The sequence below is a fragment of the Medicago sativa genome, chromosome 4 (assembly GCF_051527215.1).
Source record: "Medicago sativa cultivar Bolivia chromosome 4, Bolivia_mono, whole genome shotgun sequence".
In the NCBI taxonomy this organism is placed as follows: domain Eukaryota; kingdom Viridiplantae; phylum Streptophyta; class Magnoliopsida; order Fabales; family Fabaceae; genus Medicago; species Medicago sativa.
In genome coordinates this window covers 57,942,332-58,008,418 of record NC_140752.1, presented here as the reverse complement: position 1 = coordinate 58,008,418, position 66,087 = coordinate 57,942,332, and the positions used below count along the sequence as shown (strand labels likewise).

Here is a 66,087-nt window from a genome sequence, read left to right as displayed (position 1 = left end):
TGTTTAAATAAGCTCTCTCCGTTATGAGAAAGTCTAATATAGTCACAACCCCAAATCAAAAATATTTGCACACTCACATAAAATGAAAAAATTAAAACAAAAATAAATCAGTCACATCAATTAATATCATTTAATTTTATTCTCATTTAAATATTTCTATGTTTTGTGAGTGTTCCCAAATCATTTTGATTTAGGGTTGTGCCCATCTAAGACTTTCTCCTCTTTCTGTGTGTGATATTTTTTTTTTTTTTTTTTGACTTTTTCCCTATTATAAATATATAGGGTCACTTTGATATTTTATCTTTACGTGGTGGTGCTGCTGGTGGTTCACAAAGGAAAATTGGCATGTTGAGTGTTTCATTGGCTCAACCTGATGGCAAGGTTTTTGGAGGTCGTGTTGACAACTTATTGATAGCTGCTACTCCTATTAAGGTAAGCTTTTTATTTTTTATTTTTTTTTAAAATCCATATGTAGTGACTACGATAAACTAGATTAATTTATTTATATAGAGGTTCATCTTTTGATTTCAATATAGCAATATATAGAGGTTCAATTTTTGATTTCATTAACCCTCATAAATTGGACCTAATGGTTAATCTCTTAGTAATTTTTTTTTTAACGAATCTCAGTAATGTTTCCAAGGAAAATCCTCTTGATGATTTCAAGGGGGAGAATTGATTGGAATTATCTATCAAAATACAACAAGTTTTCAATTCCAAACTATTGCGTGTGCAAAAGTTCTTGTTAGGAGGAGAGGAACTACGTACCTTGTGTTTTAAATAGGTTTCCCAACGAATATTAATCACGACTAAACTAAATAGTAGTGAATACTTCCTACCTATAAGAAAGAGAAAATACAAATCTATAACGTCTTTGTGTTGAATTGTTTTAATATCCATTGTTACATACTAAAATTTTCTCTTTTTCCATTAGATAATTTTGGGAACTTGCAAGAAAAACATAAGCAAGAGAAAGTACGCATCTTCAACTTCAACTGCTCCAAACATGGTGACTAATCAAGAAGCAATAAGGGATAATAACTCGAAAGGTCCTAAGTTAACTATTGAAGGAGAACCTAGCTGCCCACAACTATAAAGCACCTCTATTCAACGTTTTAGATTATGGAGGACATAATCTCTCTCTCTCTCTCTCTCTCTCTCTCTCTCTCTCTCTCTCTCTCTCTCTCTCTCACACATATTTGTTGCTATTGCTTATTTTAGCAACATGTTTTTCTAGTGTTCGACTTTGTTGGAAGTGAAAGTTGTGAATCTAGTTTTTCTAGTGTTTGAATATTTTGCAGACTTATTAATTGGATTGATTTTGTTTTTATTGTTGGGAATGTTATGATGGTTTTGTGGATTAATTTATTGTTTTAGTTAATGTTTTCAATTTTTGATACTTCATATCATTTTCACCTTCTTATCTTGTTTGCAAAAATTTACATAAAAATTGACCAAAATTATTATTTTTTTTGTTATATTTTCATTTTTTGACTATACAAAAATATCATGATTGCAATTATAAGAATGCATTTTATTCAATATTTTGATAGGTTGTCTAAAATGGACTAGTAAAACATCTAAAACTATAAAGATGAGTATTGTACTTGTCGAAAGTTGGAGCTCTTAGTGTCTTCTTCGCTCTAATGAACTAGTACATGAAAATCATCTAAAATGTAGTGATGGATTTGGCAAATATATAGAAGCTCTCACTCTTTTCATCCTAATTATTGAAATGACAAACTAATTAATACTAGTTTGAAAAAGTAAAATAGACTGAATATGTACGTGTCAATATGTAACACGCTTATATCACATGTCTAGAATATAATATAGAAGTGTTAATGTAAATAGTATATTAAAGTTTCTCTCTGGAATTGCCCTAGATAAAGCCACCTCAAAGTAAATAAAATAAAAGTACATACATGGAGTTACATGCGATCAATCTCATATTATATTCAAAACATACAAAATAAAAGTCAACTTCCAATTAACACTCTAAAGCTCCTCCAAAGCATTGTATATGTGGTATCTTGTTTGAAAACAAAATAAATAGTGTGGGATGAGAAATACTATCTCAATGATTTTCCTGCGAAAGGATATCTAACCTGATTTTTACCTTGGCACTAGATGAAATAAACTAGTCCTACTTCTAATTTTTGTCCAGATTTTCTAAACCCTTAAATGTGATAAAAAAAAAAAAAAATCCAAGGACCTAGACTATTCCACAAGTGTTTCCCTAAATACTATGACATCTACATTTGTCAACATAACATATAAGTTAAACCTCATTATATTTTATAATATTGAAGATTTATTAACTCCAAAAATAGTGCCCCGTTTACCATCTCATAATATATAGATGAAGAGCTTAATCGCTAAGGAAGAACCCTAATATTACCACAACGCAGGTGTTTACATTATTATATACTAGCGAAAAGACGGGCACTCACGTGTCCGTCTTTCCGCTTTTTTTATTGCGCTAACGTTTGAAAATTATAAACTGTATTTGTTTATGAAATTTTAATTTTGATTGAAAGTAAAAATATAAATGTTTTTTGCTTTCAAATTATAACAAATCAAATTAACAATTCAATGCTACATTACCAGCAATATTTGTGGAAAAGAGGAATGCTAGGGACACTCTTTTCAACACTCCATTCAACACTAATTCTCTTATTGGGTGAAACCATTGTATGACCCACCATTTCGAATGGAAACCATTTTTAAAGTGAGACCCACCATGATTTAAGCCAATAGAAAAGTGGGTGTTGGAGAGTGTTGAAAAGAATGTTGCTAGCACTACTCTTGTGGAAAAATATCATACTCTAGAACAACCTCTTATTAAATATCAACTGATAGTAAAAACATAGTTGATTGAAGAGAATTAATAAAAGAATAAGAAAACTGGGAAAAATAGTGTATCGAATTTCGTAAAGCAAGAACCCACGAGAGATCCAGCTCAATCTATTCAATAATACGGCTTCTTATAGCTGGATACATGAAAATATTAAAAAAAAATCTAAATTCTTATTTTTTGAATGATACCAACAACAATCTTTATTATAGAAAAAATTGAGTATATATTTACTCATCTACTTTGTTACACTTTTTAAAGGATAAAGTATAACAAACTCGACATATATATATATATATATATATATATATATATATATATATATATATATATATATATATATATATATATATATATACTCATATCGTGTTTGTTACACATTTTTTTAATATTTAAATTTATTCTTGCTATTTGTTACATGTGTTATTTGTATTAAAAATTGAGGGTATTTTTAGAAAGAAAAATCCAACCCAAAAGATCTGAAAGGGGTAGTTTTCTTTATATATAGTATAGATGCATGTTACAAAAGTTTTTTACAATCTTAGATAGATGTAAGTATATATGCAACGAGACACATCAATTCAATAACCATTCATCAACACTAGTTAAACAATCTAATTCATACCACGACAAAATACTAGCAAGTGTATTAGTGTCTCGGCAAGTAGTAATATTTATAAAAAAAATTATCTCTACAAGGATAGTCTAGTTTCAACCCAACTAATGCAATTATGATTGAAATATTTGTAACAAAGGGGGGATTTTGCAGGTGGCGAAATAGTTAGTTTGAATTCCTTAAGAGAGAGAATGCGAATAGGTCATGTCAGATTTTCTTCTCTGAACGGTTTGTGTAACTACAAGATATGAATCCAGAGCTACTGATTACTTAATTTTTAAGACATTAAAAGAAAATAGCTAGGCCAATAATGTCTTGGTCACTAAATATTTTCAACAATTATTGCTACCCAAAGTCTTGGGGTGAACCCATAACCCTTGAAGGTTTAAGAACACCAAATTAAGTACACAATTATAATTAGTTTATGTCTAAATCTAATCAATAATTGAATGGTTAAAATAGGTCAAGCCAACAAAGTTAGGGTTAGTAATCATTATGACCCAGATCAATTCATGGACATCGGTAGACGCACAACAATATTAAGATTAATATTAACCGAATAAAATAGCAAAGTACAAGCTGATGAGTACCAATTACATAATCTCGTCTGAAGTAAACATGCACTGACTAACAAGTACACGATATATAAACCATGTCTGAGTACGTACTACATGACACTAGCAACATAATACTAATATCAGACAATACACCCTGAGCATCATGCAGCTTCCTTCTGCTTACCCTTCTCGCGAGCAACCTGCGAATTTGAAAAAAAAAAAAAAAAAGGATAAGAATGAGACATAAGATCTCAGTGACTTCCACCTATCCTAGGGTGAAAGTGATATGGGGAAACTAGAATCACTAACTATATATAATCTATCCAAGTTTAATTGTTTTGTCATAATTATCATATTAAATTATTTATTAAAGTCAGTGTGTAACAAACAAATTATCTGAGTTGATTTTACGGAATGCTCCGGGTGAGTTGTCGTGAAACATTCCTCCGACTATCCGGCTAAAATTTCTATCAATCAGGCTAGAGCCGGAACTTATCTTGTCGTCATGAACGTTATCACTTCGGAAAGGTTCTGTCTAGAATAATTTGTAGATGTCTATGTAACACCCTGATTTTTAATATTAACCTATTAATATTATTATAAGATAAGATTAATATTATTATTGGATAATATTAGTATCATTGTTATTATTAGTATTGATTGCTTGATATTATTAAAATAAATTATCTGTGGTTGTAGATGTTATGAATGATGAGGAAGTAGGGGAGTTACCTAGTCGGTTAAATGATGGGAGAAAACAATTTTAGGAAGAATATAATGTTTTAGTAAGGATAAGAAGGTAGGATGCAAACAGAGGTGCATTAGCATAACTGGGCAAAAAGGGGGCGTAATTAGTAAACTATGTAGTGTTTAGTGGTTTAGACAGAAGGTGGAATAAACAACAAAGTTGTACAATTGCACAAAGAATAGTAACCAGACTAGGGGTGTAGATAGCAAGTATGTCTAAGAATTTTATGTGAGAAAGACTAAGCACAAGTAATGGTTATATATAGAGAATAACATGAGCGAATTAGGGTTACAGAAAACAGAAGAAAGAAATTGAGAGGAGCAGAGGAAAAACTAGGGTTTGACATAGAGGAGGCGATGGAGGGCTGATCGTGAAAACGGGAGAAAGGATGATAAGAAAGGAGAGGAACCCTAACTAAGGAAACATAAAGCCAAAAGCTGCATTTTCGGTGGATTCGAGGTAAGCGGGGAGAATTCTTTCATATTTGGTTGTTAATTGTAAAAAAGGGAGAATAGGTTTCCAAAAACCTTATGATGTTGTGTTCTTAAAAAACAAAAAAAAATTGCAGGGACCAAAAACAATTTTTTTTACAGGGACTAAAACCAAAACGAGGCATATTTGCATGGACTAAAACCATATTTTAGCCTTTTCTAAATATACTCACTTTTTCACAACACCCAAAATATTGAATCATTTGCATCTATTCTCTCTAGAGTTTTCAAACCTCGTTGTTCATACATTCTTCAAGATTAAACACTTTTTCTTAGAATCACTTTGATCTTTGAGTCATAGATTGCTAGAGTGCTATAGGGATTGTAAGGTTGTTCTCTCAAGGAAATTGATTGGGTAATCAAGGTTCTAAATTGAAGTGAATAATCTTATTCCACCTCCAAGGGTATTGGGGTTCTTTCTAAAGTTCTTATGTTCAAGGGGATCCAATTGCCGAAAGGAGCATCGAAGAGTTTGAGTGAAGAGCTCCAAGGGTTGCACAGATGATTGAGGATTCGAAGACATCAAGAAACACCAATTTCAAAGGTTATTTGAAGATTGGGGGAGTGATTGCATAGGAATTGAAGAACTAAGGTAGTTTCAAGGAATGCTTGTAATCACATTGTAATCAAATATTAATATTCTAGTGGAAGTCCTTGGTGGAAACGTGTTCCATCAAGAAGAGTAGATGTAGCCTGAAGCAATGACGAAAGGGTGAACTACTATAAATCTCGGTGTCTTCTCTTTTCTTTATCCTCTTTAATTTTGATTAATTATGTATTTGATTGCTTGATAAATTGCTAGTGTTAATTGCTCTTAGGTTTGGTTTGAGATCGTACTTGTTTTGTAACTTGTGTGAATTTTATTAATAATATATGGTGTTAAGATTATACTTAGAATCTATCAATTCCAAGTGAATCTTATTATTTGTGCATAGTCTTAATAAGTTTGTCATAGCCAATGAACCTTGCGTAAATCCAATACATCGTAAATCGTTTTCTTCAAATTGCTTTCGCTACAAACTCGATAAAATTTTAAATCACTATTCACCCCTCCCTCCTTTCCTCTAGGGAATATTATATAACACCTTAAGCCCCGAATGCAATAAATCATGCAAATAATTCAATTATTAAAAAGAGTTTAGATGCTACATCTTTAATTATCTCAAAACATGCATAACTATGCTTTCAAAAGCTCGCAGCAGAAAATTGTAATACAAGGTATCTCAACATCCATGTCTCAGGTCTCATAATACATCACCAAATAAAATTTCAAATCTCGTACATAAATGAGCAACAAGTCTCAGCAAGACATAAATAAATAGCATAAGTCTAACACCATAATCAGAGCCCTAAACTAGACCTCGAGCATAAGAAAAAGAGATAATTCCAAAGCTAGTCATCAAGTAAGTCACAGGCAATAAGAGAATCAGTCCTGCATGCCGTCTACCCATTCGTACAAATAGGCAAGCGGTTAACTAAACAACCAATTGGGGTTAGATTATATTCCACATAATAAACATATAATCAAATAACATCATATTCATTTTTCAATGTTCAATAAATAACTCTTAATCAAATCCCACAACCTTGAATCATTACATCAACAATATTCTTCAAGTATACTAACAATAATCAAGCAACATATACAAGTTCACGTTTCCACATATTCACAACATTCACCAAATTTCACCAATGTTGATAATCACAGAATCACATAGTCATGTATTACACGTTTCACAAATCTCAAGTGCATGCAATATTGTAGACACCTTTAGATGCATGTGGTACCAAGTTTTAGATTCGGAGATAATTTTACCGAGATTCCACAAATGTAACCCTTACGGTTTTCGTTCTTCACCATAACCAATGTCATTCCTTACGGAAATCGTTATTCAACGTAACCAACATCATTCCTTACTGAAAGCGTTCTTCACCATAGACTCAATATGACTATGAATGCATGGACTTTCAAGTAAAGACTCAACAATGCACCAATCACCAATTCTATGTTATATAATTTTCACCATCATATAATATCTTCACCAAATTCACCATTGCATTATCAAGTATTTACATCCATACAATCAACAACGGAGTCATCACCAAATCAAATGATGTTCCATCAGCTTTATGAGTTAAAACAGCATTTAAACACATTAAAAGAAGCACTTGGGGATGTCCGAAAACAACCCCAACTTCCCGGAGCGCCCAAAACTTTGGGTTCTGTTATGCCCAGATCGCCATGGCGCACAGACTCTCGCCTGAAGTGCTTGACGGTAACAAGAACCCAAATTTTTGGGTTCCTCTCGGGAACTCACACCAAATTCTCCCCAAAACCCCAATTTTGGTCCCAATTGACCCAAAAAAAAACGCTGCATAAACTTCACTAACAGTTAACTTACATCAAAATAACATTAAAGTGAATCAAAACATGAGTTCGTAACATCAAATCACCAAATCACTACACTCATTTTCACCAAAAACTCCAAAACTTCACAATTCAAATCAAACTTTACAATTATTATCATCAAATTCATGACTTCTCATCAAGAACATGTACCCAACAACATTCATATCACATAAATCATGAATTCATCATTTATCAACAATATCATCATCATTTTCACTAAGTTAAGCCAAATTCTCAAAGTAATCACTTCAACACATATTAACAATGAAATTTAAGCATAACAACAAGTTTTCAACAATTTTCATATACCCAATTTCACCACATAATTATGAGCACGGAAATTAACATCCAAAATCGTTGAATCCATAATTCATTCAAAAGCAATTATGACCCATAAATGAAACAATTATATTATAGCTTATTAAGTAGAGCAAACATATCCCCTTTACCTTGTTTCCACAAAAGCTATGCTAATCTTCAAGAATCTTCACTCTCTCCAATGAATCATAGCTTTCTCTTCACTTTTCTCCAAATGGGTCTTCCTCTTTCTCTTCTATTCTTCTCTTCTCTCTCAATTCTTTCTAGCCTCTCTTTTGAGTGAAAGTGTGGAATGAGCTAACTCTAATTTCCTCTCATGAGTTATCTATATATACTTTAATAATGGACTAGGTTACTACAATTCATAATGGGGCTCAAAACTCTTATCACTTGATTCTAAAAAGTTACTACTCAGTTAACTCTTAAGACATCTCATTAATTTATCATCTCAAAATAATTACCACTAGTTACTTCTAACTTAACAAAATAATCATTCACACCAAAACACTAAAATAATCTCCATTTTAAAATTCACTAATTTACCCTTATTTGACAAATGACCAAAATACCCTTAGTCCTAGAAATGACCAAAATACTATTCTCGCCTCAAAATCCACTAATCTCAAGTCAAACACATAAACAAGCAAATAAACACATATAATAGATAAATAAAAAATTCTAGTGAAAAATTGGTTGTTACATATTACCTTGCCATATAGACCAACATAATGTTGTTTTTAATAAGATGAATAAATATAATAATGTTGTCATTAATTGGCGAGGGTATTGTTATGTCGTAGTGTAGATAAGTGGTAAGTTAAATACTGCTTTTCTTGATGCTATAGTTGGGTTGAATTTTGTAAAGATATTGAATATTGATGAGTTATATATTATTAGTGTTGGATATTAATGAGTTATATATTGTATATTGGTCTTGAATTTTGATGAGATATATGTAAATGATTAATGATGATGATGATGGTGATATTGATGAGTAAACATATAAATTCTGGTGATGTTATTGGCGAGTAATTACATAAATTTTGTTGATGTTATTGATGACCAATTATATAAGTTATGGTGATGTTATTGGTGAGTAATTATATAAATTTATGATAATGTAATTGATGAGTTTTCTTCATGCATCATATCATTCTTAGGATTTTGGTGATAATTTGTGATATGTATGCTAAGTAACAATAATATAACAGACAATATTGGTGTGTAGAAATTGTACCACATGAATATAGGTAATATGAATGAAATGCATCTTCGCATCTAAATGTTGTTGTTTTGAATATTGGTTATGTTGTGAATGATATGTGAATAGTTGATGTTTGAACTTGATGATGTTGTGAATTATTAATGTTTGAATTTGGTGAGCTATGTGAATGATGTGCTTGAATGATGATGACTATAACACTTATTAATATTTAATGTTGTTTATATGTACCAATGTATGTTTATTGAATGTATTCTGACCCCTATTGGTTGTTATGTACTAGCGGTGTTTGTACTCGTGGGGAGTGCAGATACTCAGATTGAGGAGATTAGACTGCAAGGTAATGAGACGGTGATGCTGGAAACTTATTCCGTGTTTACCTTAATTTCAAAATAGAAAAGAAACCATGTAGAAGATTACGTTGCTCTGATTTTATAACACTAGGGTTGGGGTATTTTTCTCGTCTGTTATGTTTAATTGGAATTGACTTGGAAACTATGATTTTATTTAGCTATGGTTTTTAGACCTTAAATTATTTTAATTGAAGTTGATGAACTATTCCGCTGCTTTATTTGTGATATTTGATTTGCAAAAAACTAAATTGTCAAGTATGTGCAAAACCTATTTAAATAAATATATTCTTTTATTTAATAAATAAAAGTCGAGGTCTTATGATGTTATAGTCTAGGCCACGACTTATCTGATTATAATATATGAATAAAGATTTAATCTGGTCGTAATCTAATCATGTCACCAGTATTAAACCAATCTATACAAGTTAATATCATACCCCGTATAATTAATTATTGAAATAATTTATTATAATCATGAAATGACATAGTCTTTTACGATATCTTCAATGAAAAAAATAAGGCGACAATGCTTGTATATTATAAGAATACATCGTTGAACTTGTCATTAAATTTGAAATGGCAAACAAACAAAAATAAATTTTTGAAGTAAGTTACCAACATTATTAAATATAAAGAAAATCATATGGATAGAGGTATAATTTTTAAACTTGATTGTTACTTTTCAAAGTAGTTACAAAAATTATCAATACACTTTACAACTAAAGGCATCTTTGGACAGTCATCTTCAAAAGTGCAGGGAATGGTAGCTGCTTTGTCAAATAAGAAAAAGAATTGTTAGTTAAAGGTGATAAAATATTTTGTTTAAGATAAGTTAGAAAATTTGAAAATGGTATGAAAAATTACATACTTGTGGTCATTTCAACAAGAAGTGGAGAAAGAAAGTTGATCAAAGCAAAAACAAATATGAATATTTGAGCCATGCTTTTCTTCCTTTGCATGTAGTAGCAAAATTATTTATCGCTTTTTAAGTAAAGATTGCATGCTTTGTTAACATCAATTTAATATTTTTTTCTCATTTAGGAGTTGCAAGAAAGCAATTATTAAATTGAAGTTAATGTTAAACATCCTTAATCAATATTCAACAGGTATCCTTCTTTCTCACTCAATTGATAACTTAACCTTATTAAATATCATATATAAAATTTTGATGATCGTTAAAGTTCAATTTTTTATTAAACGTAAGTATATATAATTTATTTATATTTTACCCTTTCGTAATAGATAAGGCAAAAAGTTGTTTTCCCCTCTGGTGCATACATACGCCGCACATGGAGGAATGCCCCTTGCGCGTGGTACCTAAATCAGTGCAATTTGTGCACTGTTTTGCACACCCTGGGTGCACAGAGTCATGCATGGGGCACATAGCACCTTCTTCCAATGCGTATTTGACTTTTTCTTGGTATTTTTTTAGTGCTTTCTTTCTTGAAAATTGTCTTGGATCTTGGAACAAAATTTCTCCCCCTTTGTAATATCTTCATAGGTCTCTCGAATCTTAATTCATTGTCTTCCCAATTTTTCATGAGGTTGTTTGCTTTGCTGAATTACATGACTTTACATTGAATTACCTAAAAACCACGTAAGAATTTCTTGGTTTTGAAAAAACTAGAATTACATGACTCAATAAGAAAACATTACAAAAGTCCCTTAAACCATAGATAATTGTTTTATAACTCCTCCAATTTGAGTCAAATCATAACTAAAATGACCGAAAAATATGCGGAAAATAACGTAAGATTACTTGTCATCACAACCCCAAACTTAAGTTGTTGTTTGCCCTTAAGTAACAAAAGAAAGTAAATCTTAAATTTTGCAAATTTTTCAGAGAAAACATATCATTTCTAAGAGGTTGTTCAGATCATCATTTCATCCCATTTTTAGACTTGACTAACTTACCACTTCTATGCAAGCGAGACATGCTTAGAGAAGATAGTTCATGCTTTTAGCCACACTCTTTTCTAAGATAAACATATGTACCTTCTAAAGTCAGTAGGGATCGTCACATCATTTTGCCACTGCATTCATCACGTGAATGTACCTTGCTATAAATTTGAAACAATTCTAAGCAGATAGTCAAGAGCATACTATTTACACACTTTTGGGGTATTTAAGGGATGTCAAATGACTTAGGTTAAGGTAGGATATATTCTATAAAGTTGGCTAATAAAACAACTTCGAGTTAGATTTACAACCTACGGATTCCTACTAAACAGTGAAGTATTACCAACCTTCCTTCCTTAAACCAAACCAACATGCGTACGGGTAGAAATGCTTATTATTAATATGGGTTTACACAGAAGAAAAAAATGAAAAAAAATCAAGAGCCAAAATCTCCAAAAATTTTGGTCTTTAAGTTTCCTGGAAAGCGTGCAAGTGAGGACAAAACACGCTGAAAAGACTCATGTCGGTTATCCTAAAAGCAGTTTGGGAAGTTACAAGTGGTATTATAGCAGATCTCTCCCAGTACGATGTGGTTCGAGGACGAACCAAGCAGAAGCTGGTGGACATGTAACGTCCGAGGTTGATGATGGCAGGAAGTGGTCCGGCTAGGGAGGAAAAACACAGAAACTATTGTTTTTTTTAAGCTCATTTTATGATGCTTTTGATTGTGTTGCATGTATGAGAGAAGTGGAGAGATTTTGAGAGGTGAAAAAGTGAGTACTTTGATTTTGAAGTAAACGGTGGAGATGAGAGGGATATTGATGGTTCTTAAGTGCATGTGAAAGGAGGAACCATTGAAGAAAGGTGGAAACAAGAGAAGTTGGATGGTTTTTTGAAAGAAAAAGGATAGTCGATGAGAGAAAGAAGAGGGAACTCACACCCACACATTTTGGAGCAAAAAGGTGAAGTTGAGGAGTATTGATGGTTCAAATCTCTTAAGTTTTTCACAATTTTTTTGAAGTTACTAGAAAGAACGGAAATAAAATATATAGAACCAAGCAAATTAGATACATTTTTTAGAATCAATTTCAATTTTCAACGAATAGAAATTGGGAGGGAATAAAAAAGGAGCTTTTAAATATCAAGTTGATTTATGCATTGGGACACGAGAATTACAAGTCTAACGCTAAATGAAACACATGCTTAGTCAAGACAGCTAGAAGTTAAAGTCGTTAAAGGAGCGAAGGATAGTGGTTCAGGTTCGAACCCTTAAAAGCGAGAAAATAAAAATAGTCATTTAACGTGAAGCTACTATTTGAAGCTTCTAAATATCACATTGATTTATGCATTGGGACGCGAGAATTACAAGTCTAACGATAAGCAAAACACGTGCTTAGTCAAGACAATTATAAGTTGAAGTCGTTAAAGAATAAAAAAAATTTCACAAGCAATCTACTAAAAAATTGGACAACATCATTAACATATATTAATCTAGGAAAAAATGTGAAAAATATATGAAACAAATATATAGAATAGAATAGGACAAACTTCTTAGGATGTCATATGATGTGATCATACATTAGCAAATAGTTGATAATTTTTAGCATCAAGGATTATTTGTCTAACTGCTGCAATTGCTGCAATAGCTCCCAATGCAGAGAAAACCACAGCAATAGTAACATTCAACCAGAAAATGAGGCTTCTCTTAGATGGCTTAAATGTCAAATTAACGAAAATTACAGGTAAAACAAAGTCAAGTGGCATAAAACCAAAAGCTCCAATGAGTGAGTTTATGTCCCCAAAAAATGGAAGCATGGCTGCTATAATGGTTGAAATAGTAATGGCTATTGACCGGGAAATCAGTCTGGGGATTACATTGCGGTTGGAGAACTCAGGGCTTTTTGGATCCCCAAATGTTTGCTCTAACACTACATTTGTAGGTTGCAAGTACACCTGTATTAAAAATCCAATAGTTAGGTGTTGGCGACTTGTAAATGAGTCGAAGTCAAGTTATTCGTATCCAACAACAATCAAATTTCAAACTGAAACAAGTCTTATCAAGTCGAAAACAGACTAGTTTAGCTCGACTCATTTCTATCCCTAATGGGACTGTTAATGTTTTAGTTACTATCAACCTGCGGGGGTTGAGTAACTTAAATTAATTGATAAGAAATTGACGGTCCTAAATTCAAACCTGGATAAAAGATAAAAAAACATAACACTACAACAAATTACTAACATTTGTTGTGAATTTTTTTTACTTACCACACTAACTGCTGAAATTTGAACTATAGTGAAAACGTTGGTCATATAAATAAACGACTTGGGCACTAATGGCTTCCCATTGTCCACAAAGTTGCTTATGATAAGGCCTTCAGATTGGTTGCCAAATGCCCAATAACCAGATATGGCAACACTAAAGAAAGTGACGATAACTACACTGTAACAAACACTTAGTCCCTTTAACATCTTCCCTTTAACTGGTGGTGCTAACGTTGCCTGTAAAAAACATGTAAGAACTAGCACAAAATAATGGAAAAGGATTTTTTTTTTTTTTTTTTAAGGAAATGGAAAAGGATTTGTAAAGTAATAACAATGGGAAAGAATTCTCTCCATGCACATGAAAGAATTGTGAAATCTAAACCTTTGAATAATAGAACGTATTCTTTATCTTAACAAGTCATTTCTAAGATCAAGATGATCCAGATAGTTTAGAGTTCAATCAAGAGGTAAATAAAGTTCAACCAATACATATTCTAGTTAGTATTCAAACTTAAAATAATAATACTCGATTGGTAATGCATATATATTCGAACATAAACTCATCATCCATACCTGAATTTCAGGAATGATTCCATTTCCGTAGGTTGTGGCAATGATGCTCAGAGCGTTGAAGATTCCAAATAAGCGATTTTCTGTATCGCCTTTTAAAGAATAATTCTTTTCTGGTCCTTTCGATGAATTTCCTGTAGATATTGATGAAGTTTAGATATAAACAATCCATTCTAGCATAAAGATGCAAATTGGTGAGTAAAAAAGAGTATGCAATTGTTTTTAGCAAGTACCAATATATATAGAACCAGCAGCAGCACAAGCACTATAGAGTAAGCATAGAACCAAAGACACAAGATTAATGTGTCTCAATGAGTGAAAAGATGGGATTTGAGCCAAAATCAACATGAAGCAACCAAATATGATGACAAACTCGTAAAGCTTCATAGACCCATTTGGGTTTGACAACACATAAATTGCCTGCAAGTGATTGATTCCATTGGAAAATATATATAAGCATATAGTATAATTAAATTAAAATGGTAATAACAGGGAGCAGATTCTCTCCTATGACCGGAGAGTCCAGTAAAATCTAAGCCATTTAATTTTTTTCATTGCAGGAATTTATAATTGTTAAAAGGGTAATTAAAGGTTCAGATCTACACTGGACAGCATCCAGTAAAATTATCACCGGAGAGGATCCAAGTCCGTAATAACATGGTTGGGGCACGTAAAATATGTGCCTCTATTAGTATGTGTATTACAAGAGTTCAAAATTACCTTCATGCATTGACCACCTAAAAGAGTACCACCCACTACACACCCATAGCACACAGCAAACTGAATTGGCCCAACAAAATAACGACCCCATCTAGGACCTGCCAATGTTAGTTTCACATTAGCTATACATTGGAACAATAACTTAAGTAAATTTCATTGTAATTACAATTCAGATGATAAAAAAACTGGTCGGATATTTGATATGTCGGGAAGCAGATTCGAGTCCACAATTATTTGCTTCTCAACTATTAGCAGGTGTGAGCTTAGTTGCTATCTTTTTAGAAAGAAAAAGACAAATTTATGTTGAATTCCATAAATGAAAATAGAAATTAGAACCCAACCAATCTTGTATTCTTGTTGCCATATGTTGACTTTATAGCGTCCTTAATCTCAATTACAGAGTATAGTGGGGACAACATGTTATTGGCACCCGTTGAGAACAATAGGAATGAATTACCACCATCCCACCCCCAAATGAGAACAATAACTATGAAAATGTGATATAATTTTTTTTTATCATGATATTGGTACGAAGATTTTACAACCGTTTATCAATAACTAATCTCGTCAACAAACCTATGTGGCATACAAGGTGAGTTCTACCCTCTAATCCAAAAAAAATTCATACACATGATAGAAATCGAATCCATGATCATATATTTTAGAGGTCCAAATCTCACTTGGACCGAATTATTAGTAAAATGTGATATATCTTTTTTTTTTTTTCAAATAATAGGTGATGTATCTATATCCATATACCCTCTAATGATTTTCTCATTGTTGATCAAAATTCTTGAATCATACTAAATTTATGTAGGCCTAATATGATTTGTGAAAACTATTCTCAAACTAAATAGTTAGTAAATATTCATGGAAGGTCACATAAGTGGTAGATGTTTGATATATTTTTATTAATTTTTGAAATGAGTGGTGGGTGTTTGATATTGTAACTTAAGGGACTAAGTTTAAATCTTATATTAAAATGATTGGAAAATAGTCATTAATTTTTTTTCGAGAAAAACTAACTTAATTCATTTCATTTACAATTAAGATAAAATAATCATTATTATCATTTTAATTGATAATAATTTCCCTTCATCCATCAATCGGAAAAACAATCCCTCTTTCCTAATATTTTTTAAAGGGAAATGATAATCGGTGCCCTCGGGACACTGGTTAAGGATATGAAAAAGGAAATTATATAGTAGTTAATGCATTGAAATTGTGTAATTAATTTATAATAAAGTCAAAAGTAGTTTCCTTTTATGGTAATAATTCTCTTTTATGGTATGCTTAACAAGTGTCCCGGGGGCACTGGTTAGCAGAACCCTTTTTTAAATAGTCAGAACTCATTTGGATTTTCAATTATATGTTAGACCATCTTCAATGAAAGGGTCTTAATCATTTAAGACTCGGTACCTATTAGGTACCCCATTATTGGGGAGAAACTTTTTCGAGGTCTTATAAGACTTGGGGTCTTACTTAAGACCCTCAATTTCAAGCGGAATCCACACTCTTTTAATATGAAAAAAAAAAATGAAATGTAATGATATAAGGTTATTGATAGTTGATTATTGGATCCCATTTAAGAAATTTGTGTGAGATATGGGTTGAAGGGATTGAGTGCTTATTATAGGTACTACTATTAAAAAATTATAAATGAGTGATGTGTACACGATTACACGTAAGACTCATTTAAGTATCATAAAATGGATGTCTCCATTATAGATGCTCTTATAAACTACTTAAAAAGGTACTATTTGTTTGTTTGATTCTTTGAGTTGAGGTTTGTTTGTTTGTTAGTAAGTAATTTATCAAAAAATCATATGTATCAAAATTATTATCTTTTCCCGAAAAATATTACGTGGTGTGTATATATATATATATATATATATATATATATATATATATATATATATATATATATATATATATATATATATGTATGTATATATAAAAGACCCAAACAATTGTAACCCAAAAAAGACCGAAACAAATAGTACTTGATTAGCTAGCAAATGAAATAAGACAAAATTACACAATCCTTCCCTCTCTTACCTTAATTTTAGATAAAATTCTCCTCCTTCATATTTTTTTTCTTCCCAATTTAGTCTTTTATATTATAAAATGTTATGAAATAAAGAACAAAAGTGTTATCCAAAATTAAGTTAAGAAACGATTAGGTAATTTTAATAAAGAGTAATAAGAAATAAGGAATGATGTGTTACTGTATTATACCTAAAATGTCTCGAGCCATGTCTCTAAATCGTAGTTGACGATTACCCAATTGAGCTTGGTGTTCCAGAACCCTAGATAATAAATAGTAGGAATAGAAAGTGACCATAGCTCCAATGACTAAGAAAAATATTCCAGCCGTCCATCCAAGTAATGTGAAAGCATAAGGAAGACTTAGGAGAGGTGGGGCCACAATTGATGTTGTCAAGTGGTAACCACAATGCACCCATGAACCTAAAAAAAAAAAAAAACCATTAACTCAAATGTATGAGTTAGGCTAACAAATTCACTCTTCCTTAAACCAATCATCCATAACAATGACTCTATCTTATGTTTTGGAAATTTAATATATAAAATTTTAAAAAAGATAAATTTTCTCTGGCTAAAAATAATTCTTTGTATTTGGGCCTCTCGTAAAAATTATTCTAGCTTCGCCGCTGCTTCCATCGGTTATTTTTATGTTGCTTTTGAATTAATAAGGTGATAGATGGAACAAGAACAAGAAACACAGGAGTATAATGTTCTATTATACAAGACTAAACAGAACTTGAGAAGGGTAATTAGGAGTAATACCTCTTGATTTGAGGACAAAGAGAGCACCTGCATCAACATCTTTTTCGTGTTCATCAATTTGTAGAGAAGCATTTTGTTTCTCTAATTTTCCATGTTCTGCTGTTGAGCTTGGAAGCAGGGTACCCATCCCTTCTCTGTTATTATAAATATAAATACTATACTATATAATAATTTATATTTGTATAGTTTAGCCGTGGACCACTTTCCTAAATTTATTTAATATAACATCTCGATTAATTTGACCTATGGGATCGGTAATGTTACTTTCATGGACCCCTCGAGGAAAATGATCATCTTGCACGGTGGAAATGGATACTGTACAAAACAGAATTTTCAATGAATACATAGAGTATTAGTCAAAAATAAGTTTGTTTGAAATTTTAAGGCCAAATACCTCCCTGGGTCCTTTAAGTTTCATGTTTGTAACAGATAGGTCCTTTAAGTTTTTTAGGTAACAGATAGGTCCTTTAAGTTTCTAAAGTTTCAGATAGGTCTTTAACGGAGTTGATATGAAGGACCTATCTGAAACAAACTCGAAACTTAAAGGACCTATCTGAAACCTTAGAAACTTAAAGGACCTATCTGTTACCTAAACAACTTAAAGGACCTATCTGTTACAAACGTGAAACTTAAAGGACCCAGGGAGGTATTTGGCCAAATTTTAATGAATACATATAGTTTTAGTCAAAAACATGTTTGTTTGAAATTTCAGCGATCATCTTGCAATTTTTTCTCACTACGGCTCCTTTTTTTTGATTTCAGAGTTATTTGTATCTTAACTATATTACACCTTGTGCTCAATTTTTTTTTTTAATAGCAAAATTTATTAAACAATCAGATCCCTGCTTAAGACGAACAGAGACCGGTATCAAAGACTACAAACTAGAGACGCCGTATATAGACAGAACACTCAAATAAACACCATAAAATACACTCATACACACAATACCTAAACCCTAACTTCAACACATATGAGGACAATAACCACCAAAATAAACATCACCACCAAATCAGACTCTGTAGCAAACCACCACTGAAAATGATATCCATAACTACCCATCGCCACTACTCACCCCAAAAAACACCCATATAGAACAAAAAACCTCTTCTCATCACCATAGCTGAGCCACACTCGAAAAGGTCCTCGACTAATGCTCATACAACTTACACCACCTCTCAACCTCCGATCCACCGAAAACACACCATAGCCCAAAACAAAACTTGAATCAAAGAACTGACTCCCAATCTAGAATCAAAAGTGATCGGCCCACCAGACTTCAAACCCAAATCAGTAAGGTACTCCTCACCAAACAAGATTGCAACTAGACACCAACTCCCGGTCTCGAAGCAAAATTAACAAACCCACCAAAGTCCATGACACAAACTTGTAAGGCAGACAACTGGATGAAAAGTGGTGCAACCATAAATCATATCAATATGGAAAAGACTCAGGTCAACACCCTCGCACACTCGAAGCTCCCAAAACACCTAAACTTGACAAGAGCTGGCGATGATAGAAAGGAACCCAAAAACAGAGGCGGCCTAAAACATATATAACAAAGGAGGCCTTCAACACCCATTAAAAACACCACAACAACCTCCAGCACCCTACCTAAAAACAACCACCACCACCACTTAATCAGCTTCGGTTCGCAGAGCGTTCCGACGATGAATCTGAGTATAGTCAAATAATTTGCTAGACCAAGGAAGTTTGGAATAGTCAAGCACAAGCTGAAGCACTTGCTATATCAAGTATATTTTATAGTAGTAATATCAAGCCGAAATACACTACTTCACTACTCCAATCAAGTTTCTAAGTTTATTGAATTTGTCAATCTTTATAGCTTTAGTAAACATATTAGCTAGCTGCAATTCTGTTGAACAATGTATGACCTTCAGTGCCTCCTTATTTACTTGTTCTCTAAGAAAGTGAAATTTTGCTTCAATGTGCTTGCTTCTTCCATGCAAAATTGGATTTCTGCTAAGTTATAGCGGACTTGTTGTCTATAAACAAAGCTATAGGTCTGTTAACTTCAATTTCCATCTCCTTCAATATAGATTCAAGCCAAACTGCTTCACAAGCTGATAAACACCCTGCAATGTACTCAGATTCACATGTTGGCAAGGCCACTACTGGTTGCTTCTTAGCACACCATGATATTGGAGCATTCAGAAACTTGAATAAGTAACATTAAGTACTCTTTCTGTCTTGCCTATCTCCACACCAATCTGCATCTGAGTATGCTATCAATTCCACAGAAGCTTCATTCAGACATTTAGGAAACAGTATGCCATACTTCAGTGTTCCCTTAATGAACCTCATCACCCTTTTATCTACTATTAAGTGAGAAGTTATTGGTTCACTTATAAATCTACTAACTATGCCAACTGAATAAGCAATATTTGGTCTGCTATTGCACAAATATCTCAGTGAACCTAAAATTTGCTTAAACAATGTAGGATTAACTAATTCTTCATCTTTGTTGTTCACCAATTTCATATTGACTTCAGCTGGTGATGATGCAGAATTACAACTTAACATATTGAACCTCTTAAGTATATCATATGCATACTTCATCTGATTCATAACTAGACCTTCAGAAGTTTCAGTAAATTCCATGCCAAGAAAGTAAGTCAGCTTGCATAAGTCAGTCATTTCAAACTCTTTCATCATTTGACCTATGAATGCTTCTATCTCATTCAAGTTCCAACCAGTTACTATTAAATCATCAACATACAAGCAGATGAGTATCTGATTACCTGCTTTCCTTTCTTCACATACACACCATATTCAGACTTGCATTTTACAAATTCTTGATGCACAAGAAAACATCAATTCTTTTATTCCATGCTCTTAGAGCTTGCTTCAAGCCAAAAGAGTCTTGTATAATCTGAACACCATATCTTCATTCTCTTTGATTTTGAAACCTGGAGGTTGTGTAACATACATAGCTTCATCTAAAGGATCTAATGGACCACTTATGAAAGCTGGCTTTACATCTAAATGGTACATTGGCCATTTTCTTCCACAAGCAATAGAAACTATTAGTCTCGCTGTCTCTAGTCTTGATACAGGTGCATATACTTCAAAGTAATCAAGTCCAACTTTCTGCATAAAGCCTCTTGCTACTAACCTTTCCTTATGCTTTGCTATTTCACCATTTGGCTTCAGTTTCAATTTGAATACCCATTTCACATCAATAGCTTTCTTGTTTGCTGGTAACTTGGTGAGCTCCCAAGTGTTATTTCTGTTGATTGCATTAAGTTCCTCTATCATAACATCATTCCATACCTTTTCAGACATTGCCAGCTCATAATTGATAGGTTCAGAATCAGCTAATGATGCAAAATGCACAAATTCTCCTTCCTTATTTACTTTATTATCATGAGTAACTTCATGATCAGCTAATCTTGTGGAGACAAACCTTTGTCTTTGTGAAACTCTAGTGTTCTGATTGTCTGAAATAGGAAGTTCATCTTGAGTATCAACATCTTGTTGAACTTGTTCTTCATCAAATATTGCAGGAATAGTTAAATTGGAACTCTTCTCTTTCTTGTTCCAATCCTAAGCTTCTGATTCACAAACTATAACATCTCTACTGATCACAATTGAATGATTCATAGGATGTAAAGTCTATAGGAACCTATTTCATGATATCCAACTAGTATCATAGGTTCACTCTTGTCCCTCAACTTTCTTCTCTTTGCATCAGGGATATGCTTGTAGCACAAGAAACAAAACACTCTCAGGTGTTTTGTAAACTGTTTTTTCCCATCCATACTTCTTCAGGAATCTATTCAAGATGTATGCTACAGTCTTCACAACTTATCCCCATAATGTGTTTGGCATATTCTTCAATTTAAACATACTTCTGGTCATATCAAGCAAGCTTTTATTTCTTCTTTCAGCTAAGTCATTGTGTTGTGGAGTATATAGAGCAGTTACTTCATGTGTTATGCCATTTTCTTCACAAAATTTCTCAAACACCTTTGAATTATACTCACCACATCCACCGGTCCTTAAAATCTTACTAGATTTTCCACTTTGTTTTTCTACTAAGACTTTGAATTTCTGAAATATATTAAAAGAATCACTCTTTGTTATGATTAAGAATAACTAGATTTTCTGCTAAAACATATCTACAAAACTGATGAAGTATTTGTTTCCACTTAATGAAGGAACCTCAAAGGGCCACACACATCTAAGTATACTATATCAAGAAATCTTTTGATCTATGTGCAGTACTAGAATTGAATGCAGTTCTAGGTTGCTTGCCTATCAAGCAAGTATCATAGACTTTGTTAGGTATCTCTAATTTAGGTACTCCTATAATCATTTCTTTGTCAACTAATTGATTAAGACTCCTAAAATTGAGATGACCAAATCTATAATGCCATAACCAGCTATCTTCCTTTTTCAGAATAGTAGATAAGCAATTCAACTCAACAACTTTCATATCAGTTTGAAAGGTTTTATTCTTTGCAAGAGGAGTTTTCAACGCTAACCTTTGATTCTTATCAAACAGCTTCAGGGGGTTATCCTTCATAGTGACTGAAGGGACTAACTGACCAACACTCAACAAGTTGCATTGCATGTCAGAAACATAGAGTACATCTTCAATTATTGTTATCTTTTCATTATTTCCTTCAATAGCAATCTTCCCCATTCCTTTTGCAACTAGTGTTCTATGATCAACAAGCCCCACCTTTGTGTTCTTTCCAAGATCAACTTCCCTTAACCAAACCTTATTTCCAGTCATAAGATTAGAATAACCAGTATCTAAGAACCATCTTTCTGAATTGCAGCTCTCATTACTGATTGTTATCACCATCAATAAAACTGTGTCCGAATCTGAATCTTCTTGAGCAATCTTAGCCCGCTCTTCATCATTCTTTGCTTGCTTTCTTTACCATACCATCATTTAGAAGAAAAATGACCAAATTTCTCACAATTAAAGCACTGAATCTTCTTCTTATCAAAACATTTCTTCTTGTTTTGATAAGAGTTTGCTCCCTTTGAAGATTCACCTTCTTCTGAACAATTGTTCTTGCCTTTCGACCAGTTTCCTCCCTTAGAGTTATTCTTCCCCTTCTTGAAGTTATTTTTATCAGAATAGTATTTCTTAATAGTTTTAACTTGCAAGGCTTGTTAAATTGATCTTTCACTTCTTCTCTCATAAACCATTAGTTTATGAGCCTCCAAGGAACTGTCAATTCTTCAATCTTCAAAGTTTTCACATCCTTTGATTCCTGAATTGCAGCCATTATAAAATCAAATCATGGAGATAGTGTTATCATGATTTTTCTCAACAATTTGTTGATCTGTAACTGCTTCTTCACAAGCTTTCATCTGATTTACAACATTGATTAGTTTGGAGATGTAATCAGTATTCTTCTTCTCATCCTCCATTTGCATCAATTCAAAACTTCCTCCATTTGAAGCTTCCTTTGATCTTGTGGATTTGGAAATTCTTTAAAAGTTTCCTTTATCAAGACTCTGTTGAATGAGGAACAATACCTTGCAATCCTTCTTCTTTAACTCCTTGTGCACATTCCTCTGCACTTCAGTTGCATTAGCACCTATATCATTGTAACCGTTTTGCACAATCTCCAATAAATCTTGTGCCCCAAACAGATTCTTCATCATAACACTCCATCTTTCCCAATTTCTTCCTTCAAGACTCAGAAGATGGGTATTGAAATTGCTGCTACCATTCATGGTTTCTCCTAATGTTTTTGCACCTTGATAATTGTGTGATTGAAGTTTTCTTGCTCCCTTAGATCAGAACCAGAGGCTCTGATACCATTTTTTAGCGCATCAATCAATTTCTTGCAATGCAAGTTAGGGTTTTTAAGAAATTAGGGTTTCTAATTTTGAGGAATTAGAGAGAAATAAGAAGAAGAGAGAAAGAGAAGGTTTATTGTTTGTATTGCTGTAAATTCATTAGTTGTGAAATACACTTACAAACATGGTTATATACAAGCTTAGTTACATGGCTTGCGTGACAAGTTATCTCACAAGCCTTAACAAACTTTGCTAAAAACTAGCTAAGTGTAACAAACTTCTAACCAACTTGATTATCTTGTGTTTAATCAAACAAACCTTAATTAAAACACTAATCATATCTAAACTGAACTTGAATTAAATCTAACAAAACCAAACACATGCTTAGTCAAGACAATTAGAAATTGAAGTCGTTAAAGAATAAAATTTTGCACAAGTAATCTACTAAAAAATTGGAACATGATTAACATATTTTAATCTAGGAAAAAATTTGAAAAATATATGAAACAAATATATAGAATAGAATAGAACAAACTTCTTAGGATGTCATATGATGTGATCATACATTAGCAAATAGTTGATAATTTTTAGCATCAAAGATTATTTGTCTAACTGCTGCAATTGCTGCAATAGCTCCCAATGCAGAGAAAACCACAGCAATGGTAACATTCAACCAGAAAATGAGGCTTCTCTTAGATGGCTTAAATGTCAAATTATAGAAAACTACAGGTAAAACAAAGTCAAGTGGCATAAAACCAAAAGCTCCAATGAGTGAGTTTATGTCCCCAAAAAATGGAAGCATGGCTGCTATAATGGTTGAAATAGTAATGGCTAGTGACCGGGAAATCAGTCTGGGGATTACATTGCGGTTGGAGAACTCAGGGCTTTTTGGGTCCCCAAATGTTTGCTCTAACACTTCATTTGTAGGTTGTAAGTACACCTGTATTAAAATCCAATAGTTAGTATGGAAATCATATCTCACCGGATAAATGAGAGCAAAACAAGTTGAATCCAGTTGTTCGCGACCTTTAAATGAGTCAAACTCAAGTTAATCGTATCAAACTACAATAAAATTCTGAACTGAAACAATTATTATCAAGTCGAACACAGACTAGTTCAACTCGACTCATTTATATCTTTAATGAAAGTGTTAAATGTTTTAGTTACTCACCTCCTGTAAGGGGTTGAGTAACTCAACTAATTTGAACTAATAGATAAGAAATTTATGGTCCTAGATTCAAACCGAATGAAGGAGAAAAAAACTAACACTACAACGAAGAACTAACATTTGTCGGAAAAAAAATTACTTACCACACCAACCGCTGATAATTGTACTATGGTGAAAACGTTGGTCATATAAATAAACCACTTGGGCACTAATGGTTTCCCATTGTCCACAAAGTTGCTTAAGATTAGGCCTTCAGATTGGTTGCCAAATGCCCAATAACCAGATATGGCAACACTAAAGAAAGTGACGATAACTACAGTGTAACAAACACTTAGTCCCTTTAACATCTTCCCTTTAACTGGTGGTGCTAACGTTGCCTGTAAAAAACATGTAAGAACTAGCACAAAATAATGGAAAAGAATTTGTAAAGTAATAACAATGAGAAATGATTCTCTCCATTCATATAGTTTAGAGTTCAGTCAGGAGGTAAATAAAGTTCAACTAATACATATTATAGTTAGTATTCGAACTTAAATAATAATACTCGACTGGTTCAACCAATGCATATATATTCGAACTTAAACTCATGCATACCTGAATTTCAGGAATGATTCCATTTCCGTAGGTTGTGGCAATGATGCTGAGAGCGTTGAAGATTCCAAATAAGCGATTTTCTGTATCGCCTTTCAAAGAATAATTCTTTTCTGGTCCTTTTGATGAATTTCCTATAATAATATTATTGATGAAGTTTAGATCAAAACAATCCATTCTAGCATAAAGATGCAAATTGGCGAGTAACAAAAGGGTATGTAATTTATTTTTGCAAATACCAATATATATAGAACCAGCAGCAGCACAAGCACTATAGAGTAAACATAGAACCAAAGACACAAGATTAATGTGTCTCAATGAGTGAAAAGATGGGATTTGCGCCAAAATCAACATGAAGCAACCAAATATGATGACAAACTCGAAAAGCTTCATAGACCCATTTGGGTTTGACAACACATAAATTGCCTGCAGGTGATTAATTCCATGGGAAAAATATATATAAGCATATAGTATAATTAAATTAAAATGGTAACAATATGGACGTAAAAAATGTGTCTCTATAAATATGTGTATCACAAGGGTTCAAAATTACCTTCATGCATTGACCACCTAAAAGAGTACAAGCCACTACAGCTCCATAGCATACTGCAAACTGAATTGGTCCAACAAAATAGCGACCCCATCTAGGACCTACCAATGTTAGTTTCACAATTAGCTATACTTTGGAGAAATAACTTACGTAAATTTTGTCCCTAATTACAATTCAAATGATAGAAAACTGAAAGAATATTTGATCTGTTAGGACGCAAGTTCAAATCCACAATTCTCTACTTTTCAACTATTAACGTGTGTGAACTTAGCCGTTAGCCCTTTAGAAATTAAAAAAAAATAAAAAAATACTAAACTGCACTTTTCTCCCTCTAAGTTTCAAAATGTTGCGATTTTGACCCCTTTTTAAAAAAAATGGCAAAAGTGACCCCCCATGTTTAGGGAAATATGCTCTTTTGACCCCTAACATAAAGGAAATATGATCTTTAATTTTGACCCCTTATCTTCTATTACCCATGTTTTGGGACACGTGACGTCTTCTCAGCAATTTTGGGACGAAAGGGGCCAAAATTGTTATTTTTTAATAGGGGGTCAAAATCGCAATATTTTGAAACTTAGGAGGCGAAAAATGCAGTTTAAATTATGTTGAATTCCCTAATTTTCTTTAAATAGTCAGTAGACCTCATATCAATTTATAATTGAGTCTTGTTAACGAGTGTCCCCGATGTTAATGACAAAGCATGGCTAACACTAACTTTAAAAAGGGTACTATTTGTTTCTTAGTGAATAATTTATTAAAAATCATATATATCAAAATTATTTTTTTTTTCCCATCCATAAAAAGACCCAAACAAGTGTGCCCAAAAAAGACCAAGCCAAATAATAAAGATAAGAGAAATGCTAGCAACACAAATTTTCAACACACTCTCTTTGATTGGTTAAATTTAACATGGGACCCACATAATTTGGTGGGACCCATGTAAATTTGGTGGGACTCATGTGAATTTTAATCAATCAAAGAGAGTGTGTTGAAAAGTGTGTGTTAGAATGTGTGTTGCTAGCCTTCCTCGTAAAGATAAATAAGAAATGATGTGTTATGTAAGATACCTAAAATGTCTCGAGCCATGTCTCTAAATCGTAGTTGACGATTACCCAACTGAGCTTGGTGTTCAAGAACCCTAGATAATAAATTGTAGGAATAGAAAGTAACCATAGCTGCAATAACTAAGAAAAATATTCCAGCCGTCCATCCAAGTAATGTGAAAGCATATGGAAGACTTAGAAGAGGTGGAGCCACAATTGATGTTGTCAAGTGGTAACCACAATGCACCCATGAACCTAAAACAAATAAAAAATCAAACCATTAACTCAATTTTATGACTTAGGCTAACAAATTGACTCTTCCTTAAACCAATTAGTCGATAACAATTATCTATAAGAAAATAAGAATCCATCATCCATAGCAATGACTCTATCTTATGTTTGGGAAAATTGTTAAATATACACGTAAGTTCTCATTTTCAATGTTCTCCATTTTTTTCATCACTCAAAGTTCAAAACCTTAAAAATTTGCTTAAGGTGTCTACAAATCACAAGATTGTTAAACACATTTAATGTGTACACCCATTTGTACCACTCTGTAAAATTTCAGTTAACCAAATATATAGCAAGTGTGACCACATTTTTTTAGTTGTGTGACCACTGTTTAGAAGCTAAAAATTGTGGTCCACAAATAAAATGCATGTGACCACTATTTTTCCACTTAGTTAACCAAATAAATTATGGAAAACTAGTTGTCACGCAACTAAAAAAAATGTGGTCACACAGATCATATATTTGGTTAACTGAAATTTTTTAAAGTAGTACAAAAGGGTATACACATTAAGGGTGTCTACCTATCATTACCCCTCAAACAAATATACTGTTCCAGAATACCAAAAATTCTCACATTACTAATAAATTGAGGTTAAGTGTTGTTTATAAATATCGCTTGCATTTTTTAACTTGCAGAAGCGCCTTTTACAAAGGAGAAAATCATAAGATGCATGCAAAATTCTATAGCAATAAATATCTCGAATATGTGACGCTTGAGTCGAAACACGAATAAAGCACCCTGGAGTTTGATTAGATACTAATATCTTTTACACATAATTAGTTTAACATATGTATTTATTTTAAAATAGATTAATATAAAAATATAACATAGCATTTAATGTGAATCATTGTGTAATTCGGTATATTGTATTAGTTTTTTAGACTAAAGACGGTGCAAAGTGGTCAAACTCAGTATATTATGTATAGGTTTTATCCTGAAATTTATCTGCTGCCTACCTTCATGTGGGCCAATTAATATTATTCAAACAAGGCAGGCGCAGCAAGAAAGACAAAATTGTGTCACTATTTCGGTTCATCTAAGTCAGAAGTAGAAGAATAATCAAAATGAAAAGATCCACAATCACATAAAGTCGGCTACTAAAACTAAGTAACTTTTTCTTTTAGAAAAAAAAAAATAAAACTATAACTTGATGAAAAAGATTCATATACTCCATTTGGACCGACATAAAAAATATTATCATTCCATTTGAACCTTTACATTTCGCAATATCTAGCATTTGATTCCTAAATGTGGACATCTCTTTTAGTTGAGATGCAAACATTGATATATAGTCGTGTCCTAAACCCTAGTCCCATTGGTTATTTTTATTTTGTTTTTGAATTAACAAGGTGATAGATGGAACAAGAACAAGAACAAGAACAAGAAACACAGGAGTATAATGTTCCATACAAGACTAAACATAGAACTTGAGAAGGGTCAATTAGGAGTAATACCTTTTGATTTGAGGACAAAGAGAGCACCTGCATCAACATCTTTTTGGTGTTCATCAATTTGTAGAGAAGTATTTTGTTTCTCTGATTTTTCATGTTCTGCTGTTGAGCTTGGAAGCAGGGTACCCATACCTTCTCTGCTGTCTAGACTCTAACAAAAAATATTTTTTGAGGGGTCTAACAAATTATTGTCAATATTAGAGGATGGAAGGTGTATAAATACTATACTATATAAAATAATAATTTTTTTTTTTGGTACAACTATAAAATAATAATTTATATATTTGTATATAGTGGAGCCGTGGACCACTTTGTTTTAAATACAATTTAAGATGTCGATTAATTTGACCCATGGGATCGGTAATGTTATTTTCTTGGACCCCTCTTGGAAAATGATCATCTTGCACGGTGGAAATGGATACTATACAAAACCAAATTTTCAATTTTTTTTTTTTTTTTGAAAGAAAACCAAATTTTCAATGAATATGTATAGTTAGTCAATAATAAATTTGTTTAAAAACTTGTTATAATTTTTTTTTAGAAGATATTAGGGTTTTTGATGAAAGAAGATATCAGTGTTTGTTTGACTTTTTTGTGGTGGTCGGGGTTTGAACCCGGACCTTGCATATATTATGCATTGTTCATACCAGCTGAGCTAAGGGGTCTAAAGTTAGTACGAGTTCTTTGGTTGTATGGTTGCATATATAATCATATTGTTTAGACCTTTTTTTTCCCTAGTTGTTGACGATGACACGTTTTTGTTTTCTATCCTATATGGTCATGTGTCATCATCATTCTCCTACGTTAGGCATTGCAATTTCAATTTGGCTTAATTGTAGTTTTAGCCCCCTAACTTTCCTAAAGTTGCGATTTTGGCCCCCTAAGAAAAAAAAACTACAAAACCGTCCCCCTAAGTTTTGCAACTGTAGCAGTTTTGGCCCCCCAAGGAAAAAAAAATGACATGTGGCACCTCACTTAGGGTGCCACGTCAGCGTAGACCGAGTCAAAATTGGCTTTGGGGGTCAAAACTGCCACAGTTGCAAAACTTAGGGGGCGGTTTTGTAGTTTTTTTTCTTAGGGGCCAAAATCGCAACTTTGGGAAAGTTAAGGGGCTAAAACTGCAATTAAGCCTTTCAATTTCAACATAACAGTGAAAATTTATAATTGAAGGAAGCGTGTCTTTATCGAGTAGATGATTATTTTATTTTTTTGAGAGCAAGTAAACGATTGTTGTTGTCTGAGAAAAGGAAGAGGAAGGGGTTTTTTTATCTCTCTCCAGAAGATGTGACTGGAAAGCGCGTGGTTGTATTTCATTTTGAAAAATGTAGTTATGTGTCACTAGAAAAAAAAAATTGGTTACAGTCACTAAAGAAAATTTGAACAAACCAAAATGATATATAATACGAACACAAGTGATCCCAGCACAAGGTGTGTTAAGAAAGGTCACCAAAAGTTATTACGAAGATGGCAAAGCTAAAACAATGAAAAATGATTTGTCGGAGATCAACAAAAACGATTATAAAGTGATGCCCATGCAAAATAACGGGTGACGCCACCCCTCATGATAGGTGTATACAAAGCTTGTCATTTTTGCCTTTAGCCACATAAATCATAGCAACTTGACTTTATCAAGCAACTAATGTAGTTCGAAAGTTTTATTATTGAATGTGTGATTGTTTCTTTCTTTCCAAATCGTCCAAACACAAGAAAACCAAATTAGTTTCTGAAAGGGTGAGTTTGACGAGGGATCCCACTTAACTGCCCAAATTGTGCATAATAATCGTGTGCGCAAAATGTACCAAAGAGAAACCTAGCCAGTTCCGAATAAGAGGCCATAGCTGATTGAAGTGACTGCAGGTAATGAAGAGATAGCCCGTAGATAGATCAAGTGACCATCTCCAACGGCCAGTTACACTTCCCTACAAAACAATGTTATGAAGCAAAAAACAAAAGTTCCTAAGAAGGTCCTCCTCCCATGCAAACAACCTTCTCCTCCACTTCCAAGTCCCTCCCCTCTCATCCCACCCTAACGGCCGCATCTCAGCTACTAAACACATTTAATTGTCAGCCAAACCAAAACAAGTAGCAACACAAAGGATAATAAATGTGTGTGTGTGCGCGCGCGCACGCGCGCACAAAATTGCTAAAAACGATAAAAATTAATGCAATGCTTATGATATTATTTTTTTTGAAGAAATCAAAATGGAATATATTAACAGCGGCGATGAAAATTCTCAGTACAAGGTGTACTAGAGAGCTCACCCGGAATAAGAGTTGTTTACAACATAATTACAGTAAAAAAGTCAGTCGATACGGGTCCGACCACCATCTTTGAGAACCGTACACAAAATTGGTGTTATTTGCTTTTAACCACCATAACGAATGATATTTTGCTTTTTCTAATAGTTGTATAGTCGGTGTCTCTATGTTCTTGAACAACCTGTTGTTACGTTCATTCCAAATCAACCAAACACAAAGTAGCCATATTAATTGTAAAAATGACCGACACGCCTTCGAGTGCCCTATAGAATGAGTAAATTGAAAGAAATGCTCACTAATATGAGGATGTACTCCAGACATGCCAATCCAAGACCTGATATGCTGCCATAAAGAACCAAAAACTTCACAACGGAGGAAGATATGGGAGGCGGTTTCTTCCATGCCACAACCTGATAAACAAGTGTTGTCTATAGCTGCAAGGATACAATGCCTTTGAAGATTGCTTCGTGTTGGTAACCTGTCCTTCAACAAACGCCAGGCAAGAATGGAAACCTTCAACGGAACCTGTTTGTGCCAAATGTGCTCTTCTCCTCCTTCAACAATGGATACTTCCATGGATGTCAGTGCATGATATGCACCTCTCACTGTATAACCTTCATGGGGATTTGGGTCCCACTGCCACTTGTCAGAAACATTAGACTGCACAACAATGTTATTAAGTAAAGCCCTACACTCCCCTAACAAGTCTTCCTCCCATGCCCATAGTCTTCTCCTCCATCCCCAATGCTTATGATATCTAAACGCCAGTCCCCGGCAGCGGCGCCATTTTGATGTAGTAATTTGCTAACAATCAAAAGTAAGTATTTTTATATCGTCACCTCAGGGACTAGTGCGATACCATAAACCGTTCAACATCGATTATCATTTTAAGTTAGAGTATGATTGATTGCTTGTTATCAAAGGTATTCAAACTAAAATGCGGTAATAAAAACGGAGAGTAGTAAGGCGTAAACGCGTTGGGATTAGAGTTCGTCAATAAAGCACCACATATATTCTAATGATCACATCTACAGACTCTAGCCTTTAATCGATATTATCTTACATCACCCGACAACATCATTCAGGTCTAAATGATATTGTGAAATCAATCGTATCGTTTAATCGATGATCATTGATTTCTCAATCTATTAAACGATCCAATAGCATTAAGTTCCAATACTATGTGTGATTATCAAAACGTACAATCCTATGTCTAGAATTCTTGTTTTGATAGAAGAATATTCTAACCCTATATTCAAAAGTATTTTTCAATAACATTTCAAATCAAACATAAGCATAAATTGCAAGAACAATCTCAATATCAAATAAAATACTAGAATCATATATTTCAAAGATCAAAAGATTACATACTAAGCTTGATCAAGTACCTCTAATCACAACAAAGGAGATTTAGTTGATCATTGTCATGATAACATTACAACAATGGAAGAAATGATGAAGATTCATGCTAAGATCTTGATTTCTCAAAGTTTCTTAATGAATCCATCTTCTAACACTCTTGCCCTATGAAGCTCTATGAAATTCGCTCTATTTCTCTCTCTAAGATTGATAAGATATGTTTCTGAAATGAAAGAAAAGGTTTATATACTTCTGCATAATTTTATGAACTCGCCAGGCGAGATATTTTCGCCATGGCGACCTGAACTTGCTTTGTCATTGGGTTTCTGCCACGTCATCCTTGAGTGTCCCAAAACCGCCTTATCTCGCCATGCGAGATTTGTTCGCCATGGCGAGCTCTGATCCTCTGAAAACATGTGGTCTATGGAAATTTTTCGCCTTGTGCTCACCTTTCCTTCGCCATGTCAAGTGAATCGCCTTGTACTCGCTATGGCGGGCTTCAGTGCGAGCTGGATGGTGAGCTTCTGAAACTATTTCGTTGTGGCGAACTTGGCTCGCTCAGGCGAGTTTACCTTTGCAAATCTTTCAAGTTTTCTTTCTTTGATTCTTGTCTTGTTCACTCATTTCCTGCACAATTGGATCAAGTAAGACATAAAAAAGCATAATAAGGCATTTTATAACATTTTCATGGCTTTTCCTTGGATAACATGTAAAACAAGTAACCAAAAGTGCTTAATATATATCATGCATTTACCATTTCCAGAACTTATCAAGAATCTAGAGGAGTTGTTAGAAATATGGATTGAAAAGCTTTCTAGTTAAGTGAACTTTCTAACCTATCATATATTCTTTTAAAATCAAAATTATCGTTATTGGTATATGTTTGTCATTATGAGCTATGTTGTGTGAACATGCACTTGATTTTAATGTTTGATGTATGTGGTGTACTGGTGTTGTACAATTCTTGTGTGTTCAAAACTATGTGAATGTTTGTGACACATGACATGATTCATCATAAAGAAGTATGTGTGAGATTATCATATGAGTATCGTTGTGGCTCTAGTGACGGTGATGCATATATATGTAGATATAATATATGACCATGCACATACATTTGGTGGTGGTAATACATAATGTGGGTTGGAGCCGTAGGTTGTAACCCATAATGAATTGGATCCACAAATCCTATGGAATCATGTGCTTGTGCTAGTTCGTAAGTGATTACACATTAGTTTTTTTTTTTTTTTTTTTTGAGGAAAGTGATTTTACACATTAGTGGAAGTTGCATTTAGGATTATATGTGCATTGTTGAAATATGAGTTGTTGTGAACATTTTAATTGCTTTGTTGACTACTATGACATTTTAATTGTTTTGTGTGTTAACCGGTTATCTTTGGTCAAAAGGATTTCTTAGTGGCTCCCTTACTACACAAACAAAACATATACCTCCCTTCAAAAAAAAAAAAAAAACATATACCTTAAATAATACTGCACTAAATCAAAAGATAAGATGGAAAAATAAAATTAAACAAAATAACAACCAAAAATAAAAAAAAGATACAAATAAAACAAATCAAAATAAAAATTACCCTAATTGAACTTTTGAGGAATGCTAAGCACAGTTGCTTGAGCACTCTCTTTTGCACACTCCCATTATCATTGGTCCACGTCGCTAGTATTGATAATTCTTGAAACTGGCAACCGGTTCCATTAAAAAATCAAATGTCTTGTTTCACATAAAAAAAATATCAAAAGTCTTTAATCTTTTTTAATAAAAATGGGAAAATCAACTAATCAGTACTCATTCATAGTTACAATTCAGCGCAAAGCCTTCTAAATCGTCAAGTACAGCAAAAATCAATGGACTTTTCGATGGCGAAGCCGCCGGTGGCGACGGCATGTTCCACGGCAACGACAGAGGCTTGCTTCCTCCAGCGACAATAACTAATGATTGATTTCTCCCCATAGGAACTGGATCGAGAGAGATCGAGCCAGATATTGCCGGCGAGAACCCTCCAGCGACGGTGGTGAGCATGATATTGCCGGCGTAGTTGTGGTAAGACAACAGGTGTTGGTGATGGAAATCTGCATCTTGTTTGGGTTTCATGTGAATCTGATAAACGATCTTAAAAATGGGTGTGAATTTATAAAAAATTATTGAAATGAAATTAAGAAATTTATGGAATTGGAAAACAAGGTTGTTGGAATTGGTGATGGTTCCAGAAAATGAAGGAGGAGTGATTTTTTTTTTTGTCTAATTTAGAATTAAAAAAAAAGGTGTGTGTTAATCCAAACCTGTAGAGCAGGTTAGCAGGTAATGGGTTTTAAAAAAACGTTGACATGGACCAATGGTTAAGAGAGTGTTTAAGAGAGAGTGTGAAAGAGATTGTCAATAGCATTCCTCTTGAACTTTTATAGCAGAATAGAAACTAATACATAAACACAAAATAAATCTAACTAAACGAAAATGTTGAAAATGAAAACTAAACCAAATAACACCAAATATTCACAAGAAAGTAACTAACTAGAGAAAAGAAATATAAATAAATTAAAGTAAAAACAATCTTGTTATGGTTTTTTGGAATATATTTGTTTAATTCTTCTGATCGTGTAAAAAAATATACTGAAAATAAAACAAAATAAATTCCATTTTTATCAAGTTTAGTTATTTAATTTTTTTTTTAAGTAACAAAATCATCTCATTAATCGTAAACTTTCTCTCTCTAACAAGCTTTTCTCTAACACCTCTCTCTCTCATAGTTTAAACCTCGCTACCCACCTCTCCCTTTTTTAATCCATGCTTTTCAGATATGATGTAAACATGATACTGGGTGGTGCCACAGTCGGCGCTAGCCACCCGCACCACCCTTATCATATCTACCAGAAATGTTGTCGCGCTTGTAGGCTCTGGGGTTACTGTTGTTTGTAGTTGTTGTAACATGAGTATCGTAACATGAGCATCGTTTTTCTCTAGTTCACCGTTGTTGTCTCTGTTTTTGGGTGGTTCCAAGGCAGCGACGACTGGATCTATGGTTCCCATCGATGGGTTTCTAGGGGTGGAGGAGGGGCAGTTGGGTGGTTTTGTTCGTTTGGTATCTGTTACGTTTCATAATTTGTTTGCATGTGGTTGCGGATCTGAGTTGAAGCACATCCTCCTTCACGGGCATTGGTGGTTCCTTGTGATTCTCGGTAAGCTCTTTTGTGTTTGTGACAATGACAGCTTGCCACAACACCCAATTTGTTTTCGTTTCTTTTTTGTCATGTTTTCGGAATATGACGATGGGCGATGGTGTTGTTCCCGACATTGTGCTTCTATATTTAAGGGTGTTATTTTATTTAATAGGTGATTGAAGAAGATGGAAAGGTATCAAATGGAGAGTTTAAAGAAGTTTTTGCATGGTGGGGAGATTTTGGTTTTGGTGATGATGAGGAGTGTTGGGTTGTTGGTTTGCTCGTGGTGACCTTTGATATGGATCCATCTCTGCTGCCGCTAACTTGTGTCGGTCTTCAATTAGCTTATGGCTTGATTTTTGGTTGTTCTTAGTTGTGTGATGTTTTTGAGCTGATCTCTTTTCTGATTTTTTTTGTTTCTCTACCGCTCACTTGTTGACTGACTTTGGGATTTGTTTCCTGGATTCTGGTTGATCGATCACTTTTGATTTAAGATCGGGAGTTAGTGTCTAGTTCTAAATTTTTGGGTTTGTTATGGTGTTTGATTCAGTACAGCAGAAGTTGAGGGGTGTCTTAATGATTTGTTTATGGAGTTTGGTAGGCCGATCACATTTGATTAGAGATTGGGAGTCCGATTTCTCTCTAAAGTTTTTGGTTTTGTTATGGTGTCTTCTCCGATGGACCGGAGGTTGAGTGGTTGTGGAATCCAAAGAAATGTTGGAATAATTAATTGTTATGGTGTTTAATTGGGCTCAATTGTGGTGAAGAGAAGTTGAAGTCCTGTTTTTAGGGGGTTTCATCGGTTGAATGGTTTTTTTGAGGGGTTACGATGAGCAACAATTGATAGGTGATTGAATTTTGTTTATGTGGTTACTTGCGAGGAGATATGGGGGTTGGCCTTTGATTTAGGTGTTGAAATGGGTTTTGGTGGTTAGATTTTTATTGGTGTTGGTGTAGCCCTCATTTTAGGTGGTGTCTGTATTGGTGTTGTTATAACTTTCTATTCCGTGTTTTGCTTATATATTGCGTCTTTGTTTTGTAGTTTCTGTATTCAAGTCTCTGTTCGTCTTGAGTAGAGACTTGGTTATTAATAAATTTTGTCATTCAAAAAAAAATCATAACTAACGATTTTAATTGCCTCGTCAAAAATTAATCAACAATCACCGACAACAGAGCCAAAAACTTGAAGGTAGATTAAGGAAGTGTACAAAATTGTCATCATAAAATAATATTTATATAAGATTGTTTCCACGGGGATTGTGAAATTTCTACTAAACAATGTCAATTGTATTTAGGATGTGGGAATTCGGGGGGTGTACATGGCATAAGTTTGGTTTGCATAAAAGAAATAAAATAGATAAAACAATAATTATGTCATGTCGGATTCCCAGTTCTTCATTACTTGGAAACTAGAAACTATGTTTAAAATTGTTTGAATAACTTAGTTTCACGACATTTGAACAAAATAGTTAGGCCATGTCTTGGTCGATAACACTCTTCTCTACTTACAAGCCCTTATTGTCTTAAGTGAGTATGTATCCATTGAAGGTTTGAATCCACGCCAATTTATTTTCATAAAACAAACCAATAATCGTATATTTCTAAAGTTATTAAAGATTGAACTGTTAAAATTAGGTCAAGCTTTAAAGCAAGTGTTAGTAGTCATTGAGACAAATAACAGTTTATAAACATCCATAAATGCATAAAAAGAATTAAGAATATATTATAACCAAATAAAAACAACCAATCAATTGTAATCAAAAGATCTCAACAGTTACATGATAAAGCAATAACAGAGAAGTTCTTCCACATGGCCTTACCAAAGAAATCTAGCTAGTCACAATCAAAAGAGACATTACAACAAGATTAAGAAGTTACACATTAGTAAATGATGGAAAGTTCAACGAAATCATGTTTCCAAGTTGTTTCCCTAGCCTCCATTGCTTAGAAACCCTAATTCTAGTTTTTTCTGTGTTTTTCGATCTCCAAATCAATTATGGTCGTGCTCATTTTATAGAACTTGAAAATTCCACTTTGTTAGGAACCGCACATATGTATCGCAGTCTACCCTCTGCGTATCACGCATGAGGTCACGCACGAACATCATGTGTCTTCAATCCAGCGCATCGCGCCGCTTCCTTGCTCATTGTGTTGCTTTTCTTTGCTTCTTGTAAATTGCATTTTCACCCTTTATTAGGACAGTCGTGAATTGGACTTTGGTGTCTTCGTGAAAGTTGTAGATAAAAATGTTAGATTTCAAATGCCATTGGTCACTCTCCAATTGAACACCAATATATAATTAAAATACCACAAAGGTGTTAGACCAAAATTGGTTAAAAGAACAAAGCCCTTAAGTTTTGATGATAACAAGGAAATATATGAAGCATGTTTGAGAACAAGTAGGATTGTCTAATGTGTGTCTAAGTGTGCAAGAAATTGTAAGTACAAAAGTGAAGTACTGCCTCTGGACATGAAGTCTAAGCTCTAGACCGAGTCAAAGCCCTGAACATGAAGTCAAAGTTGTACACTATCAGTCAAAGCTCTAGGCCTTGATGAGTTATGTGTCAAAGATAAAGGCAAGAGTCTGCATCAAGATTAATGTCAACTCTAAGATAGTAAACTATGGTGTACAAGCCTATGGATTGAGATCCTTTGTACCAGCATTTGACTGAAGAATTTGTCATTGATACACGCAACGGCTTTTTGCTTAGAAATGAAAGTTTATTCTGACTCAAGCAAGGGAATTATGCTCTTTAATAGTATCGTTGATGAAATTGAATGATTGATGCGCTGACCATAACTCTCCGAGATATCTCACCATATAATCAGACATTCAAAGACAACGGCCGTCTCAGACTCAACTTTATTTAATGGACCAATTTTGATTGAAGAAGCTTACGACACTCAAGCATATTCACGTACATACATACAAGTCCAACATGTTTATATATACTATTATAATTATATACATACTTGTCTAAAAATAGTCGTAAGAAATATTTGTAAGAATACACTCTAAGTGTATTATGTTTCGTATTTGTTTACTACTCCTAGAGTTTGTGTAAACACTAATTTTTTTAAACAACTTGTTGTATATCTCTAGATTGAGATTATGAAGTCTTCAAGGTTGAGGCAAGAAAATCTAGGACAAGGTTGTCTTAGTGTTGTTGTAATCAAGATTTGCTTATAGTGAAAAAAAAATTCTAAGAAGGACAAGGAGACTAGAAGTAATCTTAGGTTGTGGGGTGAACCAGGATAAAAAAATTATGTCGTTTCTACCCCTTATCACTTTACTTTCTGCTGCTATCTGTGTTCATAAAAGAGTGTCAAAAAGCGACAAACACAATTTAAACCCTCCTTCTTATGTTTTTTTCACCTTCAAAAGTTCATGTAGAAATCAACACGACTTACTCGTGTTCTTTGCTCCTTTCTCCTATTTATCTTCATTGTTACGTCTGTGGTAGCTATACCTAAAAAAATAAATCGATTGCTCTTTTGAAAAGCATAGCTCGACCACAAAGTTGTCTGGTTAAATTTGTGTGATTTGCGATGGTTTCAAGTCCATTTTCACATCTTTGCTCTTTTATGTATTTTTGTTGAATCCTACAAAACTCTACTAAACTACATTCAAACTTGCTAAACTAACTCCAAAATAACTTGAAAAAGACACTAAAAACCCTATATGATTGCATGTCATCGGGACAAAAAAAGAGCTCAAACATTACTAGGTAAGGTGTAGTCATATTAATAAACATTGATATCTTGTCTATGTTGAGAACACAAATTTCATCTTTGTACCTATAATCTTCAAATATCGGTCATATGTATCAGTCCGTAGCATTAATACGCATTAGTTTATGAGAATACCAAGAACAATGAAATACAGTTTGATCTGGAAATGATATATCAATAATTTCATTGAAGATGAAGTGAAAAAACTGAACACATTTGATGCTAGTTGGACTTTATATATACAATACAATGTGAATCACTACTAACTGCCTAAACGGATGGCACATATGTCTAACCAACTCTAACTGAATGACATGTCAGCACAGATTCTAATAACTAAGCAACAGACTATAACAAATTTTTACATCTAGATTAATACTCATCCTAATACAATGTGTCAAATATTGATTATTGATATATAGGAACCAAGGTTTTAAATTATTGTTGCGTTGCGATCCTTATATAAGTTATATTATGTGAATTGTGGTTAAATGGAGAGCTGATAGGGCCTTACTGTGGTTGTGTTACTGTCGTATAAACATCATCGACCCTGATGTCGCATACCTTTGTAAGAACTAAAGTGAGGCTTTTTATTTAATTTGTTCCTACTGTTAAATTCTGCAGTGATAAGTTTGTTTGTTTATTTTTTTCGTTGTTATAGTGTTTGTTGTTTTCACCGCATTTTTGTTTTATATAGGCAACTTTGTGACTCTGCGTACTGGTTATCATGGCTAACTTCGGAAATGATTGTTACATTACACCCCTATCATCTATTCTCGTAGTTCTCTCTGGCATTATGCTTCAGCCTCGTTTCTTTATAAAAATCGCAGTTTTGTTCTTTTTGTTCTTTCTATTTGAGCTCAACATAGTGAGAATCTTCTAGCATGACCATTATGTTTTTTAATTTGGGTCTGTGCATTCTGTGAACTGAAGGTTTTCTGATGGAGATGCCTAGTATTTTCCCCTTTTGTTTTAGACTGAGTTGGCCTTCATGTTATCGGTTTTCATTTGTAAATCATCTTCGACTTCTTCATATTTATTATCGTCTTTGTGACTCAGGCATGAACCAACACTTCTCATTCTTTCAGGACAAGGTTTGTTTATTGAGTACATTGAAAATAATGGATGCTCGTGTTATTTTACTTACTTGCAGCTCAAGGTACATGTAAAAGTTCCTTACACAAATTTCTTCTCTGTTACTTTCCCAAATATATGGTCATTGTTTCCGCCATCCACCTAATCCTTTTGATCAAGGCCAGCGTATGCTTTCACATGCCGATTTCAACCCCTGAAGATAGCAGTGTTAGCTGGAGAAAGCGGGGAATCATTAGCCTTTAAAGACAATGGCTGTGTGATAACAATTGTATGCAGTGATTTGAGAATGACTTTCTATTCCCCTTTAGATGATTATTATGTTCCATGGTTCTATATCTATTTCCTTTTATTCCTCTCCCTGCCCTTCAACCTTAGGTGTGTCGACGCAATATTTTCAACCTGACATCTTGCTCATATATATAATTCAGTACCATCTTCACTCATACCTAAGGGAATAAAAATAATGGACTTTTTGCTTCAAAATTCACCCTCAGCAGAAGTTGACTTCAGAAACTACTCATGGTCATTGCAGCCTCTTGGAGCAAAAGATTTATAAATGGTTTGTTTTTTGTTTCCTTCTCTATTTAATTTTCTCGAGTTATCTTTCGTCATAACTTATTATTAGTGGATAAATTCCTAGTCTCTTGGACAAACAGAAAAATTGCACATTTACCCCACTTGAATTTTTCTCATGAAACTTTAAATGAAGCTTCTGGTACATCTGTAAATGCTAGAGTTTGTATAGGTGATATTATTCTTTATAAGATTCATTTGACATGTTGCTTCTTACATGAGCTACATTTGATATACATGAACCTTTGATGACATTTTAGTCATGTGCTAATTGGTGAGAACATTTGGATTTGTCATAAAATTGACTTCTTTCAATATTTTTACTCTTTGATCCAAAATAAACTTGAAATAGATAACACTGTTATGGAAGAAATAATTTAGGTTGCAATACAACACTCTCAACAAAGTTGGAATTCTGACTTCCATTGCTTCCATCATGTTTTCACTTTCTCTCCAAAGCCCCATTCTCCACTTATGTTCCCTTTTTCGTCTATGCTTCTTCTATATTTCATCAATAATCGCTTTGCACTAGTGTAATCTATCATTGAAATGAAAAGAGAGATAACTATTTTACATATTGCCTGCAAAAGATATTGTTATGCATGCCAAAGTAAAGAGATGCACTAGTAGGTAGCAAGATATGAGAGAGTGATTATACCTACAACCTACCTACAAAAGGCCAAGACAGACCAAACTTTTTACTTAAATAGAGAAGCCTAAGGTTTTTTTAGAGTATATTTAGCTAAAAAGGTCACGTCACGAGTAAAAAAAAAAACTTTTAAGCCTTTCAGATCAGCATACTTTAAGTAAATATGAATAATATTACAGTTAATGGCGAATTGATGAATAAATTAAAAGGTAAATAAATAAGGCTATTATTCCACCCCTTCATTATGGTTTCAAGGACCAGCAATTCTATCGTGTTTTTAAGACTAGGATCTTGGATCCAGCAAGGCAATGATTTTGGCGCATGCAACTGAGACCCACAAAAAACTGTACCACTTACATGCTTCCGAAAATGAAAGAGGTTAGAAGAAGTTGAGATGATTTTCATTTGTGAATTATTTTCCCACCCTTTTCATCTATTGCGTGTTCTCTAAGGTTTCAAGTTTATCCCATTTTGAATTTTATAATGCAAAGCATATTTAATGTTTTATAACCTTTTCTTTACCTGGATTGAAAATTTAATTATATTTTATTTCCATCAACAAATAAAATTTATCAAGTTCGGACATATACAATAGGTACTAAATTCATGAGATGTGTCCACGTGAGCTTAGCTCAGTTGGTATGGACAATACATAAAATATGCAAGGTCTGTGGTTCGAACCCCGGCCACCACCAAACAAAAAAAAAACTCATAAGATGTGATAAAGTACAAGAAGTTCTCACCTTTTCAAAGCGATGGTTTAGATTATAATCCAAATATCCTCCAACCTATCTAAGAATACAATCTAATGATAATGTAAACCATTCATAAAAAAATAAAAAAAATAAAAGATAACAGGTTCATAATTTTTTTTCAAAAAACCAACTCCATGATAGACTCTTGTTGCATCGATAGTCTATTCCGGGGAAGTCGATTTAGAGTTGAAGATTCGGTCATTTTTCGCTTTCCAAATTAACGACACAATCATATATCATATCAACAATAAACCTTCGACCCTTTTCCCTTCCTAACCAAACCCGCAAAAATTTGAAGCGAAGTTTGAGCATTTCTGGGAAACGCCATCACACCTAACCACTGAAACACTCTTCCGCTGGACTCCACCATCCAATGGTTACCTATAAGATATTAGCATGAAATTTTTTTTGAACAAACTAAAATGATATATATTAACAACGATGAATCACCCTGCACAAGGTGTGCAAAGAGTGAAACACCCAACAGTATTTACATAGCAAGGGCTAACAAAAAACACCAACCAAAGACAAAAATAATCTAGTGGACACCCATGCACAAGAGCGGATGTTTCCACCAATCATGATAACTGTAACTAAAAGCTGCCTTTTGAGATTTCAACCATAAGAATGAATTTAGCTTGACCTTTTCCAGGAGAACAGAAGGGATAGATGGCACATTATTGAACACGCGGTTGTTCATTTCCTTCCAAATTACCCAAACAGAAGCAAACCAAATTACTCTAAAATAATGATGTGTAAATCTAGGCAAACCAGCCATATGAATAAACTGCAAAAAATGATGTCGAAGCTCATCCGCAAAAACCGATGAAATCCCTAACCAATGTAACACTAAAAACCAAAGAGAACCGTAAATATCACAATCCAAAAACAAATGTTTTGCTGAGTAGACAAGTTCTGAGAGAGCCAGCTAAATTCTCACGACTCGGGGTATCCTTGGGACAGGGAGGAGAATATGATGTGAAAAATTGTGGAGATAAATTGGACTTGGACCCAGTTGCATGGTGGGATACCTTTGTTTCTGAAAAATCCCACGTGAGATACACTAGCCTTAAAACCTATTGTCACTTTCAAATGTTACAATATATAATTGTCTAAAAGAAAATATCTAAACTCACCCAAATTAAGAATTTTAATCATAATCCTTTTTTTTTCCTTCATATTATTACTATTATTTATATTTCTTTTTGCTCTTCATTATTTTTATTTGTAGACAAAGTACCACCAAAAACTTACGAACAACAGAGAAGTCTAAGATTTAAATTTGGATGAAGATGTTTACCTAAATGATATTGATATTGTCGGTAGAAGTAGGTTTTACAAACATTGTTCTTCATTTTCTATGAGTTAAAAAATTATTGAAAATAATTGATATTAATCCAATTAATGACATTTTTTTAAGAATAATTATAGTTACAAAATAAATAGTTTGTAAAGATTTGATTATATGTTGTACCACTGGAATATAAGAACTTTTTTTGTTTATAAACGAAATAAACAGTAGCAATAATAAGGAAAATTCTATGGTGAAGTCATGAAAATGACTTTTCTAGTGAAGTTAACACTATAACATCAAAAATGCAGGGAGAAACACCCCACTGTTTGTACAATGACATCAAAAGTTCAGTCCCCAAAGTATCATCAATTCATCAAATTAACAAGACTACGCTTAATCTAATTTTATCCTACTTTGTTTTAAGTGTAACACCCCACAAAGTGTAACACTTCAGACTATCACATAATATCATCAACTCTGTTTGCCTGTTAAAGATGCCAACGATAAAATAGTACCTGTAAGTCCAAGATGTTGCAAGCATTACTAGATGAATTGCTATTGATCATTAATCAGTAATCAACAATTTAAAAATGAATTAAACATTAAAAATAAAAATTAACTTTTCCAAAAAAGTCAATTTCCTGACTGCACCATAGAAGCTCCCATAAAATAATCCAATGCTGAATGATGTCGAAATATGCAAGGATACGATTTTTCTTCAACGACATTTCATCCCTTATCCATCTTCTCTCACCCGTCATTTCCTTCCTACACTTCACTTGAACCAAGATTACTTCCATCTTCAAGATGTCAACTTTGGCATCCATGATGCTCACTTGAAAAACGTTCACCTCGTGCCCAACAGTGGACACCAATTATTAGGAATTAGAACTCGAAAGTCACACTAATAAACTAAGATGTATGGAGCAAAGATAAGCGGCAACCAATAATCAAAACAATCACAATCAATAACAATAAATCTAAAAATAGTGTAAAGCAAAATCATAATTGAAGTGAAAAACACCAAGATAAAGGAGAGTAAAGATCAAAGAAAAGTACTATAATATTTATTCACTCTGCTCGGCTCAAATTTGACCTATCTGAAGATGAGAGGTCTCTCCAACTCACAATCAATGATTTCTTCATAAAGAGATAAAAGGGTTATAAGAAATTAGTTTTCGACTAGCTCTCCAAGAGCAAACCTTAATTTCTATTGTGTTCCCAAATCTCCTCCCTAGACAAAGAGACTTAATGATTTCACTACCCAATGTGTTTACAATTGTTTCTCAACCCTATAATATATCTCCAAAAGAAACCAATCATTAGCCTTTGATTTCCTAAGGATCTCCTATTTTAGTCTCCCAAGATTCACCCAAGTTACATAGCAATCTCTCACCCTTTCATGTGCTTCCCAAGTGTTTTAACCTCATGAACTTCTCCTCAAAAGGCACCAACCCTTTTCCAAGAGTTATGTATTTTGCTTCCCCAAGATTCACAATTTTCAAACACATAACCCTAAAACTTTGGCTGCCTATTTATACCGCAGACACCACGCTCATTAGGCAACCTCTTTGTGTATCATGCAACCCTTATGCAGTATACCATGTGCATCGTGCAACTCTCAAGCGCACCACACAAGCCACAAAATTGGACCTAAATGGAATGCTTAAGCAACTATACATCGCCCAACAACCCCTACACATCTCAAACAAAACAGAAGTCAACACCGGAAGGTTTTTGCACATCCATATGAGATAAAAGGGATAAAAGGTTTTTGCACCTCGATTTGCACAACAATAAAAACACAACAATGAGCTAAAAAAAATTATTATGCAAGGAGTCTTTTACTCATATTATGTCTAAAGTTCGTAAAACTCTAGGAACAACCTTGTTATCCTTACCTCTAATGACCATTCAAGACAAGCCCGATTAAGTTCAAACCCCACTTAAACCTTGATCTAGACACAATCCTCAAATTGCATCCAACCACCCCTGATAGTCATACAGGATTCCAAGTCTAGTTCTTCACCTTGCATTTAACTACATTATGTAGTTCCACATGTTTTCACATTTACCTCTTCAACCTTTGAAATGCATGCCGGCCTCTTGAAGATCTTTGCACTCAACTACACCAGTATTTTTAGATAGTTCCACATGTTTTCATCGTAACTTCTTCAACCTCTAGAATGATGAATTTCATCCTCATGAAGATCCACTTATCTCCACTTGATAGCTTTTTAGGTCGTACCAATCCAGTGCATATAGCTTTGCCCTCCAATCAAATACACTCTAAGTCTAAACTGCATGACAACTTGGTGAATGTTTTGGATTATGTAATCACTATTTTGCAGTGTCGAGGTCTTTTTTAGTAAAGTCATTTTCAATTTTTACTTTATTAAAAGAAATTTATCGACCAACAAGAGTTCAATCTAATCAAAATTTAAATGTCTGATTACATAAGAATGTTATCAAAGTATTCTTTAATGCATAGACGTATCCAATTGTAACCAAAAAAAAGACGTATCCAATTCTAACTTCTTGTATTTCAATACAAACTAGAAGTAGTCATAATAAAAATGTATAATGAATAAAGTAATAAATATATTTAATATTTTAAATTAAGACTTATATTTAAAGATATTATTTTGTTGTTTTTGAAATGAAAGTTAAAAAGAGGCAATATACTACGAGAAAATGGGACATATACTTTCGGTGCAAATCGATGAGTTGCAATTAGATGTAGAGTATAAAAGCGATATACTTTTTTGGTTGAACTTTTTCTTCTATTTAATTTTTTTTTTTAATATCATTTAAGTTTCAAAAAAAATTAAAAGATTAACTAAATCCAATTAAAATGAGAATAATTCATAATAATAGGGTGAACAAATCACAAAAGTAAGAGAAATATTGGACACAATAAAAAAAACATTAATTTAACCTCATAGAAAATATTTTGTTTTGGTGTAATATTTTTTTTCTTCTCATTTTATCGACATTCGTCAATAAAGCAGAAAAACAAACACGTTAATGCTGGGATGGATGCTAGTTATAAACTCGGATGGAGTATCCATCAATCCCAATAAACTATGGAAAATGTTAACTAATGCCCCGAGGGCACTAGTTAAGGAATTATAAAAGGAAATTCTACCTTGAAAATTGTGTATTCTACTTTTTGAAAGTTAAAAAAGTGTTCTTTTTAATGTAAAACTTTACTCCCTCCGTTCCTTTTTAAGTGTCATTTTTGGAGAAAAATTTTGTTTCAATTTAACTGTCACTTTCAAAGTTCAATGCAACATTAAATGTTGTTTTACCAATATTATCCTTAGTTATTTATTGCGGAAAGAGAAATATATGAAATGAGATATTAAATGAATAAAGCTATTATAGTAAAAGTATCAATTATTGTATCAAAAGCAGTAACATTTATTGATTGTCTTTGTTTGTGTAAAATGTCACAAAGTGACAATTAAAAAGGAACGGAGGTAGTACTTTTCTTTCTATTTTGGCTTCTTAACTATTGTCACGGGGCATTGGTTAACAAGACCCATAAACTATTACCAATAACCTTCCGCTAAATCTCTCCATCATCTGTCAAAAAATCTGGACATATGTGACAACAAGTGAATGTAATCGTCAAATTTTTAGGAGTATATGTGTGTTCTTTTTCCGACAATTATCTCCATCAAAATCGATAATTTTAGCCATTATCTCATTGTTCTCTACCATGCGCAGCTATCGTCCACAAAATTCGTTTACGGTTAATGTCACTGTCTAGACTCACATAATCATCACAAATCACGGTTTATACACAAAGTTTTATAAAAAATTAGGTCAAATTAAATATTCATCGTAACTTTATAAAGTAAAAAATAAAATTAAAAAATTGAAAAAAAAAAAAACTTAGAACTAAAATTGCTCGTTATGAAAAATTAATTTATTAGGATAAAAGAGTTATTGAAATTGTCCTCCTGAGTTTAGCTCAGTTGGTAGGAACAATGCAAAATATATGCAAGGCTGAGGTTCGAACTCCGGACACCACCAAAAAAAAATTATTGAAAAAATAAATTTTCATACCCTCAAAAAAAAAATCATAGTTTAATTTTTAGTATTACCAGTTTGGGGTCAATATACACTTCTCTGTGGATTTAATGAGTTAGATTTATGTCCCCTCAGTTTTTTTTTTATGTATTCTTTTTTTTTTAAATAATATATACGAGCACAAAATACTACTCCCTCCGTTTCAAAATACATGTCCAAATCAACCACTTCACATATGTCAATGTACAATTTTGAACGTTAATATATTTAATTATATAAAGTAAAAAATTATAAAAATTAAATATTTTGAAAATATTTGTCGAGACAAATCAAACAACATCTTACATGCTAATATTTGTATTTATACATTAGTTAAAAATTTTGGTCAAAGTAAGTCAAGTGAATAGTACACATTGCAAAAATTGGACATGTATTTTGAAACGGAGGGAGTAAAGTCTAGTTGAGACGTCTTCTATTCTCTTTAATATCATTGTGCTTTTAATTTTAAAAAAATGATATTTACGAAATGATATCATCAAATATAATAACAATAATTATGTATATTAGTTTACATTTAATTCAACTGAAATATAAATATTTTGCTTTACATTCGATATTGGAGCAGTTATTAGAACTAATGGAACAGTGAGTTAAAAAACAGACCTAATGGAAAAGAGGGAAAAGGGAAGAAAAAAAAAACTATTATAAGCATCAAGATATCTCCCTTTTTGTAGGGGGGCAACAAGAGGACTTCATGTACTTCATATAGTCTTAACTAAGATGAAGTTCCAGATTCCAGGGTATCTGTTATTACCCCGAAAAATGTGACAAGAAGTGAATGTAAACGTTTTTTATTATACTTAGATAGGAATGAAAAACAAAGGAAGAAAAATTGTGTGGGTTCTTTATCTTTTTGGAGAGAAAAAAAAAAATGTATCGGAAAGGACGAAATAAAAGATAAAGAAAAAGATATTGGCTTCGGAGATAGTGGTATGTATGACCAAGTTTGGTGATAGTACGTATAAAACAAAATTGGTTAGTTAGGTGTAACAGAAACAGATGGTCTGACCAAATCACAATGTTTCTATGAGAGTTCATTGATTATTATGACATGATAGAAAAAGAGAGATGGAGAGAAAATATTGTGTTAAATTAGTGTATGAAACTAAGAGATGTATGATTTATCATTGTTGATTTTCAAATTGGACTTTGGTTAGAACAATATAAAAATGCTTGAACTCATTGGCCTAGCTACTATACAATTGCATTTTGCTCTATATACGGCTTCCTATGTGTGATGTTCCAAAATTACCAACCATCTATCTATTAATAATACTACCTTCTTCTTCTTGCTTTTTTTTTTTTTCTTCTGTAAGATATTCATGTGAATTTTTGTCTCTTCTTATAGAATCTCATTCACTTTTTAACTATATTAAGTATTTTACTATTAAATTAATTTAAATAATTTTAAATATTTTCTTATCCAAAAATAAATATTGTGAATGCCAAGTTAAATTAACTATCTATCTATTACTCTTAAAGTGAAACTTCAAAAGTATCAGTTATAAACAAATTTAAAACAACTTTTAAAATTAGGAATGGTGTAGCTAGATTTCTTCTTGTAAAAAAAAGCAAGTAGCATTTCTTTAGTAGAAAATAATAACTAGAGTTCATACAAGTTACACATAATTATCACAGTCTAGCTATCAATGGTAAAATAATTAGATTTGGGAATGATCTCTATTGGCACCGACAGTTTCATTACTTGAATAGTAATGATACATGATTTCCAAGACGATATATAAAAAATAAGGTGAATTCTACGGTACAGTCACCCAAATGACTTTTCCAATAAAGTCAAACATTCTAAATCAGTTTGTGGAAAACCGGCTTTAAAAGTCTAAATAAAAATGGAATTTATTAAAGGACCAACAGGGAAGTGTATTTTACAACCCTTTATTCTATGTCCAAACTATCAAGATATTACACTAGTTAAAGCACAAATTAGATGGTGTGATACAACGGCTGAATATTTTTTAGACAAATATTTATATGAAAGCCATGAAAATATAGATCATTTTTTATATAATGAATATAAAGGATTAGCTCAAGATTTAAGAAATAAACTTAAAGAATTAGCCAGATGAGTGAAGAAAATAATACACTCACAACCAGAGTTAAAGCTTTGCTTGACGAAACCAAAAAATTAAATGAGAGATTTGAAAAACAAATTTCTTTTCTCGAAACTTTACCTCAAATCTATAAACAAAATAATTTGTTTACAAAAGATTATGAGCAAGGATTAGAAAGACCCCATGAAACCTGGGTAAATATGGAAAAAGAGTTTTCATGTTACAATAGAAATGAGAACCATAAATATCCTCATATATATCATTCTTTTAATCCTCAGTTAAACAATATCACTGATATGATTAATTATCTAATAAAAAACTGTTGTAAACAACATCTTTCTCTTCAAGAAGGGGGGAAGAATAAGGAAAAGATTGAAGAAATTGAAAAAACTCTATTTTCTAACTATAAGAAATGAGTATAGAAGAAAATATAGAGTATCAACTTGAAAAATTAGATCAACTTATGGCTACTTTAGACATAAGTGAAAAAGATTCCATTAAGGAAGAACCTGAACCTAAAGATCTAGAAGATATTATCTACGACTTTAGTTCCGATGATGATTCAAAAGACGACGGAAATTTCGTTAAAATAGAACAATTAGAAATGGGCGAAAGCTCAGGAACAAAAAGAGGACCCTCTTATAATTGGAATACAGAATTCCATAGAGAATTTTCCCAAGCTAAATACCAAAAAATTCCTATGAGTTATATTCCCAAACATAGTGTAAACGATGGAAGTGGAATTTTAAATATTGATTGTGTTGACAATCTTGTCCAAGCCATAAGAAGTTGGTATAATAAAAATACTATCCAGATACAGTTAGATAGTGACTTAAAAGGTCTAAGCCCAAAACAAATTTTTAATTATCTTTTGTGTAGAACAGAAGGTAATGCATATAAATTTCTGGCCGAAAAACCTGAAGAAGAACAAACTGCAGAAAACAGTATGGGAATGATTAATAAAATCTTTGAATGGCTTTTAAATGAATTCAAAGGATGGCAAGATACGGTAGATTCAAATACCGCCTTTAACACTGAAAAATTATGGAGAATAATGAATTTATCCATATGTAATCCTTGTTACATAGAAAATTATATTTGTGAATTTTCACAATTGTATTATGATTTAAATAAAGACACTAGAGAAAACCAAAAGGTTGTCGAATTGTTTTACCAAAAATTACCTATGTCTATGTCCCAAATAATTCAAAACGAATTTAACAGTGCAGTATCCTCAGGAACGGTTAAAAATACTTTAGGAGCTAGAATTTCTATTCTTAGAAATTGGATGCAAGAACAATGCCTAAAGAAACAATCAAAACGAGAAGCACGAATAGGATTGTGCTGTGATAGAATCCAAGGAAAAATTGGAGCATATGGTTGTGAGAGAACTAGGAAGAGAAGAAAATATCCTAGAAGAAAGAAATTTAAAAGATTTTCCTATGATAAAAAGAAACATAGGAAGAAAAGATTCTATAGAAGAAAAAGGGAGTACCCTAGAAAAAATAAAACCTGTCCTAAAGGTAAAAAATCATGCACGTGTTGGTTATGTCATGAAACAGGACATTATGCTAATGAATGTCCAAAGAAAGTTCCTAAAGAAAAGAAACAAGTGTTAAACATGATCTATAGAATAGGTTATGAACCAGTAGAATCAGATTCAGATTCTGATTGGGAGCAACAAAGTTTCTATGAACTTTGTACAGATTCCGAAGATGAGCAAAACCAAGATTTTGAGTAAAGGAAACCCTAGTGCTACCTTTATTAAAATAAAACTTCGTAAGAAGGAGATTTTAGCCTATTTAGATACAGGCGCAACATTATGTTTTGGAAAACGAAACATATCAAGAAATTGGGAAAGATTAGGAAAACCCAAAGAAATAATTGTTGCAGACAAATCAAAACATCAAATATGGTTTGTTTTGAGAGACATCTCAATTACTATAGAAGGTCATGAATTCTTCATACCAACAATTTATCTCCATGATTCAGGATTAGATTTAATCATTGGAAATAATTTTTTAAAGTTATATGCACCGTTTGTACAAAATGTCAAAACTATTTCTTTACTTTGGAAAAATTTAGCAAACCCCAAAGAAAAGACAAAAGTTATAACCACAAAAATTATAACTAGAAATGAGATTATTCAATTAATTTCTGAAAATCTTATAAACCTAAAGAGTATTTGGGAAGAAGGTAAATTATTTTTAAATCTTGAAGAAATAGAACAAAAACTTGATGCTGTATGTTCAGAAGATCCTTTGGATAATCTGAAAAATACAAATCATGAACTTGTTACAATCAAATTACGAGATCCCAATAAGGAGATTAACGTAAAATATAAAATGCCTTATTCAGTTCAAGATAAATTAGAATTTCAAAAGGATATAAAAGAACTTCAAGAAAAGAAGTTAATTACTCCATCTGCAAGTCCACATTCAGCACCCGCTTTTTATGTGACTAATCACAATGAAATAAAAAGAGGAAAAGCTAGAATGGTGATAAATTATAAGAAACTCAATGATGCTACAATCGGAGATTCTTATAAATTACCACGAAAGGATTATATTTTGCAAAAAATAAAAGGATGTGATTGGTTTTCATCTTTTGATGCAAAATCAGGATACTATCAAATCAGACTTTCAGAAGGAACTAAGCCTTTAACAGCTTTTTCATGTCCACAAGGACACTACCAATGGAATGTTCTTCCATTTGGACTAAAACAAGCACCATCTATATACCAAAGATTTATGGATAATGCTCTTAGAGAATTAGAACATATATGTTTGGCATATATTGATGACATTTTAGTTTTTACAAAAGGAACTAAAGAACAACATCTTAAAGATGTGGAAATTGTTTTAAACAGAATTTCAGAAAAGGGAATTGTTATTTCAAAAAAGAAATCACAATTAGCCAAAAAGGAAATCGAGTATCTAGGTCTTATTTTTAAAGAAAATGGTACCCTCGATTTATCTCCACATGTTCAGGAAAAGATTCAAGCTTTCCCTGATGAATTGAAAGATCGAAAACAAATTCAAAGATTTTTAGGATGTTTGAATTATATTGCCAATGAAGGATTTTTCAAAAATTTGGCAACTGAAAGAAAGATTTTACAGAAAAAGATATCTGAGAAAGTTCCATGGTCATGGACTGAACAAGATACTCTAACTGTAAAAACTATTAAAAGAAAAATTAAAGTTTTACCCAGCTTATACAATCCAACAGAAAATGATTTTTTAATTGTTGAGATTGATGCTGATAAAACAACCTGGGCAGGTTGTATGAGAGCTCTACCTAATGGTAAAGCGATACTGAATCTTGATGATTCGGGAAACTATGTTGGTGATGTAACCCATCAACAAGGAATGAAAGATACTGGAGCAACCCAGTACGCTAAGTCTAGTAGCTCGAAAGAGAAATTGGACAAACTCTCTGATTCATCAGAAAGATTAGTATCAAAAGATACTAAGATTGATTATTCTTATGAAAATATTAAAAATAAGATAAAAGATGAAGATCTTTTACTTTGCAAATATGTTTCAGGATCATTTACAGATACCGAAACAAGATATCCAATTCATGAATTAGAAACATTGAGTTGTGTTAAAGTTTTAACAAAATGGCAAATGGAATTAATTCCAACCAGATTTTTATTAAGAACAGATTCCAAATATGTAACTGGATTTTGGAAATATGACCTTCGCGTCAATTATAAATATGGAAGACTTGTAAGATGGCAGATGAAACTCCAACCGTTTCACCCATATATTGAATATATAAAATCTGAAAAGAATTGCTTTGCAGATGCATTGACAAGAGAATGGAAGCAGCTATAAAGACATTACAGAATTCTCTCAGGCAAAAGCAGGAGCAAATTGCCTCTGCAAAAAATCGTCTAGAAACTCTTCTTTATGAAGAGGGGGAGATGATATTAACAATCCAAAACCTTGAAAAACTGTGCAAAAAAGAAACATCAACAGTTTCAGAATCCAAAAATACTGAAAACTGGGATCTGCTAGGTCAAGATTCTGGAAAATTCAACTACTATGTAAAATACTCAGCTCCAAAAGAGTCAAATATCCCAATTGAGTCAATAGAACCAAAAGGATGGAAATCTTCAACAAACCCAACAACTGTCCTTGCAGATTTACCAAAAACATCTTGGGCCGATAAAGTCGAAGAAGAAGAAAGAAAAAATGGAAAAGAAAAAGAATCCATTGATCAACAAACAAGCCAAAAGATTGACAGTCAACTTGGAGGAAAAAAGAAAGCTTATGTAATTTTTGATGGACCTATGAAGGGTATCTACCAAAACTGGGAAACCACAAAGTTACATACAAACGGCAAAAATGTCAGATACAAAGGGTATGAGACCCTTGAAGAAGCAAAAACAGCCTACAACGCTGTTTACAAAGAAGTTGCAACAGCAAACAATATAGTCCAGCCATCAAAAATGGAGACTAAGAAGAAAATATCTGTAGATAGAATTATCTATGGAGAAAGCAAATTTGTTAAAGAAGTCACCATTGGAGACTACTACAAAAACTGGAGATGGTTAACCAACTATTCAGAAGAATTAAAAACAGAATGTTTTTATCCTAGCAACAACGGGATAGAGGTAAAAGCCGTAACAGTCCCAGGCGTAAGTAAAGAGTTAGTCAGATCATTCTATGATTGTGGAATGATTAAAACAATGTATCTTCAAGAAGATGCAGGAAGAAAAATTCATGAACTAGAACTTCTTCCAAAAGATATAGGCGAAATCGCTTATAAATTCAATAATAGCTTCGCAAAAGGTAAAGAGTTCTTTTTATCTTTTACTTCAACTTATCCATGGTTCGAAGACGATGAAGTTATTAAAGCCAGACACTTAATCAAGATTGGCATTTCAAATCACTCATATCCAATAAATGATGGAAGAGATGTAGATCCAAGACCAGAATGTTTTCTGCATCAAATGGAAAAATTCTATGATACTCTCATTAGATTTGGATCAAAATTACCTAACTTCAGGGTAATTACTGCAAAAGAAAGTTTTCTAGTCTACAGTGACTCAAGAAAACAAGCAAGAGAAGAACACCTTCAGCAAGTTCTAAAGTTCGAAGAAAACTTTAGTGGGCTTGAAGCAGACTTGGGCCGTCTACCCGACCCAATCCAGCAGGAGTGCTGCCGACACTTTCAAAAATACAAAGGACACCAATGCAAGTGGTGTGCAAAAGACATAAATAACGTGGCAGACAAAGAATCGTTGTATGACAGTGACGTTTCACCAAACAACGAAGAAAATGTAGAAAATTAGTGGGCATGGGACCCATTTAGAGATAAGCCTTATCTCTAAGGCAATTATGTAATCTACTTTTCTGTATTTTCTTTATTTCTTTTGTCACATAGTAAGCTGTAGCCAGCTGTAAGGATGGAGACGTAGTACCTATCTGTAAGTCTCTATTCCTATAAATAAGAGCCTCGAAGCTCATTTGTATGTACCATGTTTTGAAGCAATATAAGTTATATCGTTTGATATGAGCTTGCCTCTTAGTTTTTAGAACTAGTGGTCCTATAGTGGTAAAACACTATAGCTGAGAATTCTTGAGGTAATACTCTGGAGGAATTCGCCCTGAGTTGGGATAAACTCAACACAAGCAGAAAAAACTGCTGAAGAAGATCAGATTGCTGAAGCAAAACAACCCATATTTCTGAAGAAAATCAGGTATGAATTTATCAAGAATTATTATAAAATATGTCTGAAGTTTCATATTTTGAAGGAACGTCTAGTTATCATGCTGATAGCATAATAGATAATAAAATTGAAGAAGCAGATTTATCTTTAACTGCTGAAGAAAATTTTAAGAGAAAGTTTAGTAAACTCAAGGAATTTCTGTCAAGAAAAAATATTCTAAAATTCGGAATAATGGTAGGAGAGGAAGCAATTCCAATTGAAACAACTAATGGAAAAATAGTTATATCAACTATAGATAAACAACAAATCGATAAAAGACTTGGAAAATTTTCTGAGAACGAAAGAAAAAAGATTGGTTATATTCATATATCAACCATTCAAATTCTAATCAAAAGTACCTTCATGAAAGGTATTGATTCACCGCTAGAAATAGCTCTAGAAGATTCTAGAATTAGAAATAAAAAACAAGCAGTAATTGCAAAAGGAAATTGTAATCTAAAATATGGAAAGATAAAATTTGATATAAATTTACAGATGGGATTATCCCTAAAAGATATAGATTTGAATAAATCTATAGTTTTTCATTATAAGCTAAAAGATTCAACATTTATGAAAGAAGGTAATCATCCTTTTACAATTTACTACAGAATTAATTATGCTTTGAGTAATTCACATCATAGCATAGAATTCATAGGAAAAGAAACAATTCATATTGATGAATTATTTACACCATTAATTACTTTGGAAACACCAATATTTAAAGATATCACGAGAAATAGTTTTTCTTTGATAGAAGCAGAAAAGAATATGTTTGAAGAAACAGAAAAACCATTGTTTAGAAGCCAAAGTCTTCGAATAACATCACCAAACAAAGATCAAAAAGATTTTAGCAAATCATTAAGTTCTCAAACTATATTTGAAAGTGATGCTTCATCCTCATTCGAACCACCTAGGAAGGATTTCGAAATAAGCAGAGAAAAAGAGCTTAAGGATCTGCATGATTCTATAAAAACTCTATCGATACAGGTTAATAAGATTAATCAAAGACTATAAAAAGTCAAAATGCCTGGATTAAATCTAAAAACAGAGTTACAACTCTATAAGCAAAGACTAGAAGAAATAATTTCTGAAATAAATTATCAAAATACAAGAATTATATTAAAACAAATTCTTTTTGCTTCACAAGATTTAATAATCTACCATGTAGATTATATTTCTAATTTATTAGAAGAAATAGAAGATTCGAATACTCTTACAAGTATTCAGCAAGAAAAAGCAAAAAGACTTTTAGAACCCTTTCAAGGTTTAGAAAAAATCGAAAAAATGTTAAAACAAATAAAAACTGATCAAATGTTAGAACAAGAAAACCTCCGCTGGAGAATCAACAATTAAGATATGCCTGGACTAGATCTTATAACAGAATTAAGACTCTTCAAGAAAAGGCTAGAAGACATAGTCTCTGAAATAGAATTGTATTATGAAAGAATTGTTTTTAAACAAACTCTTTACAATTCTAGAGAATTTGTTATATATCATATAGAATATATTGAAGATCTATTAAGAGATACAGAAGACTTAGAAAATCTTACTCAGATACAAAAACAAAGAGCTAAAACACTCTTAAAACCTTTTCAAGGATTATTAAAAATCGAACAAATGTTAAAAAAAGTTCGAAAAAATTCCGCTGAAAACCCCAATCCAAACCTGGTATCAGAGCAGGAAACACAATCCTAAGAGATAAACATGAAAATAAAAATAAAAAAGAAATTAAAAAATATTTTTTATATAAAACAAAAGCTTTTTAAAATCGTTTTTCCAAATAACCGATTTAAAAAGACATCCACGTGGCACTCTCCCATTAAGCCACATAAGCGACTTTTCCAGAAAAGTCATAAAAGCAACTGCACCATAGCAGTCCCCAAAAAATAATACCTAAATCTTAAAGCTATAGTCATATAAAATAGCATAAATTGGGTTTCTTTGGTGGATACAGTAGGACCCTATGATCAGATTTGATACAACTTTTTTTTCTCATTTCTTATTCTAAATAATTGAACATTTTCTATCTGATGGGTTTACTTTTATATTTCATTTATTGGTCTTTGAATCTTTGTCCATTTGCTTGTATAAAATGGATTATAGAAGGAAAAAAAAAAAAAAGGCAGGGAGGGGTTTTTAGGTGCCTTAGAATACCTCAATATATAAAAAAGGTGCCTAGTAAACGAGAACTACATTTAAAACTCTATAAATTAATAATGTCAGGATCGGAGAAATTTATTAATTTAGAGAGTTATTAATTTATCGATAAATTAATAATTATTAATTTAAAGAGTTTTTAAGTAATTATACTGTACATACCAAACAAAAAGGCAAATTAGTCTATGCCTCTTAGAATTACGTTGCAGCGAACCTTGAGACTCAACGTAAATTAGTAACTACTGTGTTCATATGCATTAGAAATCAATAATGACTTTTGAAGTACAGTAAATGTAAATAAGAGGAACAAATGTGTTCAATGTACTCTTAATATTTTTTTTCAGTTTCTATGAATTATTAATTTATGATTTTCTTGGGACCGAAAATTATAAAGGGATCTCCCGAAAAATTATTATCTTATTATTTTATCGAGTTTTTCAATTTTTTACATTGGCCCAAGTCGGGACCGGACAAATTTATTATTTTAGAGAGTTTATTAATTTACCGAGTATTAATTCAAAGAGTTTCTACTATATATTATAAGTTAATTGACCTGAAAGTTAAGATTTAATAATCACTTAATGTTAAGACTTCTTTGGTTTCAAGAAAAACTCTTTGGTTTTAGTCGGGAAAAACCCGCACGTAATTTGATGTTAATCCAGGATTATTAACTATTTGAGTCAAACTCATAAAGAATAGTATAAAGTTAGAGGTTCTGAGCTCAAATCGATGAAGGAGAAAATATTATTTTAACAATTTATAAAAATATTCCCTCAAAAAAACAATTTATAAAAATATGAAAGTAAATATACTTCACCAACTAATCATATAAATTGTATGCTCCTCTAATTATCAAACATTTATATTTTGTCAAAACAAACAACAATCATACTCTAATTATTGTTTCATTTAAACTACATTTCACATATAAAAACATAGTTTTTTTATTAATACAACAAAAACAACTAACACATAATTAAAGTAAGGCTTCACGTTGAAGAGGTTAAAGGGGTAGTTGGTCAGTTAACCATTGAAAGCAGGTGTACATTGATTAATATAAGTGGTTTCATATGAGCATATATGAAAGACGAGTCCAATTTAACACAACCGACGCATCATATATAATCTCAATGTATAGGTTTAAAGTCAACTACTCAACTCCAAACAAATAAGTATAAGTGTGTGCGTGAGTTTAAAATATTTTTATAAAAAAAAAAAAAAAGTTAATTAAAACCTTACATCTTCGTTTAAAATATTTTTATAAAAAAAAAAAAAAAAAAGTTAATTAAAACCTTACATCTTCTATAATTAGATATTTAAATACATGACTCATTGACTAAATTACCGAAATTAAAAAAGATGGTTGTTTGTAAGACCTAACTCTATTGTTAACCCACTTGGTTAGTTCGATGGTATTGACTTGGAATCTGAGAGTGTGCTCCTCTTTAAGGTCTCAAGTTCGATTCTTTCCGTTGTCTCGATTCTTTCCGTTGTCATTTTAGGTGTGCTACTTTCCGTTGTCTCGATTCTTTCCGTTGTCATTTTAGGTGTGCTAATTTAGCTTATTAAAAAAAAGATCTAACTCTATTGTTAGGATGAACACTTTTATCATGGTTTAAACTCAAACTCTCGCAATTGTTTTGTGTGTCGGTTTTAATAGTTGTTTGCCACTTCGTTTACAGACCCAAAACAATTGTTTCTAGTATTAAAATTAATCACTACTCCCTCTGTTTCAAAATACATGTCCGATTTTTGCAATGTGCACTATTCACTTGACTTACTTTGACCATACTTTTTAACTAATGTATAAATACAAATATTAGCATGTAAGATGTTGTTTGATTTATCTCGACAAATAATTTCAAAATATTAAATTTTTATAATTTTTTACTTTAGAGAATTAAAGATATTAACGGTCAAAATTGTGCATTGACATATGTGAAGTGGTTGACTTGGACATGTATTTTGAAACGGAGGGAGTAACAATTAACCTCATTTGACAAATTTACTCTTAAAGAAATAGACTTAATTAATCATGGTTTAAACTCAAACTCTCGCAATTGTTTGTGTGTCGGTTTTAATAGTTGTTTGCCACTTCGTTTACAGACCCAAAACAATTGTTTCTAGTATTAAAATTAATCACTAACAATTAACCTCATTTGACAAATTTACTCTTAAAGAAATAGACTTAATTAATGTTCCTATTATATTATTTATTATTATTGATGATATTATAATATTTATTAGTTTTTTTTTGAGGAAATTATAATATTTATTAGTTGTTACACGGAAAAAAGTAGATTAAAAAGATATTTTAGTAAATAAATAATTAAATAATTAATACAGTTAAAAATTTACTCCCTCCGTCCCGGAATATCTGACTCATTTACTAAAAAAAAGTGTCCCAAAATAACTGAGTCATTTCAATTTTCAAAACAACTTTCATCATTCCCAATACAATATAACTCTAATTAATACTACTTTCATCATTCTCAATTCAATATATTCAACGTTCCCCTTTATTTATACATTTTTCTTAATATGTGTGAAAAACCAAACTGACTCAGATATACCGGGACGGATGGAGTATAAAAGATCTTATAAAAATGTAAAAATTATTTTTTAAAAAAATATTGTATTTAGGAGAGTAAGTGTTAAATATCTCTCTCTTTGTCACAATCCCCTTAACCATGTGTCTTTCTATGGATGCGACCTATAGGGAGGGCATCAGTAGCCTTCATGGGCCAGCAGTCCTACACTCCTATGCACATCAAGATGAATTCCTCCTTAAAAAAAAACTCAAGATGAATTCAAGGGTCACATCATGTTTTAACATATATATATATATATATATATATATATATATATATATATATATATATATATATATATATATATATATATATATATATATATATATATATATATATATATATATATATATATATATATTATTGATTTTTGTGGTTGGCAAGTCCACTTGTTTATTTTTGTGCCTCTCCAGTTTTGGACATCTAAGAAAAAAAGACCTACGTACCCCCACCTAAAGCACATTGAGAAAGAGGCATATGAGTGAGTAAGTGAGTATACATACACGAGACAAAATTAATATGTCCACTGCTAATTATTGATTATTGTTTTTCGGTGAAAGATCCAAATCATAGCAACTAATAGTTGCAACCAAATGCTCAAAATTATATATCACAAATTTAATAGCGCAAAATAATGCGTATATTGCTGGGAGAATTATAGGTGACATACCAATAACAATTAATTAACTTAAGAGTTGTCAAAGTTTGTTGTTTTGAAAGTAACGTGTTTGTAGTTTGCATGTATTTTGTGATTTGTGACGCCTACAAACCTAAAAGTTGAGAAAAATAAAATTGTGTTTTTCTTTCACACGCATAAGAAAAAGAGAAAAAGTGAAGAAAAAGGAGAAATGAAAATGAGTTTGTCCCCTCCAAAAATTCTTGATAATGTTATGTCATTGATTTGAGATTTATTGTTAATTAAACTTGAAAATTTATTAATGCGGAAATTGAGTTGTATGACACCTTAATTAGCGGATTTATTGAGTATGGACTCGTAATTATGCACAAAATCACAATATAGTAGGTTTGAGCATGTTTGAGGTGTGAAACACATAGCCTCATATTGTAGAGGGCACAAGAAAATGATAAGTTGACATGTTTTGTCATGTTTTAGGGTTTAATTCCTTTCAATCTTTTCATTGAATATTGTTAGCTTTGGGAATATATCTTCCACAAACACATGTAATTTATGTGATATATAAATTCCTTTACTAACTTTACATTTGAGAAAGTTAATGCAGGTGTATTGTATCCATCCCTTTTTCACATATTCTGCAAGGGAAGGAAAAAAAAAATATATATATAACTTTAATTAAATAAAGAAAATAAAGAAAACGAGAAAGATAAAGAACAAAAGAAGTAGGGTAGGTACACACAGTAGTACACACTCAATGTGGTAGGTTGTATTTTTAACCCTTTTCACATGATAGTTATGAACATCTACTAAAAACATCAAGAAAACTCAAAACTTTATGCCAGGTGCTAGATTTTGAGAAAGGTCCTAAGAATGATAGATTGATAGTTTCTAGATATGTTGGAATCTGCAGACTTATCTCTCTATAAATTTCACTCATTTGAGTAAAAATAAATGGCTTGCATTAAATATGGTAGGGGCAACATGTTACTATTGAGAGTTTGACTTGGACTTAGTTTTGCGAGGATAGTTGGAACATTTTCTTTGTTTATTTTTGTTGGTAAATCAAAGTATAATCGCGCAATTGTAAATACTAATTTTAAAAAAAATTGATAACGAGTGTCTTTGGATCATTATTTAAAGGTTTAAGTGGTAAGTTTTTATAAAAATTTGTGGAATTTATACATTGAAAATTAAAATATTTGACTTTTTTAAAAAAAATAAATTTTTAATTTAAAATTCGTAAAGAGTATTTCGAAACACTCGTTAACAAGATTCATTTTTTTATGCGATCAAATTTTATATTAATGGTTGACCTGATTGAAGTCTATTTAAAAGTTGATATCTGTTAATATATGTTTTTTCATAAGCATCAATCAACGATCGAATCCCTAACCATATGGTTAAGGCAGCCAAATGTTTACTATCACTTCTGCCACCCAATGGTGGTTCAATTTCTTAGTTTAATTGAAGGGTGATTTAAATAATATTTTTATCTTAATCTCAATCAGAATGTGCCTCACCTAATTAAGCATATATTGCTCACATTGTCAATGTGTTACATGATTGAGCTAATGATAATAATACTTGGTAGGTAATTAAGTTCAAGAATAATGTTCCATGATGGAGATAGGGTTGACTTAGAGAATCATATTTGCTCAATTTTCCACATGAATAATGAAAATTTTAATAACTAATTTTTTGGTAGAATTGAAATTAAACGGGACTATGATTTTCAGATTGTAGATACTGCATGTAATGTCTGGAACTCAGGGCATCTTGTTTCCTGAGGATGTTACAGAAATTAAAGAAGAACAACAATCACAAAAAGAAGCCTAAAATTTTGACAAAATGACAGACATGACTCATGAATCAAGGGCTTGATAAATGTCAGATAATTACATTATATATATGTCCTATTGAAAAAAAATAGTACTACCTCCGTCCCGGCATAATTGACCTACTTTGGTTTTTCACACAGATTAAGAAAAGTGTATAAATAAAGGGGAAAGTGGAATATATTGTATTGGAAATGATAAAATTAGTATTATTTAGTGTTATATTGTATTGAGAATGATGAAAGTTGTATTGAAATTTGAAATGAGTCAGTTTGGGACACTTTTGTTTAGAAAATGGGCCAGTTATTCCGGGACGGAGGGAGTAGTATAAGCAATACTCCAGATCACTAAATTTCATGTCACACATTAATATCTCACATGATTAGTTTTTCCAGCTTGCGATGTTAATGTTCTTGTCAGTGTGTATGACTCAATTGTAGTGTGGTCTCAAAACATCATTTTAATCTCTAAACTATATAAGTATAACATGTGTCAATTTTAAAACTATATCAATTTACAACAAGTTCAAAAAAAAAAAAAAACTCCATCAATTTAATTCAGCTATTATATATAATGTTAGAGACTAAGGACCCGTTTGTTACGGATTAAAATAAAAGTGATTTTGATATAAAATAATTTAGAGATTATTTTTTAGAGATTTTATGAAAAATTAGAATCTATTTTGCGTTTGTTTACCGTAATAAAAATCATTTTTTTTAAAAATAATTTAGTTTGTTTGGATACAGTTATATAAAAGCGAGTTTTTTGTTACAAAATTACTTCAATCTTTAGATCCATATTTTCTCTCTCCTCTAAAAAAATCTATTTTTTGAGAAGCTGCTCTCAACAGCTTCTCATTTGAAGCTGTTTTTAGATTTTGTTTTTTTTAGATTCTGATTTTTTTTTAAAAATCTGTAACAAACGGATGCAATATTTTTAAAAGTTATTATTTTCTTAAAAAAAGTGATTTTTTCCTTAAAAAAAATTATAACAAACGGGCTCTAAATCGATAGATTTTTAAAAATTAAATTGACATATTTTATATACTTTAAAGAGTATTCATTATATTTACTAGCAAAAAGACGGACACTCTTCTGCTCTTTTTACTGGGCTAAAATTTGAAAATTATGAACTATGTTTTTCTTTATAAAATTTTGATTTTGATTAAAACTAAATATAAATTTTTGTTGCTTTTTGGTTATGAGAAACCAAATTAAACATGATTATCTATTTCAACAATCTTTATTATAGAAAAAGTTGTTAAAGGGTATAATTGGGATAATAAAAAAGTAAGTATAAATATACTCATCTAGTTTGTTACATTTTTTAAATGATAAAGGAAAAAAATCAGACATATATATATATTCATATCATGTTTGTTACATTTTTTTAATATTTAAATTTATTCTTATCTATTTGTTACATGAGTTATTTGTATTGAAAATTGAGAGTATTTTTTGAAGAAAAAATCCAGCCCAAAAGTGATTAAAGGGGTAGTTTTCTTAATATATATAGTATAGATGTAGTTTAATAATATTAAACATCAAACTGATAGTTTAGTGATTAAATTAAGGGTTAAATATGTTTTTGGTCCCTATAAATATGTCAACTTTTTGTTTTAGTCCCTCTAAAATTTTCCTTCAACTTTTAATCTCTACAAAATTTTCAATCACTACTTTTGGTCCCTATTTTTAACTTAATTTATGCATTTTTTTAATGAAATTGTGCAGAAATGTGCAAAATATTCTAAAAAAAATTCCTAAAAAAAATTAGAATTTTTTAACAAAACACAAATTAAATATGAATTTTTAACCGTAAAAACTATAAAAATTCATATTAAATTCATGTTTTGTTAAAAAATCCTAAAAACAATTTGGAGTGATTCTTATAATATTTTGAATTTTTCTGGAAAATTTTATTAAAAAATATGAATTCTACATATGAGTTTACTTTAAAAGAGGGACCAAAAGTAAAGATTGAAAATTTTATAGGGACTAAAAGTTGAAGGAAAATTTTAGAGGGACTAAAACGAAAAGTTGACATATTTATAGGGACCAAAAACATATTTAACCCTTAAATTAATGATTTTTTTGCAAATGAACTACTCCGGTTGATGGTGTGAAAAAGCAAAAGGTTGGTGTATTAGTAATAGTAATAACTAGTAATAAGGTTGTTAGTGTCGGACTGTCGGTACAAAAAAAAGGTTGTTAGTGTGAAAAATTATCCGGTTAAACCGGTCCATATGTTAGTATCTTGTAGTTTTAGCACATACCACGTTCTTGATAACGACACTTTCAATAAATTAAGATTGAGTAAACACCCTCTTTGAGACTTTACTGTGAATCAACCCCAATATGGCCATATCTATACCTTAGCCTTCCAAATGAATTTTGTTTTTTCCTTGGGAAAGAATAATGACATTGTATATACTATTACTATAGTATTGGCATCATAACTAAACTTATGCAGATGAGCACATCATCTAATAAATGGTATTAAATTAAGGGTCTTGTTAACGAGTGTCCTATGAACATTCTTTAAAGATTTTTTATTAAGAAATTATTCATTAAAAGAGTCAATTATTTTGATTTTCAAGCATTGAATACATGAATTTTCAGAAATATCATATTTAAAATCTTTAAAGAGTAAATTTAGGGCACTCGTTTACATTTCTCTTAAATCAAGTATGTGATGCTTTCATATCTGCCTTTAGAATGCTATCCAGAATCAGCAATTAGAATGCTATCCAGAATCAACATTCCTTTAATGAAAGTTGACTGTGAATTAGAGTTAACACTCTCAATTACCCTTTGAAGACGGGTAGCCAACACTTTAGTCAAAATCGTATGCATGCAACTAACCAGCAAAATTGGTCAAAAATCATTCAACCTCTACAGACTCTCCACCTTTAGGATTAAAACTATAAAGGTGCAATTCAAACTTCACACAAAGTTTACCATTTCTATGAAATTCCGATAAGAGCCGCATCACATCACATTTAAGCTCGACCCAAAAGTCCTTAATAAACCTAAAATTTATGTCATCTAATCTCGGAATTTTGAAGTTGTCACAATCCCACACTACAAGGTTAACCTCCTCCTCACTAAATAGTGTAATCAAGTCTCTCCTTTCTAGCACATTGAGGGTCTTGATATTAAGATCGTTCACCCCGGGTCTAACCATATCACCAGCTTTGAAATGGGCCTCAAAATGGTTATACATTGTGGCGTGAACATTGACCACACCATTCAACTACTTGATAAGTGCTCAAAAGTAATATCTTTCATGTGTTAAAAAAGGCATTTTTAGTGACTTGTTATGCAAGTTATCTACGGAAAAGCTATCAATTGTTGTAATTATACCATTTATGCTTTACATAC

The 66,087-nt window shown here is 32.1% G+C and overlaps 5 protein-coding genes and 2 long non-coding RNA genes across 9 annotated transcripts in view; 2 read left to right on the top strand and 5 right to left on the bottom strand.

Annotated features, from left to right (window-relative positions):
* The window catches only part of LOC146930183 (AT-hook motif nuclear-localized protein 11-like), a 7,094-nt gene extending 5,762 nt beyond the window's left edge, over positions 1-1,332 (top strand). Inside the window, exons 4-5 of the mRNA XM_085707505.1 lie at positions 283-432; positions 935-1,332. Coding sequence (XP_085563631.1) covers positions 283-432; positions 935-1,096 — 312 coding nt within the window. The 3' untranslated portion in view covers positions 1,097-1,332. The remainder of the gene's footprint in view (positions 1-282; positions 433-934) is intronic.
* A 5,044-nt stretch (positions 1,333-6,376) lies between these two features.
* Positions 6,377-8,470, bottom strand: LOC146930182 (uncharacterized). Its single transcript, XR_015006292.1, has 2 exons — positions 8,129-8,470; positions 6,377-6,744 (listed from the first exon to the last, which is right to left on the bottom strand). It is a non-coding gene; the product is annotated as an uncharacterized LOC146930182 (long non-coding RNA).
* Positions 8,471-10,079: 1,609 nt separating this feature from the next.
* On the bottom strand, positions 10,080-12,545 carry LOC146930181 (uncharacterized). The gene is made up of 2 exons (XR_015006291.1): positions 10,441-12,545; positions 10,080-10,339 (listed from the first exon to the last, which is right to left on the bottom strand). It is a non-coding gene; the product is annotated as an uncharacterized LOC146930181 (long non-coding RNA).
* Positions 12,546-12,975: 430 nt separating this feature from the next.
* LOC146930180 (GABA transporter 1-like) lies at positions 12,976-19,515 on the bottom strand. Of its 3 annotated transcripts, XM_085701798.1 has the most exons (9): positions 19,444-19,515; positions 18,115-18,146; positions 17,832-17,950; positions 17,262-17,492; positions 15,024-15,121; positions 14,537-14,723; positions 14,307-14,437; positions 13,737-13,970; positions 12,976-13,424 (listed from the first exon to the last, which is right to left on the bottom strand). In XM_085701798.1, exons 2-9 carry the CDS (start codon positions 18,123-18,125, stop codon positions 13,044-13,046), a joined length of 1,392 nt encoding a protein of 463 aa, XP_085557924.1. In that variant the 5' UTR covers positions 18,126-18,146; positions 19,444-19,515; the 3' UTR covers positions 12,976-13,043. The 3 variants fall into 3 exon arrangements, with proteins under 3 accessions (XP_085557924.1, XP_085557926.1, XP_085557925.1); XM_085701800.1 differs by lacking the exon at positions 17,262-17,492; XM_085701799.1 differs by lacking the exons at positions 18,115-18,146; positions 19,444-19,515 and having other exon boundaries at positions 17,832-17,958.
* Positions 19,516-20,022: 507 nt separating this feature from the next.
* Positions 20,023-23,550, bottom strand: LOC146930179 (uncharacterized). Its single transcript, XM_085707504.1, has 5 exons — positions 23,350-23,550; positions 23,029-23,081; positions 22,108-22,736; positions 20,760-21,338; positions 20,023-20,603 (listed from the first exon to the last, which is right to left on the bottom strand). Exons 1-5 carry the CDS (start codon positions 23,548-23,550, stop codon positions 20,023-20,025), a joined length of 2,043 nt encoding a protein of 680 aa, XP_085563630.1.
* Positions 23,551-24,105: 555 nt separating this feature from the next.
* LOC146930178 (GABA transporter 1-like) lies at positions 24,106-28,905 on the bottom strand. Its single transcript, XM_085701797.1, has 7 exons — positions 28,715-28,905; positions 26,993-27,223; positions 25,929-26,026; positions 25,615-25,801; positions 25,379-25,509; positions 24,928-25,161; positions 24,106-24,556 (listed from the first exon to the last, which is right to left on the bottom strand). The coding sequence occupies exons 1-7, from the start codon at positions 28,839-28,841 to the stop codon at positions 24,176-24,178; spliced, it is 1,389 nt and encodes a 462-aa protein (XP_085557923.1). The 5' UTR covers positions 28,842-28,905; the 3' UTR covers positions 24,106-24,175.
* A 26,603-nt stretch (positions 28,906-55,508) lies between these two features.
* Positions 55,509-56,501, top strand: LOC146930177 (uncharacterized). The gene is made up of 2 exons (XM_085708281.1): positions 55,509-56,308; positions 56,393-56,501. The coding sequence occupies exons 1-2, from the start codon at positions 55,509-55,511 to the stop codon at positions 56,499-56,501; spliced, it is 909 nt and encodes a 302-aa protein (XP_085564407.1).
* Positions 56,502-66,087: the final 9,586 nt, after the last annotated feature.

Bases quoted from the DNA above. Each gene is read 5' to 3' on its own strand.
- LOC146930177 (XM_085708281.1), top strand. From the start codon at position 55,509: ATGTCTGAAGTTTCATATTTTGAAGGAACGTCTAGTTATCATGCTGAT. The intron at 56,309-56,392 runs ATCACCAAACAA...ATCCTCATTCGA, and splicing joins AGCCAAAGTCTTCGAATAAC to ACCACCTAGGAAGGATTTCG.
- LOC146930180 (XM_085701798.1), bottom strand. The intron at 15,122-17,261 runs GTATAATACAGT...TAACATTGGCAG, and splicing joins CATGGCTCGAGACATTTTAG to GTCCTAGATGGGGTCGTTAT. The intron at 14,724-15,023 runs GTAATTTTGAAC...AATCACTTGCAG, and splicing joins TAGGTGGTCAATGCATGAAG to GCAATTTATGTGTTGTCAAA.
- LOC146930178 (XM_085701797.1), bottom strand. From the start codon at position 28,841: ATGGGTACCCTGCTTCCAAGCTCAACAGCAGAACATGAAAAATCAGAG. The intron at 26,027-26,992 runs GTATCTTACATA...TAACATTGGTAG, and splicing joins CATGGCTCGAGACATTTTAG to GTCCTAGATGGGGTCGCTAT. The intron at 25,162-25,378 runs GTATGCATGAGT...TGTTTTTTACAG, and splicing joins GAATCATTCCTGAAATTCAG to GCAACGTTAGCACCACCAGT.
- LOC146930179 (XM_085707504.1), bottom strand. From the start codon at position 23,550: ATGAATGGTAGCAGCAATTTCAATACCCATCTTCTGAGTCTTGAAGGA. The intron at 23,082-23,349 runs GTATTGTTCCTC...GCTGCAATTCAG, and splicing joins TAAAGAAGAAGGATTGCAAG to GAATCAAAGGATGTGAAAAC. The intron at 20,604-20,759 runs GTTTCAAAATCA...GTGTATGTGAAG, and splicing joins GTATGTTACACAACCTCCAG to AAAGGAAAGCAGGTAATCAG.